This window comes from Lepidochelys olivacea (assembly GCF_965140295.1).
Source record: "Lepidochelys olivacea isolate rLepOli2 genome assembly, chromosome: 9".
NCBI classification, from domain to species: Eukaryota; Metazoa; Chordata; order Testudines; family Cheloniidae; genus Lepidochelys; species Lepidochelys olivacea.
Window position 1 is genome coordinate 76,274,516 of NC_140419.1, and position 72,089 is coordinate 76,346,604.

Consider the following 72,089-nt stretch of genomic DNA (forward strand, 5'->3'; position numbering starts at 1 on the left):
AGTAGCCCAGAACCTAAATTCGTCTTAAATTTTAAAAAGTTTGGATAAATTTTTTAAAATGAATTTCTGCACTGTGCCAGAAATCTTGCAGCCTTTTTTATTAATGAGATTTTTTCCAATACCACTCAGATACTCCTCTGAACCAAATCTTCAGATATTTACACTTTACAAGTTAGGAAGTTAATGTATATTTCCTACACAAGTAATGCAGGGTATGTGGGTTGATTCTACATTCATTGCACAACCAAGAGTCCTATTGGAATCAGTGGGTGTCTTGGGTACACATGAAATGCAGGATTGGAATTTACCATCGTGGAAAAATCCCACCTATAAAAACAGTTATTAAATTCAAGGTCCAGAAATCCATGCCACCATTTTATTTAAACAGATACAAAACATTCTATTGTAAAAATGGACAAACTTCCGTTCCATTGGCCAGTTTTATGTATATAGATGATTATTATGTGTATTACAGAAACACCTAGAGGCCCTCATCCAGTTCAGGGCCACATCGTGTTAAGTGCTATACCCATAATCACAGTGGGAGAAACTCCCTGCCCCGCAAAAGCTTACAAATAGAAAAGACTGTCAAAAGATGGGGAAAAGGAAGTAGTATGATCCTCATTTTACAGAGGGGAAAACTACAGCACAGAGAGTATGACTTCTTGAAAACAGTGAATCAAGAAATCTTCATAGAAGGTTGGCAGTATGCTACATGTAGGGATTAATGCCTCAAAACAGAAATTATAATGGCAGCGTTTAAATCCTTTTGCTGCTATATGAAAGCATGGGAATAAATCTAGTTTTGAATCTTGGAGCAGTAATGGAGTGTTAGGAACATGATGCAAAACTATCCGGGACTAAAACTGTTCACCACCTGCCCTGATAGATGACATCAGACTGGTTAGATCAAGCCAGTTTAGCCTCAGACACGAAAGTGCCATCAGATGGGTCAGGCAGATGCTACTCAGTTCCACGCACAGCTCTGATAAACATGCATTTGTCTGTGGCAGTCTTAATTTATCAGAATGTCACAGTGGAAATGAATTAACAAACCTGCTACATCTGGGCTATATTGGGCCTGTTAAGCATAGCTCAGAGTAAGGGGTTGCACAGAGCTTCAGTGCCCCAGCCAGAGCAGGCATTCTTTGATCTCCTGGGTGCCTGCTACTACAACCATTATCTGGTGAACTTTTCCTCCTCCTGAATGCTGGTCCCATTCTGTGGCTAGTGAGGAGACAGGGCTATGAGTCTGGCTTTCTCCTAACCCATCTTGGATGCTGTGCGGCCCTGAGGGAGTAGGTATTTGCTCTCCTGGGTGCTGAACTTTCTGCAGGCTCTGCAAAGGTGGGAGAAGGTGGTCTGTCTGAGCTCCATTTGAACTCCTGTGGCTGACCTGTGCCAGCTGACTCAGGCTCAGGCTATGGGGCTGTTTAATTGCTATGTAGGCATTCGGGCTCAGGCTGGAGCCCTGGGAGCCTCTCTCCCTCGTCGTGAGCACCTATACAAGAGCAAGGCAGAACGTGAACTACTCCATGCTGGTAGTAGGTGTTGATCCTACTGTTGGGAACAGGGTAAGTGGGTTCTGCTGACTCATTGAGACAAGGTGCCCCTTACCCCACCCAGATATAAAGGAGGTGGGAGTAACCCTCTGAGAGAGGGCATCTGGGGTGTAGATGCCTCCCCAGGGAGGAATCCTAGGAATAGACAAATGTAGGGAGAAGGTTTGAGAGGAACCTACTGCATTATTGCTATAGGTGTTTATAAAACTAAAACCTAGCAAAAGGGTGAGTTTGAATCTACTGAGCATGTTGCTTGTGCTTCAGAGCAGGTTGGGTATAGCACAGCTGAGCAGAACCTTACTGGGATTTGTGACGGTGCACCCCATAAGGCTTTATGGAAATATGCTTATGAATGTATATATGACATAACTGGAATATGTTTTATGCTACATATGCCATGCAACATATCTCCATAAAAGTTATTATCTACTGAATTTATTCATCCGATTTGTATGCATGTGTCATTATTGTATTCAAATGTATGCATATTGGCTGTATACATTTTTTGATTTTAAATAGCCTTAGTAAGGCATTTGGTCAGCTTCTTTAGAAAGGAATTTGCAAGTTAAGTGCCCAAACAAGAAGCATTTAACGGGCAATGGATCTTGAAAGGCTCCAATCCACATAAGAAGTCTACACGAGGACGTTCAAGGTAGCATGTGAACAATGGCAGCTGCCTGTAAGAACTGAGTCATGCATGGACATGTGACTTGCCCAGGTGACTCCAAAACTCCATCTTGGGGCTAGACTTTGCCTAGGAGAGAGAAGGGGGTCTAGACCCAAAAGAGAAAGTCTATTTAAGCCCATGGGAGACCCCTTCATTTTGTCTTCAGCTGGCTAAAGAGATAGCCTCTCCACCGCTAAGGATACCTGAAAGAAACTGGAACAAAGGACAGTGACTACAGGGGGTGTGAGTGATTGCTGGACCCAGACTAGAAGGAGACTAGTCTGTAAAAGCAAGATTACTGGAATTCCTCTGTGGGTGAGTGTACGGAGCCAGGGTGGCTCCCCTCCAAACCAGAGGGTAAAGAGCCACCCTCTCAGCCTGAGTGGGCGGGGCCAGACCAAGCTTACGCCAATCCCCGGAAGGGGAGGGGTGGGACAGGAAGTACAAAGGGCGGGACCCTTTGCCCAGTGAAGAGAGCACCAGGGAGGGAGACAGACACAGGCTGCTGGCTGCTCCCTCGCGATCCTGCTGCTGACCCAGATGAGGCCCTGGGCAAGGAGGAACCTGACCGGGAGGAAGGCCTGTGGCAACCAGGACTGCCAGCCGCTGAATACCCAGAGGACCTGGAGGGCCCCGGCTGTAGCCCGGGCCAGTGTGAGTCCGACATAGTGGGGAAGCTGGAGCTGCCAGCAGTGGAATACCCGGACGAGCTGGAGGGACCGGAGAGACCCGCTTGAGAGACCGGGTAGGAAGTAGCCCAGGGGCAGAACTGCACTGTGGGGTGGGTGTGTTTGGTCAGCGGGCACGGATGGCCCCGCTGACCCAGAGGCAGGACCTTCGCCTCCCGCCACTGCCCGGGCCCTGGCCTGGAACGCAGTGGAGTTGGGTGGGGCTGAGTTCCCCTACCCTGGCCAGCCTGCCTTGGGTAGCAGAACTGTGCGCTACAAACCCGTGCCGGTGCTCCCCTGCCTGAGGGGCGCGCTACAGACTCGTACCAGCACACCTTCCCCGCTAATTCCCCAGCGCCCGAAAGGTGTGACTAAGGCCTGCCAGTGGGACCACAGCTCTCTATTGCCCCGACTGAAACCTGAGGTTTTATCTGTATTCAGTTTTCTTACTGTATTAGACATAGACTTGCGTGTTCTATTTTATTTTGCTTGGTAATTCACTTTGTTCTGTCTGCTATTACTTGGAACCACTTAAATCCTACTTTCTGTATTTAATAAAATAACTTTTTACGTATTAATTAACCCAGAGTATGTAGTAATACCGGGGGGGGGGGGGGACAAACAGCTGTGCATCTCTCTCTATCAGTGTTATAGAGGGTGAACAATTTATGAAGTTACCTTGTATAAGCTTCATACAGGGTAAAATAGATTTATTTGGGGTTTGGACCCTACTGGGAGTTGAGCATCTGAGTGTTAAAGACAGGAACACTTCTTAAACTGCTTTCAATTAAGCCTACAGCTGTTAGGGGATGTGGTTCATACCTGGGTCTGGGTTTGCAGCAAGCTAACGGGTCTGGCTCAAACCAGGCAGGGCACTGAAGTCCCAAGCTGCCAGGGCAGGAAAGCAGGGGCAGAAGTAGTCTTGGCACATCAGTTGGCAGCCCCAAGAGGGTTTCTGTGATCCAACCCATCACAGGATTATAATGGGTCAAACAGTTATTAAAACAGAATTTAGTGTCATTAGACATATACCTGTAAAAACAGTAAAAAGTCTGACAGTTTTTAAAAAAAACCAAAAACGTTTAAAATAAACTTTCCCTGGCAGGCTTGGCTTAAAGCACATTTATCAGTGTTTTAGTTGCGACTAACAATACAAAACAATTTAAGGTTATTAAACAGTGGAGCTGATTTATGCTGCAGACTGCCTGCTTTGGGGGAGGGAAGGGCAGGGAGCAAGTCCTAATGTTGGGGGAGGGCAAATGTACAGAAGTGAATTCATTACACTAGCATTCATCATATTAGTAACTGTATTTCTGCAGAATCATGAGTGTCTGTTCTGTCATTTTAAAGTTCTGAATGAAAATGATTGATCTACTTTGCAGTCTGACAGAATCTCATATTAGCATCAGATTATGAGTGTAGCAGATAATAGCTTCTCCAGGGATCATTTGCTGCTTAAATTCTATTTCTAAAACTTCAAGGCAATTCTAAAGGACAGTTTGATATTGTCCCCAACAATCTGCATTATTAAAGTGCCACAAGACTATAGAGTGAGTCATCAGCACAGGCTGGACAGCCGAGATAGCATGACATAAAGATAAATTACATCTCCCCAGCCTTTCTTTGAAAGGGAATGTATGCTTCTCGCATTGACTACGGCGTGGACTTGCAATGTTAAACAAGTCTTTAGAGGTCTTCTAAATTAAAGTTTTTGGTGCAAAGTTAGTCAATTAAACAGAAGGCCAAATCCTGAGGTTCTTGTGCAGTTCTCATTCAGCTTTTGCATAGAACTTGTCTAAATAATGACTGAGCAAATATGGAGTAAAAAAAATGAATAAAGCATTTTTGCAATTTTGAAAAAATTGTGCCCTAAAAATTATTTTGTTTGTGTGTTTTGTAGATCAATACGTAGTCAGATGCTATAATCAGTATCCATGAATAATAATAATAATAATAAATTTAATGTGAAACTTCATTTATTTACTGTGTCTGTGTGTGCACGCATGCACAATAGAATTGAATGAATATTGGAAAAAAATCTGGGTATTCTCTCAAATTTGAATATGGATTTGCTTTAGCTGTATTTGCATCTTATTGTGTTCCCTTTCCTCAACCATTTATTACCTGAATTACCATAGTGCATAGGGATTCTCATCATAGATGAGGATCCCGTTGTGATAGACATTGTATAAACACAGAAACAAAAGACAGTCCCTGCCTTAAGGCTTACATGACAAGAGACAACAGATGGATGCAGACAGTTGGGGGAGTGTGTCTAGCTTCATGATGCAGTGAAAAACATGTTGTGTCCACACCACATTGTGTAGTCACATGTATTAGTGAAAGGCTCTGGCAGTGGGTAGGCAGTTGGAAAAGGATTCAGCAGCTTCCCCTGCTTCCCCACCTTCACTGAGGTGAGGAAGTGTTCAGGCAGTGGGGAAAGGCTCAGCCTTTCCCTGCTGTCTCCTTCCTGCCAGAGCCTTTCCCCACTGCAGGAAAATGCTCAGCAGGGAGACAGCAAAGCACTACAGTGCAGATAAGGTAAGGTGTGGGTGAGTAGAGAGCTGTGTAGGGTATGTTCTTCGGTACGTACCCAGGCCATTCAGGCCTGGTCTCTGTACACTAGCAGCCAAACCAAGTAACTAGGCATCATGGCATGAGGAGGGATTTGAAGGTGGATAATGAGATAGCTGTGCAGATGTTTACGTGGATCATCTCCCAGGCATGTGGGGCCGCATGGGAGAAAGCACTAAGGTGTTTGTTTGTAACTGTAACAAGTGGGACAGTGGATGTCACTCATGGAAAGTTAACTTTAAGCTCACATGTACAAGTAGTCAGACTGGATGGTTGACATGGTAGGGAACGAGGTTCCCAAACTCCTGGCCAGAGCCATAGCACTGAGGCTATTTAGCGAACTAGATAAGGATCTGAATGCCTTAAACAGGACTGACCACATTGTTGGTGGATAGAAAATCATTTCTATGGTTCTAGACTTAGTATCTTCCCCTTGATCTTTTATATAGAGAAAATGTTGGTAGCATGGACCTATAGGGATACTCTCCTGCTCCTCCGGTCTACACTATGGGAGGAATTGACCTAAGATACGCAACTTCAGCTACAAGAATAGCGTAGCTGAAGTCGACGTATCTAATTGACTGCTGCCGCTCCCCCGTCGACTCTGCTTCTGCCTCTCACCGCGGTGGAGTACAGGAGTCGACTGCAGAGCGATCGGGGATCAATTTATCATGTCTACATTAGACACGATAAATCGATCCCTGATAGATCGATCACTACCTGCCAATCCGGTGGGTAGTGTAGATGTAGAATGATCTATCCTCATGCTTGCATGATTTTTTTTTTTTGAGTGAAAGAGACACTGTGGAAGTAGTTTATTACGTGACTAAGTGTTATGAGATCTTGAAGAGATTTTTACTTGTAACTTTTCTGGAAGTTATTCAGGCAGATGTGTAGAACTACACTGATTAACACTGGCGGAAGATCACCCTAATACTATTATCTGTCCATCCATGTGGTGAACCAACAATGAGAATTGGGAGTCTAACTGTCATTTATGCCTTTGAAAATCTCCTCTGTAGATTCTGTTGCTAGCTCTGCCCGAGCCCTTTCCTCTAGTGAAAACCGAAGGAGTTTGGATTCCATGCTCCAGTTTTGGCCTGTCTCTACTTTCTGAGGTTTGCTCTTCATTGTTTGTTTGTATCCAATCCAGTTTTAGTTTTGATGCATATAAATCAGGTGCAAAGAAGTGTAATGGTATGATTCTTAGATAAATCCCCATTGATGTGCCATTATAATTCATTGCAAAATGCAATTGAAAAGAAAAGACAAATTCTTCTGAACAGAATAGCAAACAGACATGCTCCTAAAGTAATCTGCCTCTTGGTTCTTCTGGGTCTGGATGAATTTAGGGATTCTATCTGTTCTTGGGGAATGCTGCAGTAGTTAGATGAGCTCTGGATGACTTGGCAGCTGGCATTTAGCAATCTTGGAATCGTATTCATTCTATTGTTGAACTACAGAACGCAATTACTATTTATTCAAAATATACCGCAGTTCATTTAACCAGCTGAAAGGCTGTTCTGAGTTACATAAGCAGTACTTACTGTTCACTGGAGTGTTTAGAGAAGAGAGGGATTTGGTGTTAAGTCTAAATCCTTATGTTTTCTAGCACTTTGTATATTTGGTCTGTAAGAGTAGTAAAAACTATGTTGCATCAATTCCTTTTATTGGGATTTCATTAGTTCAACTGGAAAGTAATACTATGAATAGTCTACAGTTAAATGGATATGAATCTTAATGAATTTCAATATATATTTTGCTGTACTGTTTTTATAATCTGCTCTTGAAAGTTTTTATGAGAGAATAGAAACATATAGCATGGTTCAAGGAAATAAGGTTGGTCGAAGCTAAATAAAAATATTAAGGAGTGTAGTATTATGATTTTCCATTCACAGAGAGCCATATGCTTTAGGTAAGAATAGATTTTATTTTAGATTATGAGAATAACAAAACAAGAGCGAACCAGAGACTCTCCATAAGAAAGTACACAGAGTAGGTCTCCTCCTTGACAGTGTGCACTGAGCTCTGCCTGCCAGTATGATCCTGAAAGGCATAGAATAGTAATAGCAGAGAGACACAGAAAATCAGTCATAACAGATACAAACTAGACACCCTGAAGACAACACTTTATGATCTAAGAAAGGGTGCAAGCATTCTAGTTGCCAGAATGGGTGACATTGTCAAACATGTAAGTCTTTTCAAATGATGGGGTTAGCTACTATATGTAAGAATAGATGGGTAGTACCCCCAGGTATGGGGGGATCCAATTATTGCTCATCTTTAGTTCTTAATTTGATTCTGAGTGCAATCTATTTAGGTAGGAGCATTCATATCTGTACTGTTTAATTTTATGAAGTGGTTACTAAATGCTATTGCACATTCAGTGACTCAGATTCGAAGTGGATATGAAGCATAGCACAGCTTCATTGACTTCACTAACGTGTATATAGTTTCTAAATTGTAACCGATCACATTTTTAAAATTCTGCCGAAAAAACAGAGCGGACATGTCATCTGAACAGCAGCATTATTCACATACAGCACTACTACAATATCCTGATTTCACATACAGATAGATAACAGAATAGACTCACCTCTGGATTTGAACCTTCATGTTCAAATGTTTGTAACAAACCATTTCACAGAAACCTGCGATTGCCACACACAGTGGTTTGATATTTGTACAAAAAAGGTTATTTGTGGCCAACCAAAATGTCAGTCTCTGGGAAAGCTGGTGATTATTAATTGCACCAGATCAGTATGTTATTGCATTAGCATTTTTATAGTACTTTGCTTCTGATTGCCTAAATAAAATGATATGAGGTACACAGCAGCTGATTCATTGTTTGCCACACCTAATGACTTGTTGAATGCAGTACATTGGACATGATATCTGCATCTGTATGATATTTTAATATGATTTTCAGTCGAAGCCACATGTGATCTAATTATACTGAACATGTACCTGCCATTCATTCTTGATATTAAGAAGTGCTACAAACAGACAGGGTGACCCATTAAATCTTTGGAAGGATAAAGGGACAATCCTATGAAAAATTGATTAGGAAGGTGCTGCAGCAAAATGGATTTTATTCAAAATTATTTGAGAATTAATATCACAGAGCTGTATCCATACTATGGTATAATCAAAAGCTGATGATGATTAAACTGCAAATGTGCACTTGGGGCAACATGGAAAATCAGTTTAGCCTTTCTTAACCTACTGCATTATTGCATTCGTATACCTTTGCATCAGGGGATGCAATTTATTTTTGCTTTTATAGATGTTCACCTTGATATCTGTTGTCAAAACACATCTATTGGTAGATTGCAGTGGATCTTGAAGACCCTGAATTTTTCTTTCTATTCTTTGTTCCTTAGTAAAGAAAATTAATATTTGTGAATCTGATCTGAGTTTGATATAAGATTGGAGTTTCTTGATGAATACAAATGCAGAGTGTGACTAGGTACCTGGGATGGGCCTCACTGAGGGTATGTCTACACTATGAAATTAGGTCGAATTTTTAGAAGTCGTTTTTTTAGAAATCATTTTTATATATTCCAGTGTGTGTGTCCCCACACAAAATGCTCTAAGTGCATTAAGTGCATTAACTCGGCGGAGTGCTTCCACAGTACCGAGGCTAGCGTCGACTTCCGAAGTGTTGCACTGTGGGTAGCTATCCCACAGTTCCTGCAGTCTCCGCCGCCCATTGGAATTCTGGGTTGAGATCCCAATGCCTGATGGGGCAAAAAACATTGTCACGGGTGGTTCTGGGTCCATGTCGTCAGGCCCTCCCTCCCTCTGTGAAAGCAATGGCAGACAATCGTTTCGCACCTTTTTTCCTGAGTTACCTGTGCAGATGCCATACCATGGCAAGCATGGAGCCCGCTTAGCTCACTATCACTGTACGTCTCCTGGGTGCTGGCAGATGCGGTACTGCATTGCTACACAGCAGCAGCAACCCATTGCCTTGTGGCAGCAGACGGTGCAATAGGCCTGATAACCATCATCATCATGTCCGAGGCTCCTGGCCTCCTCGGTAAGGTCGGTCAGGAGTGCCTGGGCAGACATGGGCACAGGGACTAAATTAGGAGTGACTCGACCAGGTCATTCTCTTTAGTCCTGCCGGAAGTCCTATTGTACCATCTTCTGCCAAGCAGCCAGGAGATGTGGATGGCTAGCAGTCCTACTGCACCGTCTGCTGCCAGCCAAAGATGTAAAAGATAGATGGAGTGGATCAAAACAAGAAATAGACCAGATTTGTTTTGTATTCATTTGCTCCCCCCTCCCTCCCTCCCTCCATGAAATCAGCGGCCAACAATAATTTCTGTGAGGTCTGTCAGGGGCACCTTGAAAAGTTTAATGGAGATTCAGTCCTACCTGAAATACCAGGGGGAGGGATAGCTCAGTGGGTTGAGCATTGGGTTGAGCATTGGCCTGCTAAACCCAGTGTTTTGAGTTCAATCCTTGAGGGGGCCATTCTGTGTGACAGTTGTTTTTGTTTCTCCTTGATGTAAAGCAACCCCCTTTGTTGATTTTAATTCCCTGTAAGCCAACCCTGTAAACCATGTCGTCAGTCGCCCCTTCTGCCGTCAGAGCAATGGCAGACAATCGTTACGCACCTTTTTTCTGTGCAGACACCATACCATGGCAAGCATGGAGCTCGCTCAGATCACTTTGGCAATTAGGAGCACATTAAACGCCACACGCATTATCCAGCAGTATATGTAGCACCAGAACCTGGCAAAGCGAAACCGGGCGAGTAGGCGACGTTAGCGCAGTGACGAGAGTGATGAGGACGTGAACACAGATTTCTCTGAAAGCATGGGCCCTGCCAATGCATGCATCATGGTGCTAATGGGGCAGGTTCATGCTGTGGAACACCGATTCTGGGCTCGGGAAACAAGCACAGACTGGTGGGACCACATAGTGTTGCAGATCTGGGACGATTCCCAGTGGCTGCGAAACTTTCGCATGCGTAAGGGCACTTTCATGGAACTTTGTGACTTGCTTTCCCCTGATCTGAGGTGCAAGAATACCAAGATCAGAGCAGCCCTCACAGTTCATAGAATCATAGAATATCAGGGTTGGAAGGGACCCCTGAAGGTCATCTAGTCCAATCCCCTGCTCGAAGCAGGACCAATTCCCAGTTAAATCATCCCAGCCAGGGCTTTGTCAAGCCTGACCTTAAAAACCTCTAAGGAAGGAGATTCCACCACCTCCCTAGGTAACGCATTCCAGTGTTTCACCAACCTCTTAGTGAAAAAGTTTTTCCGAATATCCAATCTAAACCTCCCCCACTGCAACTTGAGACCATTACTCCTCGTTCTGTCATCTGCTACCATTGAGAACAGTCTAGAGCCATCCTCTTTGGAACCCCCTTTCAGGTAGTTGAAAGCAGCTATCAAATCCCCCCTCATTCTTCTCTTCTGCAGGCTAAACAATCCCAGCTCCCTCAGCCTCTCCTCATAAGTCATGTGTTCCAGACCCCGAATCATTTTTGTTGCCCTTCGCTGGACTCTCTCCAATTTATCCACATCCTTCTTGTAGTGTGGGGCCCAAAACTGGACACAGTACTCCAGATGAGGCCTCACCAATGTCGAATAGAGGGGGACGATCACGTCCCTCGATCTGCTCGCTATGCCCCTACTTATACATCCCAAAATGCCATTGGCCTTCTTGGCAACAAGGGCACACTGCTGACTCATATCCAGCTTCTTGTCCACTGTCACCCCTAGGTCCTTTTCCGCAGAACTGCTGCCTAGCCATTCGGTCCCTAGTCTGTAGCGGTGCATTGGATTCTTCCATCCTAAGTGCAGGACCCTGCACTTATCCTTATTGAACCTCATCAGATTTCTTTTGGCCCAATCCTCCAATTTGTCTAGGTCCTTCTGTATCCTATCCCTCCCCTCCAGCGTATCTACCACTCCTCCCAGTTTAGTATCATCCGCAAATTTGCTGAGAGTGCAATCCACACCATCCTCCAGATCATTTATGAAGATATTGAACAAAACCGGCCCCAGGACCGACCCTTGGGGCACTCCACTTGATACCGGCTGCCAACTAGACACGGAGCCATTGATCACTACCCGTTGAGCCCGACAATCTAGCCAGCTTTCTACCCACCTTATAGTGCATTCATCCAGCCCATTCTTCCTTAACTTGCTGACAAGAATACTGTGGGAGACCGTGTCAAAAGCTTTGCTAAAGTCAAGAAACAATACATCCACTGCTTTCCCTTCATCCACAGAACCAGTAATCTCATCATAAAAGGCGATTAGATTAGTCAGGCATGACCTTCCCTTGGTGAATCCATGCTGGCTGTTCCTGATCACCTTTCTCTCATGCAAGTGCTTCAGGATTGATTCTTTGAGGACCTGCTCCATGATTTTTCCAGGGACCGAGGTGAGGCTGACTGGCCTGTAGTTCCCAGGATCCTCCTTCTTCCCTTTTTTAAAGATTGGCACTACATTAGCCTTTTTTCAGTCATCCGGGACTTCCCCGGTTCGCCATGAGTTTTCAAAGATAATGGCCAATGGCTCTGCAATCACAGCCGCCAATTCCTTCAGCACTCTCGGATGCAACTTGTCCGGCCCCATGGACTTGTGCACATCCAGCTTTTCTAAATAGTCCCGAACCACCTCTATTTCCTCTAGTTGAGAAGCAAGTGGCAATAGCCCTGTGGAAGCTTGCAATGCCAGACAGGTATTGGTCAGCTGGGAATCAATTTGGAGTGGGCAAATCTACTGTGGGTGCTGCTGTGATGCAAGTAGCCAATGCAATCAAAGATCTGCTGATATCAAGGGTAGTGACCCTGGGAAATGTGCAGGTCATAGTGGATGGCTTTGCTGCAATGGGATTCCCTAACTGTGGTGGGGCCATAGGCTGAACCCATATCCCTATCTTGGCACCGGAGCACAAAGCCGGCGAGTACGTAAACCACAAGGGGTACTTTTCAATAGTGCTGCAAGCACTGGTGGATCACAAGGGACATTTCACCAACATCAACGTGGGATGGCTGGGAAAGGTACATGACGCTCGCATCTTCAGGAACTCTGGTCTGTTTCAAAAGCTGCAGGAAGGGACTTTATTCCAAGACCAGAAAATAACTGTTGGGGATGTTGAAATGCCTATAGTTATCCTTGGGGACTCAGCCTACCCCTTAATGCCATGTCTAATGAAGCCATACACAGGCAGCCTGGACCGTAGTCAGGAGATTTTCAACTACAGGCTGAGCAAGTGCAGAATGGTGGTAGAATGTGCATTTGGACGTTTAAAAGTGCGCTGGTGCAGTTTACTGACTCGGTTAGACCTCAGCAAAACCAATATCCCCACTGTTATTACTGCTTGCTGTGCGCTCCACAATATCTGTAAGAGTAAGGGGGAGATGTTTATGGCGGGGTGGGAGGTTGAGGCAAATCACCTGGCCTCTGGTTTTGCGCAGCCAGACACCAGGGCAGTTAGAAGAGCACAGGAGGGTGCGGTGCGCATCAGAGAAGATTTGTAAACCAGTTTCATGACTGGTTAGGCTATGGTGTGAAAGTTCTGTTTGTTTCTCCTTGATGAAACTCCCCGCCCCTTGGTTCACTCTACTTCCCTGTAAGCTAACCACCCTCTCCTCCTCCCTTCGATCACCGCTTGCAGAGGCAGTAAAGTCATTGTTGCTTCACATTCATGCATTCTTTATTAATTCATCTAACTAATCATTAATCCTAACTGCCAAGGTAGCCTGGGAGGGGTGGTGGAGGAGGGAAGGACAAGGCCACACAGCACTTTAAAAGTTTAAAACTTTAAAACTTATTGAATGCCAGCCTTCTGTTGCTTGGGCAATCCTCTGGGGTGGATTGGCTGAGTGGCCCGAGGGCCCCCCACTGCATTCTTGGGCATCTGGGTGAGGAGGCTATGGAACTTGGGGAGGAGGGCGGTTGGTTACACAGGGGCTGTAGTGGTGGTCTGTGTTCCTGCTGCCTTTCCTGCAGCTCAACCATATGCTGGAGCATATTAGTTTGATACTCCAGCAGCCTAAGCATTGAATCCTGCCTCCTCTCATCACGCTGCCGCCACCTTTCAGCTTCAGTCCTCTCTTTAGCCCGCCACCTCTCCTCCCGGTCATTTTGTGCTTTCCTGCACTCTGACATTGTCTGCCTCCACACATTCGTCTGTGCTCTGTCAGTGTGGGAGGACAGCATGAGCTCAGAGAACATTTCATCGCGAGTGCGTTTTTTCCACCTTCTAATCTTCACTAGCCTCTGGGAAAGAGAAGATCCTGTGATCCTTGAAACACATGCAGCTGGTGGAGAAAAAAAAAGGGACGGTGGTATTTAAAAAGACACCTTTTATAGAACAATGGGTACACTCTTTCACAGTAAACCTTGCTGTTAACGTTACATACATAGCACATGTGCTTTCTTTACAAGGTAGCATTTTGCCTCCCCCCACTGTATGGCTAGCCCCTCCCCCTTCCCTCCACCCCGTGGCTAACAGCGGGGAACATTTATGTTCAGCCACAGGCAAACAGCCCAGCAGGAATGAGCACCTCTGAATGTCCCCTTAAGAAAAGCACCCTATTTCAACCAGGTGACCATGAATGATATCACTCTCCTGAGGATAACACAGAGAGATAAAGAACGGATGTTGTTTGAATGCCAGCAAACATACACTGCAATGCTTCATTCTACAATGATTCCCGAGTACGTGTTACTGGCCTGGAGTGGTAAAGTGTCCTACCATGGTGGATGGAATAAGGCTGCCCTCCCCAGAAACCTTTTGCAAAGGCTTTGGGAGTACATCCAGGAGATCCATGAATGCCAGGGCAAATTAATCATTAAATATGCTTGATTTTAAACCATGTATACTATTTAAAAAGGTACACTCACCAGAGGTCCCTTCTCCGCCTGGCGGGTTCGGGAGGCAGCCTTGGGTCAGTTCGGGGGGTACTGGCTCCAGGTCCAGGGTAAGAAACAGTTCCTGGCTGTTGGGAAAATTGGTTTCTCCGCTTGCTTGCTGTGAGCTATCTACAACCTCATCATCATCATCTTCCTCGTCCCCAAAACCTGCTTCCATGTTGCCTCCATCTCCATTGACAGAGTCAAAGCACACGGTTGGGGTAGTGGTGGCTGAACCCCCTAAAATGGCATGCAGCTCATCATAGAGATGGCATGTTTGGGGCTCTGACCTGGAGGGGCCATTTGCCTCTCTGGTTTTCTGGTAGGCTTGCCTCAGTTCCTTAAGTTTCACGTGGCACTGCTTCGGGTCCCTGTTATGGCATCTGTCTTCATGCCCTGGGAGATTTTGACAAATGTTTTGGCATTTTGAAAACTGGAACAGAGTTCTGATAGCACGGATTCCTCTCCCCCTACAGCGATCAGATTCCATACCTTCTGTTCGGTCCATGCTGGAGCTCTTTTGCAATTCTGGGACTCCATCATGGTCACCTCTGCTGATGAGCTCTGCATGGTCACCTCTGCTGATGAGCTCTGCACTCACCTGCAGCTTACCACGCTGGCCAAACAGGAAATGAGATTCAAAAGTTTGCGGGTCTTTTCCTGTCTACTTGGCCAGTGCATCTGAGTTGAGAGTGCTGTCCAGAGCGGTCACAATGGAGCACTCTGGGATAGCTCCCAGAGGCCAATACCATCTAATTGCGTCCACAATACCCCAGATTCGACCTGGCCAGGCCGATTTCAGCGCTAATTCCCTTGTCGGGGGTGGAGTAAGGAAATCGATTTTAAGAGCCCTTTAAGTCGAAAAAAAGGGCTTTGTCATGTGGACGGTGCAGGGTTAAATCGATTTAACGCTGCTAAATTCGACCTCAACTCCTAGTGTAGACCAGGGCTGAAAATACTGTACTCAGGGTAGACTGCAAGGAATAGGGCGGATAATCCCCCAAACTGGTGGTTTATTCTATAATTAGATTCACCAAGCCAGTAGCAACAAAACTTCTGTAATAGCACACTGGTTGCCAAGAAACCAAATACAGTCCCCTTTAAGCATTCCAGCCCTGGACTCTGATCTGGACAGCCAAGTCTAATAGAGGGGCAGCTATACATACAGATGGAGAGTGAGACTTAAGAAATAATGTGTAAATAAAATGTGTATAATAACAGCAACGGGCCCAATGCAACACAATACCCACAGCTTTCTAAACCTTGGAACCTCCAGAAGTCGCTAGACACTAGCTGTGCATGCAGCAGGCCCCTTGTGGGCAGGGGGCGGTGGAATGTTGGCATGCTGTGCAAGCCTATTAGGCAACGAAAAATTCTCTGCAGCAGGGGGTGACAGACAGACAGCACCTTGTGAGGGAGGAGGACTGAAGGAAATGAGCTTTCCATACCCTATAACTCACTACTAGACCCGTCTGTCTCACCTTCTGGGACCATGCAACAGGCAGGAATTTACTACATACCTAGCTCTGCAGCAGCTCCCTGCTTTGCTCTAAGACAAGAGCGGCACCTGCTTTTCTGGTGCACAGCGGGATGCGATTTACTTTTGCGTGTATAGATGTTCACTCTGACTGGAATTTTTTTAAAAAATCACCTGGAAGTAATGGAAGGCAGTAACTTTCCCATTGGTGGTACGAATCCAGTGGACTCTCCCCCATCACTGTCATATGGGGACCTTTATCAGGGCCAGCAGAGTGAATGGCCTCTCTCCTTCCCTCCATACTCCCATTTAGTTTTGGGAGGGTGAGGAGGGAATTGCTGGCCCTAATTTTTTGCTATCTGACCTCTGGTACAGAGGTGTCAACAAAAACTATCTTAGGGCTCCATGGCCCTTTTACAGTTCTTCACTTGCTGATTAAATGTTACACAGCCAAGGCGGAGCCCCCTTTTCATGATAGGACACTGGCACTCAGCACATCCTTCACATCATTCTCTAAGCCTTATTGCCATGGCATTACACTGGGGGGAACCTGAAGCTGTTCCCATGAAAGCAGAATTATTGACTAGTCACTGAATGCCTGAATTGGTTTGCTGTAGATACAACCAATGAGAAATACCTCTTCACAGTATAGACCGCCTCCATGGATGCTAGCACTCTTGCTGTTTTAGCCTTTGCCCTTTATGGACCAAATTCCTATCAGGTGTACCTCTAGTGGCCTTGGTGAAGTTACACCAGAGATGAATTTGATCCTATTTGTTTTTCTATTCTATAAATTGGGGATTTTATCTGTAATTCAATGCAGCCATGATCTACTCGTAGTTGTTTTGTGCTCTGATAAAGATGAAAAGCATAGCTTATGCTGAAATTTAATTTCTGGAAGGCTGTGTTATCACTCATTTCATTACCCTCACATTTTTAGGAGGTGATAAGGCAGTTATACAGTAATGTTCATTGATTCTCTTATCATAATCTGAGTGGCCCAAGTACAGAAAGATAGGTAAACTGTATTTGTAGAGAAGCTACGTTCTCCTAAAATGACTTTTAGTGATGAAGTAGATAACTGTATGCAGTACATGAAGACTATTTCTGGCAGCAATAGAAACAAGTAGCATTGCCAAGTTACAAATGAAGCAGGTAGGTACTTATGAGAGGAGGGATGTTAAGATTTATAAATACTCTATGTTGGGTCAGATTTGATGGTTTCCCAAGATGCTTTTCTGACCCTGATTTCCTACTTACAGATCTTTGAAATGTTAATTCTGTAGAGATTTAGAAGAACGTACAGCATGCCGTGAGAGTCTGTCACTGTGGAAATGCTGGCACACACCACAGTCCTGCATCTCTAATGGAAATGGCAGGCTCTGCCTAATCTCGGTTATCTGCCATCTGTAACCTTGCTGATCCACAACATTGCTCACTTTTTTGTATGCATTGTAATCCTAATGCAGCAACACTTGCATAAATTATTTTAGAATCCCTGCCTGTGTCCTGCCAGACTCTCCTTTAACAATACAAAACATCTTATTCTGGCAGAGAGAACTGGCTGTAAGAAATGTCATGGTCAATACAGGAAGTACCTGGTAGCCTTAGATTAAGCCCATTTTGAAGCAAATACTAAATATTAAGGAGCGCATGTGTGAAAAAGGTTTGAGGGAAAACAATACGGAAGGTCTGGAATCAGACAGGGATCAGGCCCAAGCTGAGACCCATGCCCAGGGTGGAGAACAACCACCTCCAAGAAGCCCTGCAATGGGGAGAAAAAAGCAGAGTGCCATATGTGGCCAGCAGGGTCACTTTGCGGGGGAAAGCCCACATTGCCCACTGCGGCCCAGTGCCATGCTAGAAAGGCACCCCAGCCTCATAGTTAACTGGGGGACCAAAGAGTTATATTAACACTATTAAACTTCAAAAGGATCTTAAAGACCTTACAGTAGTACACTTCTCCCTAGTCTTATATCCAAAAAAACAGTTCAGACCTTGTTAATGTTGTTATCCTTTTTACAGTTCCAGGAACAAGATTTTCAGAAATGGATACCTAAGGTTAGACTCTTATGTCTGTATTTATCCATATAAATAAATGGCCTGACTTTCAAAACTACTGCACCCACATAGCTCCCATTGACTTCAACAGGAGGTGCAAGGGCTCAAAACTTTAGTCTTCCAAGTATAGACTTAAAAGCCTAACTTTCAGCACCCCGTTCTCAATCTCTTGGCCCCCAGTAGTGGAAATTATGCTAAATTTAATTATTTCTTCCGATTATGGATAATGTGCTTATAATGAGTATGTCTTCTTGGAACCTCATTGTACTTAAAATATATATTCTTAGAAGGCCAGAGCTTAAAAAATAATCTTGAAAGATCTTCCTAAAACTCTGGCCTTTTAAGAATACATTTCTAAGTGATACTTTTAGTGTTAACTAACTTTATTTTTTTTGAACAATAAAATTCTAAGGACTATTGTCAGCAATTAAGATGATGGCACTGTACTTGCAATTGAATAATGGAAAATCTTCAGTGCAGTACATTTTTCAAAACTGTTTTTTGTTAGGTCAGTTCCTTGTTCAAGTTGTCGCTCATTGCCAGTAAAATTTGATTAATTCTGACTCATTACTCTCTGTTTAATACCTGTATGTCCTATTTGTGAAGAGGAATATGATATCAACACCAATGTAGGCAGCATGTACTTTTCTCATGAAGGTACAGTCTCTGCTTTTTGAATTAAGCATACTGGACCAAATTCATCCCTGGTGTTATTCCATTGAGGTCAATGTGGGACTTTCATCCAGCCACAATTTAGCCCCAAATATATGGATTTTTTAAAAGAGTCTTCAGAGAATGTCAAATAAATGTTTGCATGTGTAAAATACTCTTTTGTGCTCTAAATACTTTGTGTAGTTAAGTGGTGACATCAGAGCTGCTGAAGTTTCATGCGCAGAACAAAAAGCTCATCACCAGTTTTTCAAAAAGGTAAGAGCAATTCACTTTGCATTATTGAGTCTTTCTAGACTTCATTCATTATTCAAAGAGTTTTTATTGATGACAAAAGCAGTAGGATGAGCAGGTTTCACCATAAACTTGGAACAGAGAGCATCCCTGTGTAATGTATCAGCACTCACTTCACCCCCATATGGGGAAGGGTGTATATGTACAAAATCTGACCTCTTTAGGGTGGGGACTATCTTTTTGTTCAGTTTATACAACACCTAGCACAATGGCATCTTGGTCCATGATAAGGGCTCATAGGCACTACCACAATACAAATAATACATTATTTTGCAGTTCAGTCCTGTCTCTAGAAATAACTAGCTTTTCCTCAAAATGAGGAATGCAGCCATCTGAAAATCCCAACTCCTAGGCCAAGTAACCTAGTCCCAATAGCTGAGGCATCTGTCACATTCTCTCTCCAGTCTCCTTGCAAATAGTGCATTTATGCACTAATAGTGAGTTGACACTAGGTCATCCAGCCCTCATAGTTCATTTTCTTCCTGAAATCTGTATCTTCTTTTAGAGCCCGATTCCTTTTCTCACGTACAGTTTCTTCAGTGGATTAACTCTGTTGCCTTCAGTGGAGTTGCTCCTGATTTACACCACTGTGCGAGGCCCTTAATCTTGATTTCCTTCTTCTTGTTTTAGTCGTTTATTTCTTTGAAGTGTTTCAAGACTTTCCTCCAAGTTATTACAATCACAGTGGCCTCCAGATGAGGAACATCTCAGGAAAACTTCCCATCATGACTACTATTTGATTTCAGTCACCTGAAGTGGATGCTTCACATGATGTATTCATACAACTGTCAAACCCTGTTATTGTGATCTTTTCTTCTGAAAAACCCCAGGATATCTTTTTCTGCCCCCTCCCCACTCTTTAAATATATTTTTGCATTAATCAAAAAATTTAACGGGCCAAGTTGATATCTAGTGTAACTCTATGGACTTCAAGGGTAAGTTTGACCCCCCATATGTTGGAATTACACAAAAACTACTCAGCAGGTTTCTGTGATTATTTCACAGTTCTGAGAAGTGCTACCACGGATGGATCAGTCTCTGTCCCCCTGAAAGATACAGCTCTATCTGCATATTGTACAATGGAGCATCAGGTCTTTATGTTCTTTATACTAAATCTAGAGACTAATTTTTTTTCCTCTGCACAAAGGTGAGGCAAATGGTCTTACCGCAAAAGATTTCTGTGGAGTGCAGAATACAGAATCTTCTCTCCAAAGCTTTTGGGCAGTAGCAAATCTGTGCTGGTTGCTAATGCAACCTATGGACTCTCGTAACGTCTAAATCCCCTGCACAAAAGTTTGTCCAGTGAATGTGTATTTGCCTTTAGGATGAAATAATGGGTAGTATGTTACATATAGAACTCTAGGAACTTATTAAAACATTCATAATACATTTCGTTATTTGTAGATCATAAGGCACATTATTCTTAATTTTTGTAGGGTTTTTTACACGCACATTTTCAGGCTAAGATTTTATTCATACAAGCTGGAAAATTCAAACACCGATTTCCTGCAGTGATCTTAATCCTGCTGTCCCGTGCTCTTGTATTATAAATGATAATGACATCATGCCTTGGACTTTTAAGCAGCAGGTCCCATTGATATGAATGGCAAGTTCTGTTTAAAAATCAATAGCATTGTGTGGCCTCATTTATGGTTTTCATTACATGATCATGCAGTCTTTCCCCAGTAACACACAATCCTGTATATGTTCCTCTAAGGCTGTAGACAAAGGTTCACTTTAAAAATAAACTGTACACAACTGAGCTGATATACACAATCTTATGAGCTGCAATATTAAAATTCAGCATAATAATGCAACTATTTTATATGTGAATGTTTATAGTGATTGAAAATGAAGGCTCAGAATAGAAACAGCTGATCCTTCACGATAGCATTTCTACTGTGGACTTATGATGAAGACGCATGTCTGTTGCTAAACAGGTAGGTTGTAGTAAGTCATTAACACACAATTCTTCATTAGTGCACTGCTTTTAGCCACCTGAGGAATAAGAGAACCAAAACACACATCCTTTCACCATCGTAATGCTGCTATAATGGGGATTCTTTGTTTGATATCTACTCTTTTCATGGTCATGGTGGCTGAAGCAAGCTACTTTTAGGGGTAAATGATGCCCCTTTTGTAGCTCTGGGAGTCTCCAGATGCAGCCAAACTGGCACAGTTTTACCACATAACTGGAGGGCAGGATTTGGGGATCCCAAACATGAGGTCGGCACTATAAGACCCAGTTCTACAAGGTTCCCTGTATGTTCCCACTGCAGGTGTAATCTTGGGAGGAGCAAAGGTGGGGCTAGCATATCTCTCCCATCCTGGATTCACTGTCCGTTTCCTCCTGCAGAATGGAGGCTCAGTAGAGGCAGAGACTGCATCAGTCTCAGGGCCAAATATAGGGGCCACTGAAAGGCTCCATTGATAAACTGTAGCCTAGGATTGAGCGATTCTTATTCCTCCAGCCAAGCTACAGGGTTTTGTTGCATTCTGCCTCGAGTTCTTAGAACACTAGACCCATTTCAGCTCGGAAGCATGTTCTTTAAAAGGTGGGTATTTCTGTGTTGGAAGAGGAAAGAGAGGACAATGTCAGCCATGTCTCTTATGGATGAAAAAGATAACTCCTAAGCTTAGACTGAGAGAAATAGACCAAGCCCTCCATCAATGACTATAACAGTAAGTTGAGGGTTTTCAGTGACTTTTTTCACACTGGACTGGAGTAATTGTACAGTCAGAGAGCTACTTTGCTTGTTATTTTACTTTCACTTATAGTGCAACCCTAAAGAGGACACCTTTTAAATCATTTGATCAATTTTCTATATGGGGACTGCCAGGCAGAATAACCAATACGGAGAACATTAAGAAATGACAAGCATGAAAGATAAACGTTTCTGATAGCACAGAACAAGCAGCATGTGTACTGAGCTGAAATGGGAATGTTCAGGCACTCTCATAAAGGAGCCATTAGCATTTTGTGACTGTATAATAGATGTATATTTTAAAAAAATAACCTTTAACTCTCTTTACTGCCGTTAGAAATGTATTTAGTTTATTCACTATAACCAAATGGATTTTGTTGAACACAAAGAGCAGATAAAGAGAATCCAGAAACAAAATTTTGCTGAATTTTAATGAACCTAAAAGGAAGTAAGATGACTTGGACAACCGTTACTAGCAAAAATATTACATAAATACCAGATCTTTGTAATTCCCCTTAATTGATTGGATCAAATAAAATATACAATGAAAAGTGATCTGTAACTTTAAACACAAGAGGCCTAGTTCTCATTTACATTAAGGACCTTTTGCGCTGCTCAGGTTAGGCTACAGGGGCTTTAACATAAAGGGGAATCAGAACTTAAAGGAATCAGTTATTTACTTCTTCATGCTTCTTGCATTTATGTACAGTTAGTTTCAAAGAATCTGCCATGTGCCATCTTTTTTATTGTCTGGGTTTTCATTCTCTGTTGTGAAGGGTAAGTGTATACTGCCTTAGGTGGTTTTTTGTTTGGTCGTTTTTACATTGGCATATGTGTCTAAGTCACTTGAGAAGATAAATATCTACTGAATTCAACAGAATACATTATCTGTCCACTCCTGTGAAAGATGACCTTAAACAAAGTGAAATAAGATAACAAGTAATCTACTTACCTAGAATCAATATTAAGAAATTATTTTTAAAATGCAGAAAAGATCCAAAGAGATTATTACCCTACAGCTAGAGAACTTGCAAAGCACAGGTTGGTCCATATCTCAGAATACTGTATGCAGTGTGTGTCTTCCAGCTGAAAATATAATATTTTAGGAATTGGGCTCACATATCTGTGGGTAATATCTGGCTCTGTATTTCTAAATTGAACCTAACTTTCTTCTAATCACATAAATTATCCACAAACAGGTGATTCCCCCCCCCAACCTTTCTTAATTTTCTTTCATTGCTCAACCTTAAATTTTTGTAACTTGTGCAAATTGGAGCTGTTAGGCCAGATCCTCAGCTGGAGCAAACTGGCAGAGCTCCACAGACTTCACCTGATGTAAATCAGTATAAGTCCATTGAAGATCTGGCCCCTGGTTTTTAGTATTTGTATTTCCATATAATTTATAAACAATGGAAGTCTTCACTTCTAACCCCTTGTAGTCTAAAGTTCTCATCTCTGTGTACTCTTCTTTGCTTTCTATATTCTACATTCCTTAAATTATAACTCCTAACCTTATCTATTAATCTTTGCAGCATTCCAATCTTAAATACACTGCACTGTTTTCACTGGGAATCTCTATTGTTGACTAAGTCTCTTCTGCCACATTCTGAAAGATGTTTCCTCACAAAATCCATTAGTCTGTAATTCTTTGATTTGTCTATTGACTCTGTTTTAATGGCATCATAACAGCTATTTTCTCATCAAGATTCTCTCCCAAATCTAATGACCTTAAATTGTTTAAGGTACATTTAATTTCCTTCACTTAACATTCATAGATTTCTAGTATGACATCTGAACCTGATGATTTAACTCCATTAAGTGCATCTAATCCATTCTGCACATGGGTTCTTTTCCCAGATTCTTGCCTGTCACATCAGGAAAAGTTCTGATACCAGATCTCCATTGTCATCTTCTATGAAGATGAAACAAAGCTATTTGCCTACTTTACTCTCTATTTTCCATTATACACCTGATTTCATTTTAAGTGATCTAATTCTTTCTTTTCCTCAGCCAATTGCATATATAATTGAAAAACCCTTGTTATCATTAACACGTTTCTTGTAACTTCATAACAAATCAATGTGGTCTGCAAGCCAGGAGGATTAAAGAAGGAAGTGTGGATGCTGCTCATACAAAGCCCAATTCTTGCAAAGCGCTAAGTACTTCCGGGGGGTACTGAGCATCCTTAATTTCTATCAGAATAAATGCTCAGCATTTTGGAAGTGTTCAGCATTTTGTAGGATTGGAACCATACTGTACATCTCCTTTCTGCTTGGTAGGTACTTTACAGCTATTTACTGATTGTAGATGGCCTCACGCTGGCAATTATTCAAGACCATTTGCATTAAAAGTGTAGCTGATCTTAGGAGAAGGGAAGGTGGGAAGATGAGAAAGTACAAAGGGGCATGATTCTTTGAAAATCTGCTGGCTGAAATTACTGGGTTTTACATCTAATTGTTGGTGGGGTTGGTGCTAATAAAAATCTTAAACCATCTATCCCCAGGACGAAAGCTTCCATAATGCTTATCCTGTTCTTTTGCTCTGGTGAACAGGGGTTTCCAGAAGTACTATTTCAGAATATTGCATGAATCCTTATTGCAGGGATAATGGACAGGCTGTAGATATCCTGCCACATTTAAATAAGGGAAGCCCAGCAGGTGTAGCACACAGTACTTAAGATTGTCAAACAGCCTTTGAGAAAGTTCCCCATCAGCAATTAATTAATAAACAGGAAGATATTAATAGCTAAGATTAAGGTGCAGATATTTAAAGGGTCCTTACATATGAATGGAGGCACTGTAATTGGGTGCCCTGCATCCTTAAGGGCCAGAGGCCAGGCTTGGAGCTGGCTGTCTTGGTAGAATTAGCCCTGCCTGCCATACCTGGGATGGGGTGTGGGGTTTAAATAGTAGAACCAGCTGTGTATGGAGGAGCTGATGCTTCTACAAAGAGAAGCATGCAGCTGTAGGAGCTCAGGGAGAGAGACTGCAGAGTCAAGTAGACTCCAGCAGGAACCCTGAGTTTTCAGGGAAAAGCCTCCCAGCAGGGAATAGTCTTCCCAGTAGGAAGACTGGGAGCCTGGACTGGATGGGGCTCTGAGAACTCTTATCTGAAGTATTTTGTTGTGTTAATAAATCCAGCCCCAAGGAGGGGCACAGATGAACTTGGGAAGAGTTTGTTCTGGTGATTTGATTGAGAGCCATAGGCCACGAGGTGTTCAGGAGGTGGCTGGCCCTTTTACAGGCACCTGTACTTGAAGTTTGATTTACAGGGGAAACATTGTTCAGTGGAGTGAGGAAGGAGGCAAACACAATCCAGGAAAAGTGGCTACTCTCATGTGTGGAGGTATTTGGAATTTTTCCCCAGAAAGGTATTTAGAGGTATTTGCTGCTTCGTATAATTTTGTGAGATGGCTTCTGTGCGATAAGAGAATATAAGAAGCCTAACTAGCTGGAGTACTTGTAGTAGATGGGTAATTAGGAACTGTAACTCTGAGCTTTCTTTTCACTAAATGGTGTTCTATGAATGAATGCTGAATTTATGGAAATGAATTTTAAAATGCCCCATGCCTAATTATAAAGCTCTGCTTTCAGAACTGAAAATGTGGTATTGGTAATGAGACATGGAGCCTTTCCCTTGTAAGTCTGTTAAAATCTAGCCTAGGTGACCAGTGACCCAGAGGGACTGGACCCGGGCAGTATACTCAGATGTCTACAGTTTCTCCTTCAACAAGAGGGGCCTGTTGGAGACAGACTATGGGAGTCCCCAGATACTTAGGGCTTCTTCCCCAAAACAGTCAACATCATCTAAAACAATATTCAGGGAGCAAGCTAGGGCCTTTGTGTCCCATCTATGCTGCTGCCTCCCCATATGGGCCAAAGGGGCCTTGGTAGCCTCATGGCATCCTCCTTCACCTGGTTCTGTAACTTGGATTTTGTTTATTTGTTACATCAGTAGGGGTTGTGGGTTCCCTTCTGTCCTGCTCCTCACCCCATGGCAGTGCTGTAACCCCTCAGCCACACTCCTGCAGTGTGTGCTGCTCACCCTCCTTTCCATCTCACCTTCCTTGTTTGGATCTCCATCCCCCTCAAATTTACTCTGCCTCTGCCCACACCCTGCCTGACTCCAACAATCTTCCCTCTTCCAGCCCAGCCTCTCCTAAATGTACTTAAATATAAATAAATATAAAACATTATATATAAACTAATACATGAAAAGGGGAGATCTAGAATTACCCTGCCCAATGCCTATTTTCACCCTGTTTGCTTTGTCTGAATGGTGGATCCCTTCCCTCACCCTTGGTCTGTTTTTTGTCATTTTAGATTGTAAACTCTCTGGGACACAAACTCCTATGTGTTAGGCCAGTGTCTCACACAATGGGCTCCCAGTTTTAATGAGGCTTTTGGCTATCACTACAACATAAATAACAATTGTGACAATCATCATGTGGGTCATCACCAGGACTTGAACCCAGGATCTCCTAAGCGTGGTGTTTGGGAGATAGAAGACCAAAGGTTGAGTGACTTAAATCATCCTAGAAGTGCAATACTTCCCTGTCAATACACTTTATACACTGATCTAAAAAATGGAAATTATTTTAAAAAGGTCAGGAAATAGTTCAGAACTGTACATTTACTGAATGTGGCTGATATGATACAAGTGACTTGCCATACAATATGCTACATATGATTTCTGCTGCAGAACAGTCATAGGGTATAATGTATATAATGAAATACCTAGGGCCTGATCCAAAGCCCTTTGAAGTCAATGGAAAGGCTCCAGCTGACTTCAGTGGGCTTTGAATCCGGTCCAAAAAGCACTGTTTGATTTGCCACATGAAATTACATGTTGTGTTGAAGGTTAACATTATAAAGATTATTGGACTACAAAGAAGCAGCATATACTGCTGGGCTGAACTAGCAATCTAATCTGTTTTAGCTATGTAATCAGTCTGTCTAGGTTTCTACAGCCTGCCCATCACTATGGCACCTGAATGTTTTACAGCAAACTGGTGAGCAGGCATCATTGTGCAGCGTTGCTGATGTCCTCTTCCCTACAGCAACAAGAAAACCTGGGGGAAGCTCCTCAGAATCCAGATCCTGCCTGAACCCCCAGGAGCCTGTATCTTCCTTGGGATAACTGCTCCGCAATCACCAGAGATTGGAACCTATGGGGCAGAAGCCAATCACAGATCACTCTTCCACTGGAGGAGAGAGGTGAGTTGACTGCTCATGATTTATTCCTCGACAATAGAGCAGCCTTCCTCTCTACTACAGTTGAGGTCACCCTTCTGATTCTTTGAGCTTAAAGGGACAGACCAGGTCTGATTTCTTCAGATAGATTATAGGTTCCCAATCCATGGTCTGTGAACCACTGCTCTTTTCTGTGGACCACCACTCCATGCAAATGACTGATTATTCCTTCTGTTTCCAGTTGCTAAATTGCTTTAAAAGAAAGCAAACCTATTCAACTTCCCTACCACCATTTTTATGGATAACATTGTTGTAATTGCAATAGAGACGCTATGCAATTCTGAATGGGATGGGGGGTGGTCAGTTAGACAATAGACTATTAAAATGTGGTTCATACTATGAAAAATTGGGGAACCCTGATCTAGGCAAATTGGGAACTGAAATTAACACACAAAATTTTGAGAAGAAATGTTTTCATACATCTTCTGTTTCCATATTTGAATATTAAGTTACTGTTCTAAAAATATCAAATGTGCTAGACCTGCATCTTTCTCATGAGAATGGATGTGGAGGAAATACATAGACTATTTTTAGTTTGGTTTTGCTTGAGAGATGTTGGAAGAACAAAGCAGGACTTTGAAATATATATAAATATAAAATAAAGGTAAAAAGAAAACATAATGAGTGGCTCTCTTGCGCTATTGCATAATAGGGCCAAATAGAAATAAATCTTATTTGCATACTATATCATTGCTCTGTTTGTTAACAATTGTTGAATCCAAATTTCATTTTAGCTGGTTGTAAAGCAATCACAGGTGCAGGATAGTTGCTTTTTGTTTTCATGGCAGATTCAAACAAACAGCAGGGAGAGCAATATGTCTCTAGTCTTTAAAATATCAATAGAGTGAAATTAAATTAAATTGAACACGTTTTTATCATAAAAGTGGACAGCAAAAATTTCTTCCAAACCAAACTGAAGTTTTCAGACTTGTAGAAATATTGATTGGTTATAACCAGCTATTTGTAGTTTATTATATTCTTGAAATGTGTGTAGCAATTGGCCAATGTTACAGATACTGCAGAAGGCTGGATTAATGATTTTTCCGATATTAGGAAATTTAGAAATTTTTATCAATTGGTTTGTCATTAAGTGTTCAGCTAAATACAGTCAACGTTTCGTATTTACAGGGAATACTTTTTCTAAAATGGATAAACTGAAGCTGCATATAATCTTTATATCATGGATGGCATCCTCACACAGAGGGAACTTGTGTACAGGACAAAAATGGCCTTATGACAAAAACAATCAGTAGCAACATTTCCTTATTCTGATATGACATTGAGTTATTCTGTGAGGTCCAGTGCAACAACCTTGGAAGTCAGTGGAAAGATTCCCATTGACTTCCAGTAGAATTGGATTAGGCCTTGAAAAGGGGGAAGGACTGACATTTTACTTCCACATTGCACAGCCAAATTTCCAAAACCCAAACACTGATTTCTATGGGTAGTTTTGATTTAAGAATATTAAAAGATGGTTTGAGTACTTTTCGGTTCTTAAAATCCAGGCCGCCTCCTCCCATGTGTGCAGAGACTGGTCAGAAGCTGAGTGAATTGGAAATTGGTATGTGTGCACCTGGCTGTGATTTTCAGAAAATAGTTTATATAAGGGCAACATGCTTTATGGGAAAATGATGGAGTAAATTTGTGGCACCTTGATTCTTTGTGTGTGTGTGTGTGTGTGTGTTTGCAGTTTACTTTCCTGTAAAAAGGAGACTAAACAGGGTGAGACACAAGGGCAATTATAAGACTGTGTCTCAGCTGCAAGCTCAAAATACATGCCAGGTTCCTTCTTCCACCAGTGACATGAGCCACCAATTTGAGATGGTCCACACCCCATGCCTTTAGCACCACATGCTAAGGCCTCTAGCGCTGGAGCTGTAAGAGTAACTGCTTCTCTATATGGTGCATCCACTAGAGGGGGAACATGACACATTGCATGTTACATGATCTTTTACATCACAGAAGTGCTGCCCATTTACACCAGTAGAGAATTTGGCTCAACGTTTTATCAGTCATGGGAGTTCTTCCTGAGTTATTAACCTGAGACGCTTTAGACTTACCTTATCATTGCAGTGTTCTGCTTTATCTGTTGGGCTAGCTAATAAACAGTGAAGAAAATAATTTTAAAACTTAAATTCCAGTGATACCAATATGGTGTTAACATTTTTCCCTGTAGGCTACACAGAAACCAACCAAGCAGATGGCTAACATTGCTATCTTTTACAGTATCTCTCAAGCAGTTTTCCACAATAGCTGCATTCTGACGTACACAGCTGGCTTTACAAAATAATTCAGCATGATGTGTGGTTATCATGAGAAATGCAATCCGAGCATCAGAATTTTCCCAAATTAAAGGCCATACTCTGATGATGCGTCACAGGTAGCTTCATCTCTCTAGTCCCCATGCACTGGAAACTTAGAGGCATTGCATATATTTGCATAATAATTAGTACAGAACAAAGAAAAGCTAGCATTACATCCTCCTTCCCCTTCCATCCAACCCAACAAAATACTTTCCACTGACCCCCAAGTCTGCTGATTCCCAAACATGGCTCACTACCATCTGTGCTCTTACAAAGGGAAGAGGGGGGCTAAGTATTGGCACACACTTATTCAGATCTCATACTTTGGGATTTGGCCACATCAGATGCTACTTATAGGAAGTCCCAGCTGTAGTTATAATGCCTATAATATAGTACATGAGAGAAAGCATGACCACACTTAAGGTTCAAATTCCAGATCCCCATGATTGTGACAAATGTGAAGATGAATAAATTGATGGTAGAAACTGAATGATTAGCTCCACCATATATTGACAATGAACCTAGTTAGTAAGCTAAAGCAAGCCTTTGAATTTAAAGACGCTCTTCATCTCTTGATAGTGAAAGCACTCTGTGTCATGTTACTTGTCTTCTGATGAAAATACAAGCATTGATTTAACAACAGCAAAGAAAAAACTGATATGCTAAGTTTCTGAAATGGGCTCTTTCTTAAGGTGCACATGCTGTTCGAATTCATCAAGGCTGGGATAATGGGTTTGTTGGAATTTCACTTGAACTCACTTCCTTCATTGCTTTATTAGCCCCTGACATGCATTTGTACCAAAATTACACTGCTGTATAGTTACAAGCCATGCAGCCACTTACCGATTTGGCAACAAACAGCATTGATGATCAGCCTTCTCCAGGCCATATGGGTAACCAAGAACTAATTTCTTGACTTGTGATTACACAAGCAGAGAGGTATTATTTACGTATGAATTAACATGCATTCCTTCTGGAATAGCACAACAGATGGAGAGCTCAGGAAAACTACGAAATCTTTACTTATGCACTTTCTGAGACACAGCTGCCCCTCCTGATGCAGTTTCTACCATCAGAAAAATGTGTGCCATATTTATTCTTCTGGGCACTATGCAATGCCTGAGCATAATTGCTTCGGCCTAGACAACCTTTGAAAGAATAGCCCAAAGTGCCTGAAATGATATGATAAGTGAAACTCCAGCTGCTGATTGAATAGATGTGGCATGTGACTAATATGATGCAAATGAATTGGTTGAGGAGTGAAGGGATGGTAAATGTCACATTGTCACAAAAATGAATTAAAGTAATTGTCCATATCAGTGTTCCACATTTCACCATTTTTTAAGTTCTAATAGGTTTTCTTGATGACTATTAATAGTATTACTCTCTAGCTGTCCATGCTGCTCTGCAGAAATAAAAGAAGTCACTCTTCTGTGGTTTTTATCATCTAAGTCAAATTAATGCATCAAATGATGATAGGCAAAGATGGAGGATTACAACAAACACATACTTGGTAATTCCTTTGTGTGTGTGTGTGTATGCAGATTGATCTGATTTTAACTTTTCTTTCCAATAACCCAGGGCAAGAGAGGGGGAGCAGATGACAGTGGAGGGGAGCACAGGTCAGAGGTACAAGGATAGCCCAAAGACGTGAAATTTGAAGGAGGACAGCAAGGGCTCTTGGTGCTCTGAAGGAAGAAAGCAGTCCCAGAAATAAGGGAGCAGTATGAAAAAAGAAACACATGGAGGCGCAAGACAAAGCAAGAAAGGGTGAACTCCTGGCCCCACCGAAGTCAATGGCACAACTGCCATTGATTTCACCCAAGGTGAGGGAAATGGGCAGAGCTTTGGGTGCTAGATGCAGAGTAGCTGAAATTTGGCCTGAGACCTAGTCGGGGGCAGAGTGGTGGAGTGTCCTGAAGATGATAGTAAAGAGTCTGAAGCTGATGCAGAACATGACAAGGAGCTAGTGAGGACTCTTGAGGAAAGGGGTGAAAGGGAAGGATTGGCAGCAGGGCGAGACTCTTGGCAGCAATATGTTAAATGGTTAGCAGACTGGAGATGCAAGGAAAACTGGAGAGGAAAAATTATAGCCACAAAAAGCTACCTTACCAAATCAACAGGACTGGCTAGAGCTAAAACCTCAGTACCCACATGATTTATGACCTTCCCCTGTGCCTGATTGCATTTGGTGCCCTTTATGATGGACATTGACTAATTGACTATAATTAGAAAAACCTTCACAGGAAACAGATTGTTTTCTCCACTGAAAATCAATGTCTTGTGTGTGGCTTGCTTGCATTGCAGGGCTTTTCTTTGGACTGATTTCTGAATATTTTGGAGGGCAAGTCTTTGACTGATTTGAGTGGTCATTGAGATCTCTTAGATGTTTATTGCTTCTCTCTCAGATTTTCTTTAAAATAGTGGCTACTAGGAGGCCTGGTCTTGCTTTGTGAGGGCATGTTTCCTATTGTCTTTGTGGGCATTATTGCCTACAACCTGTCCTTCACATATGAAAGGCACAATGGGGAGATTTCTTTCAGTGGTGCACAACCATAGGAGAGGCGACACCACCAAATCTTTGTTTCTGGGAGGTGGAGCTTATGGGTTGGAGTGGAGCTGTAGAAATCTGCTACTGATAATAATACTACCTCATAGGGGAGCAGCAGCATCTAGTGGCACTAGACTGGGATCCGGAGTCCTGGGTTCTATTCCCAGCTCCATTATTGACCACAGACTATCCATCTTGGGTACAAGTCACCTTCCCTTTCTACTCTGTCTTCTTGTACCACAGCTTACAATCTAAACAATGTCTCACTGTGTGTTTATACAATGTCTCACACAATGGGCCTTGGTTTCAGTTAGGGTCTGTAGGCACTATTTGGATACAAATAACCAATAATAACTGAATCCTTCCCCTTCCACTGAAAGCTTTATAACATAGACACGTTTCATTATTTAGCCAAGAGTCCTACTGCCTTTCCTGCTTGAGTGTGTCTAATGACAAGCAGAGAACGGCTTTTCTCCGGGCCACAAAAAAACACACCAGGAAGAAGCAGAGACCAGACACTAACATTACTTAATCAAAAATTAACATAGACTGCTTGTTTTAGAAATCATGCAAAGAAGACTAGAAGTGGTGGTAAAATCATTTCAAATGATCAAAAGGCTGGGGAAAAAACCCAACATGCTGCACCTTCAGCATATTACATAATTTGTGAACTAACACACCCATAGCATAAATCCTGAAGGGATTTCAATGCACAATTTCAATGCACAAATGAAAACTAAGTCCCCGCCCCCCACAAGTGAGTTTCGCTCCAAATCACTGGTTTCCACAACCCCTCTATATAATTAAAGCATTTTATGCCTTGTAATTGCCACATTAACTAAATGTTGCTGTTTATTATTAAATAATGAACCTCATTAGCATGTTCTGCTGAACTGAAATGCACGTGGTTGGGTTTTGCATCTGTGAGTTCTGCCCTTGGATTGTGTTGTCAGGCAGGCAGCCAGTAGCTACATAGCCTTTGAGGGCTTGATTCTGCAAGGTGCTGAGCACTCTGGCCCTGATCCGCCCAAGCACTTAAACGCAAGCTTCCTTTAAACAGGGGAGTAGTCCCATTGGAGTCATTAAAGTTAAGCACATACATGAGTACTTTGATCAGGGCCAGAGTGCTTGGCAACAGCTTGCAGGATTGAGCCCTGAATGAGTCAGCCAGTTGTAGTGGAAGTGTGAGGGGAAAAAAAGGTAGCATAAGTATGAGATAAACAGAGCAAAGCAGCATACGCAGACCTGAAGCCCTTGATCATCCTCCACAACAGATGAAGATAAGGGGGAAGAATGACTCATCTGAACTATTACTGGAACCTATAATGTCCTCGGTAGCGTAATAATGAATAGCGCTGACACATTTTGTTCCTCTACTGAAGTTTCCTTTTTTGATGCCCGTCCTTTTCATTTGATTCTGACAGCAAAGACAGAATATCATTCCACTGTTATTTCTCCATCCTTGTTTTAATCATTGAGTTTAATCAAACTTGGAACACGAATCTGGTCCTGCCTATATTCACTGTCCCTAACTGCCTCTCCCTAAAAACTTGGCAAAACTCCCTCCTCCTTTTACCTACTACGTCTGGCCCTTTCCCAGCCTCCCTTCCCCCCTCCTCCTCTTCCCCTCCCCCTGAAAGTTGAGGAGGGCCTTTTGCTCATAAGATGATACCTGACTGTAGAAGGAATGCCGGGCTCACTGTTATGCATTGTGGAGAAGCTGATGGCAAGGTGCTCCCATACTATGGGAATGTCTTGAGTGCTATAGAAACACGTATAAATAAGCGAGGCTTTCACAGTGATGCTGCACAAAGATAGCACAGAGCTAGGACTGTGCCAAAAACATTCCACAGTCATTACCTGCGTGGCTTGTCTCCACTTAAAAGGTTGCAGTGGCATACCTGGGCCGATGCAGCGGCACCACTGTAGCGCTTCAATGAGGACGCTACCTATGCCAATGGGAGGGCCTCTCCTGTTGGCAGAGATAATCCACCTCCCCGAGAGGCAGTAGTTAGGTCGATAGGAGAAGCCCCTCCTGCTGAAAAAGTGCTGTCTACACTAGGAGTTAGGTCGGTATAACGGCATTGCTCTCGCAGACCAAGCCCCATATGAACAAGCCCAAGGCACTGAGATACTTTACGTTGTCTATTTTGCCTCACATAGAAAGTTTATAGGGACAGGGTACTGAAAAAGTTCAGTGAGGTAAAGGGAAGAGATAAGAGAAGAAGCCATTTCCTGAGAGTGGATTGATGACAGAAGATTCTTACTGTCCTTTCATCTGGAATGGCAGGTTTTATATCTAAGAAGCCTTTAGTTGGGCCTACATTTTCAACCCTCCCCCATATGCAAAACTCATGCAACTACAGCACTGAAAAATGGAGGGGCAAACAAACAAGTACAGGAAGTAGATCTAAATAATTGTATCTTTCAGCCATGCTGCATTTAGCTAATTAAAACCTAACCCTGAGAGCAGCATGAACTGAGACAAAAGAGTTTTTTCCATTGTTTTGTAAATTTCCCCCCCAGCTTGTACTGAGGGGACTGGAGTGTTTTACTGGTCTGGTCAGAGCACTTTGAGTTTGGAATGTTCTGTGAGATTTTTCAGGGCTAGCCTGCCCTGTAACATCTGTGATGTTTAGGTCACTTCTGACACCCATTATGGTACTCTGTGGCTGTACTAATCAATGATGACTTCTAATGTATTTCCAGGAGGAACATTTTTTCAATCTGTACAAAGCTAAATTGATTACAAGTGTGCAGTCAGCTAAGTATGTTTGCTGTTCTACTGATACATCATAGAACAATAGTTATGGAAGTTACACAGTCAGTACACAGCCTCACTTTGAAACGTTCTAAACTATGTTGAGTAACAGGATTTTAAAATTTCAAACATATTAAAATATTCACAACAGAAAACCTCAGCACATAAAAGCAGCTAACTTAGATGTTCCACCAGCTTTTGGGTGAAAATAGAAGGTGGAAAAAGTGAAATCGTGCTTAAAAACTTGGGGTTTTTGCCACTCTGTCACACATCCTCCTTTTGAACCAAATAGTTCTATTTGCTCTTCAGAGCAGACTACCATAGTTAAAGGCTATTTCAACTATCAGCAGTTTATTACACAGTCAGAAAAACTCACTCTCAGTAAAATTTTGATGTCCAGGATCCTCACTGGGGAACAATTTTTTCCTCCAAACTTTGATATAGAAGTTCCTGGATTCTATTTGGGGGGAAAAAGCCTTATCAGAGTTTTTGGCATCACATGCTCTTTTTTTGTGCTCTGAAGCCACAACACTGTCATTAGTTGATAATATTGACTAGCACTTTCTGAGTATCTAAAATTACAGTGTCAGAATGCCATTTAGTATGACAACATCTATCCTCATGTGTGGCACTGAACATGACTCTGGGGACAGGACACTGGAGGGAAGAGGTGAGGTGGACTGGGCAGGGGAGAAGTGGAGGGTAGGGTGTGCAGTAAGGCTGTGGTGAAGAGACCATGAGAGAGGAAATAGGACGGGGGTTGGAGAAAATCACCAGTTAGCACTGAGCAGAGGGTATCCAGTCAAAACTATAGAAATGTAGTCTGCACATGCTATTTGTGAACATTGAAACAAAATACCTAGATCAGGGATTACTAGAATATGCACAAACCACATGCACTTTATTAAAAGTAGGAAAACATGACGGAACAAACATCCTTTTTAGGATGACAATAAGTTAATAGACTGAAAAAGATTTGGGGATTGTAGTACGTAATCTGAACATGAGCTCCCAATGTGTCTCTATGGCTAAAAGAACTAATGCAATCCTAGAGATCTTATAATAGTCTGTGGCCCTTCTTGTCAAGGCTCTCTCTCTCCCAGGCCTCTGTGCCTGGACAGCTTCATAGTCCTATCCCTGCTTGGGCATGGTTTCTCCCCAGTCTCTGTATCTGTGGAGTCTCCCAGCCTTCCATTCCTTCTGGTCCCAGCCAGAGACTGCTCTGTCCAGCTGGTACAACTTCCTCAGCCAGGAACAGCAGCCTTCCTCCCCTGGCTCCAGCCAGAAATTGAGCTGTTCACTCCCTGCAATTACTTTTATATGAGCCTGCTAGGCTCTAATTGGCTGTCTCCCCCTGCAGCCTCTATAGGCAGCTTGGAGGACCTCACTCAGTTACTGCCTTTTTCTGGGGCAGGGTGTGGTAGGCCCACAGGGCTCAAAGGGTCTGATACATCCCATCACAGTGAGGAATTAATTCCAGTTATGGGAGGAGGAGACAGAAGATGTTAACTGAAAAAGCTAAAAGTTCCAGGGATTTACAAATGGAACAGGTGAGAGCTGCAGGCTAAATATCTTGCCTAGCAACTGCCTCCCAGGGGTGACATAGGCCTGGGAACTACGGGGGTGCAGCACCCTCAGGTTTTGCGCGGGTCCCCCATTCCCAGGGGCCCCGCTGTTGGTCCTGGTCCTGGCTGCTGGCCCCACACCCAGGGCTCTGCTTCTGGCCCTGGTCTGGGGCTCTGCACCCACCCCCAGCTCTGGCCCCCCGCCCCCTGAAGTCACAACCCTGCACCCAGCCCCAGCTCTAGGGGGCGGTGAAGGGCATGGACAGGGATAGGGGGCTGCAGCTCAGCACCCCCACTCTAAAAACTGTTCCAGCGCCACTGACAGGTGATATATGGGACCCACTGAAGTCAAGGAAAAACTTCCACTGAGTTCAACGGGGCCAGGATTTCACCCTAGGGGACATGGAAGTCAATGGAGCTTGACAATGTACATGAACTGAGTAGCTGCCTCATGTGCTCAGAGCCACATAAAGGAAATGACAAAGAACAATAAGTGAATAAATCTACATTTGACTAGATAATCGAAGATTCTGGGGATGGTCTGATTGATTATGCTATAAAACTGTCTTTTTTGCACTCCAGGTATTTCAACCAGGAGCCCGAAAAGCACGGCGATCTATCTGTCTATCTTATATAAGGGTTTTATACAGCTGCCAATCACCATAGTATCTGAGCACCTTCCACATAAAACCAATAGCAATAGCAAAGCCTAGGGTAGATTTCATGATTCTGACTTTGTTAGGGGTGGGGTGCAGAGGGGAAATCTCTCTCTTTTGGCAGGTCTACTAGTGGAAAATTAGGCCAATGCATATTTGAAATGATTGTGCTACTGAAGGGAAAGTGATCAGGCTTTTGCTAACCTGACTTATTAGAGTGCTTTTAAACACCAAAGCACCTGCATTTTATTCTTCATGTACATAAAAAAAAAATCTAATCAAAATAAGAATATAGAAGGCAGAAGGCTACAGGGACACCGTTCTCTATTGAGAGAGGCACTAATTAGCTCCATCAGATGCTTTTTTGTATTGCGTAACCATGTACACACCAAACAGTTGTGTAAATCATAAAAAAACCCCATACTGTCCTTTCCTGGCACATGTATAAGGATTACAATTCTTTGCAACATAGAATTGCTATTTATTTTCATGTATAATTTGACTTTGATGGTTTTGCATGTAGAAATACAGATCAATACTGTAGGCAACTGCATTCCCTTAAATGAGATGAAAAAGAAACTTGCTCTCCATGAACAATAAAACAATCCTAAGAGAAGCTCTGTGTAAACTCGAAAGCTTGTGTCTTTCACCAACAGACGTTAATCCAACAAAAGGTATTACCTCGCCCACCTTGTCTCTCTAAATTCCTGAGAGATGCAGACCTGCTACTTGGCAGCCATGACCCCCATTATAGTCAGTAGGTATTGCGGGTGCTCAGCACGTTGCAGAATTTGGCCCTGATGCTTGCTGGGGTCTTTTTCCTCTTTGCAGTTGTTAAAAATGTCACACTAAAGGAAGTAATGTTGGAAATTCTGTGTCTGCCCCTTCTCTATTTCCAGTGAGCAATAAGTACTGAAAGTGAGAAATGTGAATTTTTAGCTAAAGGTATTTTTCTTTTGGTACAGCAAGGACCTATCTTATTTTAAAAATTTTTCTTTGTATCTGCACTTCATGGTTCTTTGTCCTGTTGCATTTTCTGTTCTACACATTAGGTTCTCAGACTTGGTCAGTCTTGTTGTACATTACAGAGTAATAATACTAAGATAGCTCTGTCTAATATATTAAACAATAGAACATGTCAGAAAACTGTCAATTTTATTGGGGGGAGGGGCAGAGTAGGGTTCAGAAAAACCATTCTGAAGATTAAGAGAGAGAATAGTAAACAAGAGGGCTTCACTCATTCCTTTTAAAGTGGCATCAGAGAGAGCTGAACTGTGGTACTCCACAAGGCTCAATCCTGTCTTCCCCTCCTATTCAAAATATATGTTTCACCTCTAAGGGAGATCACAAGACCCAATAGATGCCTGTGCCAACAGTATGCAGATGACAAAATTCCATCTCCCAAGATATTAGAATGAGCTCAGATTTACCACGATGAGAGAGAAATGTAAGACTTCTCTTTTGACAATGCTGGAAACATAACCCAACAACCATTCCCAGGAGAGAGGCAAGAGGAAGAAGAGAAGAAGACACAAAAGACATTATTCACTTAAGCTGGTTAGGAATTCTCTGCTGGAATCATTTTCCTATAGAGAATGCAATTTCTGCAAAATCAAAGTTTTCCATGGGAAAATCAAAATGAAATATTTAGTTTTAGGTCCATTTGATCCAAATTGGAATGCTTAGTTGTTTTTAAAAAAAATTTTCAGTTTAGCATCAGTTCAGCAAAACATTAAACTGCATTTGCCTCTCAGTGCATTGCTTTACTGGAGTTGGTGTATGGACCTCCAATCTCTTCTACAGGCTGTGTTCCCGGAGGTCTACCTATCCCATAATGTAATATAGCTTTCCCTCTGACTGAGCTGCATGGTGCATCATGGGAGTCACTTGACTTGGTACATTATGGGAGATGTAGTTTGGCCAGAGAACTTGTCCTATAGGGGAGAATGGGGACATCAGTTTCCTGAACTACAGCTCCCATAAGGCAATACAATGGTATGAGATAGACCAAAACAAAGCATTTTGATTCTTGGGAAGGTCAAAATGTTTTGATAGAAAATGTCCAAATGAAACATTTCAACGTTTTTGAATTGAAACTTTTTCAAACTTTCCATTCTGTGAAAAATTTTGAAATGCCAACTTTTCACCCCAATTTAGGATGAAAATGAATGTGGAAGTATTGGGATTTCCTGTGGACTGGGAATTCCTAATTTCACTCCACACTATTATCTACACACTCCAAACATGTAATCTGAGGAAGAGATTTTGGGGCTGAATTTTCCTCTAAATAATATTGTTAGTCAGATTGTGAACTCTTTGTCCTGGAGCCCTATCTTTTGGTTCTGAGTTTGTACAGCAACTTGCACAATGGGGTCCTGGTTCATGCCTGCAATATAAATAATAATGCAGAGAGATGGATGCACTGGACATACTTAAATTACTCATAGAGCACTGTACATTTACATTGTACTTGACTTTCAGTAGGTACAGATCAATCCCTTGATCAGTCCGATCTTTCCTGCTAATATTGGAAAATACAGTTCTACATTCTGTTCTATGACCTGTGGTATGCAAGAAGTCAGATTAGATCACAGCTGTCCTTTCTACTCTTAAATGCGATGAAAAGGAACCTGCTATTTTCATGTGCATGCAGTTCATCCAATCAGTGAACTTATTTATTTAAGTGTAAGTGTGGGTGGCTTATTGATCTAAGCTCAGGTTTAAATTTAGACTCCTTAGAAATTGGGTTCAAATCCTTACATGGTTGATGTAGTCCTTCATTCTTCTGAAGTAGATAACAGTCCCCCCATATAGTGTACAGTGTGGAGGTCTTTTGGATGTGACCTTAACGATGAAGGTCTGCATCCGTTTTCAGGCAAAATTACTCTCTCTCTCCACTGTAGTTGGACTTGAAAGGAATAGATTTATCAGTAAATGCTGGTAAATGTCAATTTCAGACTAAACCGACTAAAAATATTTCCATTGATAATAACGGAAATTTACAGATAGGCAAAGTAAGAAAAATACTGCCTGAGAATTTATTAGAGTCAGAATCCAGTGATTTAGACTTTTGAATTAGGTATGTTACAAATGCATTAGCAAATGAATAGTGAAAATAGGTCTGATTTGTTGATTTAAGGATATTTCCTTTGTATATTTTGACATTGAGTTAGATGTTGATAGATACCTCGTACCAGGCTTCTGATACAAGGGTTTATGTCTCAGGCTCTCTTCCTACTACAGACATGTTGGCAGTTTGTGTTTTAATGGTTATAAATATTTAACTTTTTGAATCTCAGCGTCTACTGTCATTAAATATTTGTCTGACCACCACCTCCAATAACTTTCTGCAACTGTTGGAACTTAAATCAATAAAAATCTTTAAAAATGCTTAAAATTATCCATTGAGATTATCGGTTAAAATTATTAAAAATCCCATTCTGCCAAGCCTAATTCTAGGTCAGTGTGCTGTGAGTAAAGAGAGGTAGCAAATGGTTTTCCCATCCTATAAAAACTTTCATGGTTTAAAAAAATCTTCCCATTGTTCATTGGGACAAATCTGAGACCTTTCAAAGTGTTTCATGGAAAAAACAGAGGGGAGAGAGAGAGGGACCAACTCCTGCATCTGAGAAAAGCCATAGCTTGATGGTCAGGACACTCACCTGATTATGGGAGACACAAGTTTAAATCCCTGCTTTGCTGATTCAGACTAGTGACTTGAACATGGGTCTCCTACATCCCAGGTGAGGGCCCTAACACGCAGGATATTGGGTATCCTGGGGTGGGCCTCTCTTTGTGGTTTTGACCAGAAATTTCCCCCTCAGCCTGAGAAACTTTCCCAATGAAAGTTTAATTGAAATGGACACATTCCCATGAAAAGTTTTGGATTTGATGAATCAGCATTTTCCAATAAAAAAACATTTTGTGAGAAAATTCCTGACAGATCTAACTATGAGCTGGTTAGCTGCCACAGTCCCTGCAAACAGGACCACATGTGTTTCCATGGAACTCTGTGGGACTCAAACTAGAGCAAGAGTGAGCCAATGGGGGGCGGGGAAGGTATTTGGGATCAAAGATAATACATAAAGCAAAACGCATAATAAAAGCAGGAGGGTAATATGGCCCTAGTGTGTCATCTCATACTCCAATGATGATATGTTTTATGATAAATAATACATTAAAGCAGCAATTATACAAGCATGCTGTTTTATGAGACAACAGTTAAGTGTGTAATCAGATAAATGCCTGGGGTCCTGATTGGGCAAAGTGCTGTGCAGCCTCAACCCTCACCTGAGACAATAAGTGGTCACGGTGCTCAGAACCTCACAGCACCCTTCAAGATTGGGCTCTAAAAGTATAAATGCTTTAATGAAATATGCCTGGGTCATGTTCTCTAGGAAACTTTAAAGCCTGTCTTTGGGAATTTTTAACTAAAAGTTCTGCATGTTAAGTACTTAAATGATTTGTTCTAATGAGGAAATAGGAGCATTAGATAATTGTATTGTAACAAACTGAAAATACATCAGGAATAGAAATCTTTCTCTGTACTCATATGTGGACTGGGGAATTATATAAAATATTTTGCACTAAATGCAAATCTCACCGCAGAGAGTGGACAACAGAATATTTTGACCTGCAGCATCCATTGTATTAAGTTAATGAGATGGGATAACCGCAGGGACATGTATGACCGGGAGAGAAATATGGTACTTATGTCCAAGTGAATGAAAGAGAGTGTTTGATAAAACTCAGTTGTGACTGTCTTGGGAAATCAATTGTGGCAATGTAAACTACGAAAATCAGTGAGAAATAATGTAGAAATTGAGATTACTTTTGTGCATGTAATCATAGTTTAACTAACACATAGAGAAACTAATACAAATGCATCACTCCAAATGTATTGCATGACAAACCCCTTGAGTTCAATTCTGTTTTACCAGTTTACCTGATAAAATAATATGTATTAATCCATTATTCCCGTGACCGCCTCTCCCAGAAATTCAGAAAAAGGTGAGTTCCTCTCCTTATTTTACTGTACAAGGCATATGTTTCTTTGATAAATCTAAAACATGCACACGGAAGCAGAAAGAACAATCCTTGTATTACTTATGTATTCCAAAAACTTTTATTCTGTAGTCTAGTCATACCCATCTTCACTATCTCTGTTATTGTGCTGTGGTTTTATTTTGTCATTCTATGACATTCCCTGTCTCTTTCTATCATTCTATATTACAGAATAATGTATTTTAAACGTATTATATTGTAGCAATGCTGCAAAAATAGACAATAGCAATATGAGCTCCCAAAAGAGATCTTTATTGCAGAGCTAGTTTTATTCTACTTGAAAGTTTCAAAACTATGTGTGCATCCACGTGTCTCTACTTATTTATCATGTTTCTGCTCACAAACTGGGTGTATGCACCTGCAAATGATCGGGTACGTGTATGTGAGGAATGAGGAACTATAAGTGGTATTTATTATGAATAGGATGCAAGCCGGTGTGTGTGTGTGTGTGTGTTTATGACTTCCTATAAGGTTAGATCAAAAGGGGATGTTAAAGGCACTAAGAAGGACAGGTAAAACTGTACCACAGACATGAGTCCTTGAGGAAGTGATGGGGAAGCTGTTCGTTGGGGAAGACCCCATACCACTAACTAGTTCTTACATAGTGCTTTTCATCATTATATCTCAATGTGCTTTACAGATGATGGAACTGAGGCAGAGAGTCTTGCCCAAGGTCACCCAGCAGGTCAGTGGAGGATCCAGGAATGGAACATGGGTCTCCTAAGTCCCAGCTAAATGCTCTATCTACTAGGCTAGCTGTCCAAACCTACCTAACTCTTGCCAGACTAAGAATGGTTTACTTGTTCCAAGGCTAAGCCTAAAATTAAAAAAGAGACAATTAAAAACTAGTGGACCCCAGTTGAGGGTGGAGTGGCCGGAAGCTGCTCAGGGTATCTGTGTGAGCTGACCAGCTGGCAAGGAGACATAGCCCCAGCTGCTGCTTCTGCCTCTCTCTGTCTGTCAGTTTTTTCACAGCCCAGAGATGGAGGTGACTGGGCTAGATGAAATGTAACAAAGTTTGCAAGGAAAGATTAAGGTTTAGGTAAAGGGAAATGTGCATAGAGACTTTTAGAGTATTAACCTTTTGCTCTGCATGCTTTGTACCTTTGGTGAATGGATAAATGATGATTGGTTTTGAAGAAGCTGGTTTTGAGTTGCTTTAACCATCTTGCTCTGGCCAGAGATCCCTGGAGTGAAAAGGTTAAAATGTTCCAAACACAGTTGGGCCTATCACATTAATATGGGTGGGAAATGGTGCCCAGAGGCCCTGGTCCAGAGTGATTGAACCACATGGTTCTGCCCAGAGTGAGATGCAGGAGGCCAGGCCTGTCACCTAAGGGGTCCACCCAAGAGATACTAAAGAGATACAAAGCACAGTTTGCCCCGTAATGCTGACAACATCTAACTAGCCTTTTGTGTGTAATCATAGCAGCATTAAATAGTTAGGCATTTGAGTGCATGCAGCTTTGAAACATTTTGTATACAGATTCAGGGTAATTTCAGTCTTGACTATGCATCATTGCTTTTTGTGTCTAATACATACACTTTTTATACAATGTGTGTGTGTATAGAACATTGGTCAGGGAGAATGTTCTTATAAGAAAGAAAAGAAGTTCATGAACATCAGATTGAGAAAAGAAATGCAATACTGAAAGATGCCAGTAGATGGCACGAACTTTTCTATAAGGATTATGTTTGGGGAAGGGACTTTTCTTGGCGATAAACTGAGAGAGAAATGGCTAAGAGATTATAGCAGATGTTAGCTGTATCACCTTTTGGTGCCAGTTAATGTTGTGTCTGGAAGAAAAAGATTTGTTTGATTAATGATTTTTCCTGGTAGTAAATAATGTCTAAAATACTCTTGTACCTTCATGAGAAAGAGCACCTCCTTCACTCAGTGCTTTGCAATGTTGACTATGGTGCTGTGAAGTTGTGAGTCCTTTAGTGAGCTGCACAACTTAAAAGAAAAGTAGCATCATCAACATTTAAAGTGACAAGTTCCTGTTGCTGTGGAGTTTCATGCCTTTGGCCAATGTCTCATAAACGCCTGGCTTTTTCTACTAGCAGGTTTCAGAGTAGCAGCCGTGTTAGTCTGTATTCACAAATAAATAAATAAAAAATAAATGTGGCACCTTTAGTTTCTAAGGTGCCACAAGTACTCCTTTTCTTTCTACTAGCAGGATTCATCTAATGTCCCACTGGAGTAGAATGTATAGTGCACCATCTCATTTGTCATGGCATTACAACTGTAAATTTAAAAGGAGTTAGATACCTTTTGTACCGATTCTTAATTAATTGCCTTAGCTGAGCACTGTACAGTGGAATAACTTTTATTTCATTTTCTGTGCACTTACTGATACTTTGAGGGAGAGCTTTGCCAAAAGGAAACATACCTCAGCAATGACTACATCTGTATCTCCTATTGTCCATTAAATGACGAGATACTGACAGGCATTGCTGGTTTTTATTTTACTAACTTGATTCTTTTTATGGGTGCTTGCATTCAATCAATCATAATAAATGCCTATTCCATGATTTTTCTGTCATTGTTGCAGATCTTCAGGGTGATGACTCTTTAAAGAAAGCCAACATGAGCCTTATTGCAAATTGGAAACTAGAGAAAGGCGTCTCTGACATGAATTTTTTATAATTTCTGTTAAACATTATGAATGATATAATTGAAATCTGTTTTTGTATTGCACTGAAAGCCCATCATAAGCACTTACATTGCTAAATTAACCAATGTGCTGTATTTACTGAAGTAATTAAAAATCCAGCGGGTCAGAAAATGGAGATGCTGGATAGGGGCATTTGCATTATGTAGTGCTTGATCACTGAAATCACTGTTAAAACTCACGTTGACTTCAATGGTGCCAAATCAGGCCCTAGAGGCTTATAAGATCATAGAAGACTGAGCAAGTGAGGCAGACAAGAGTCCAGCCTAAAATATTGGTGCTATTTTAAAGTCTTGGAAGGGGAATTTGTCATGAACACCCCATACAGAGGAGGAATTAATGATAGATCTCACACAAACTGGAGTTAGGTGGGAGCCACTGAAGAAATTAAAATAGTTTATGCTTCTTTACAGTGCTGTACTAAGGTCTGCACCATTCCAGTCAATGGGAGTTTTCCCATTGATTTAAGTGGGAGCAGGAATCAAAGGCAGAATAGTCTCTTTGATTCATTTACCCTTCTGAACAATGAGTAAATTATATCACAATATGATGTCTGGAAATTTATGCTGGGCAAATTCAGACTAGACATAAGGTGTAAATTTTCAACAGTGAAAGTAATTAACCATTGGAACAACTTACCAATGGTCATAGTAGATTCTCCATCATGGACAATTTTTTAAATCAAGATTGGATGTTTTTCTAAAAAATCTGCTCTAGAAATTATTTTGGGGAAGGTCTCTGGCCTGTGTTATACAGGAAGTCTGACTACATGATCACAATGTTCCCTTCTGGCTTTAGAACCTATGAATATACCGGACCCTCACTAGAACGCAGGATTTGGGATCCATGCATGGGACCATGTTAATGCAGGGACTGTGTTAAAATGAATTCCAATTAAAGTAATTAAATTCGGGATCCATGGCTGCGACTGCGTTATATGCGAATTCGCGCTATATAGATGAGCGTTCTAGCGAGGGTCCGGTGTACTTTAAGGGTGTTGAGAATCTGAGCCTATGTCTGAAGGCTACTGCTATATGAATTGCAAGGTATAGTGGATATTTATGGCTGGATCTGATGCCCATCAGTCAGTTGTAGTCTTTTCATTTACTTCAATGCAATTTGGACCAGATTGTTAGAGAATATATCATTTTAATTTAATTCTGAAAGAATAAGTCTCTGCATAATTTATAGTGTAATATGATTTGAATGAGTTTGAGCAACAATCTTGTCTGATTCTTAGGAAAATCATACCTGGTGAATGGCTGAAATAGGCAACAGTTTATTGCATTGACTAAAGATGAAGTGTTGAATTCATAAAGAGCATACACTATTCTGTGATTGCTCTATGGTGATTTTTCCTGTATCGCACTAACTTGTGCACTTAGGTCCTGACCTTGCAAACTTTATTTATGTGAATAATGCTTACTTGTGCAAGTAGGCTCACTGGCTTCAGTGTGGGTAAAGGTTGTGGAACTGGGCACAGGGGCGGTAAGCTTTTCAGAAGAGGGGCCTGTTACCTGTTTGGCACAGTTCACCGAAAGGGCTGAATACCTATAGTGATAAACAATAACAAAGTATTAACAAGATCCCATTATCAAAGCAATTTGAGTGCTACAGAAAATGACCTTACAGTTTAATTTTACAAATGGGTGCCTAAAGTTAGGCACCCAAATATATGCTAATTTAGGTGCCTAAAACAGATATTTAGGTGCTTAACTGTAGACGCAAATGCCTAAGTTTCGGCAACCAAGCTAGATAATGCATCTTCCAATGTGTATTTTCTAAAAACCTTTGAATGCTATCTGTGAAATAAATAATCCCTTGAATATAAAATCCCTATTTAACATTGTAAACTGTTCTACAGGCAATCCTTCCTCTTCATGAAAACAAGGGATTCAACTCATTACAAAGGATGTTCTTAAAAAATTACCTCTGTATCACAGTAGAACAGCTATGGAGGAATAACTCAGACACAAACATGTTTACCTGTTAATAAAGTCAAAATGGATAACAAGAAAAGGGTGTCTGATGGTCCATTCACAATGTAGCAAAGGCATAAAAAAGGTTAAGTATTAATTCTGTGGGGACATGGGCAGAGATACATGCAGAGAAGGTAAATAATAGTTGACTCCTACCTTGTGTCAGTATTGTGTACGTTAGTGGAAAATCAACACAACTGGGCATGACGTCTTAAAGGCATGCAGAATCTGGAAATGATAACAAGCAGAATAAGAATAATACTTTGCACTCAACTGCTTCTTTTCCCAAGAATCTCAATGTTTTACAAACATTAATTTATCCACACAACATTCTGGTAGTTGTTGTTATTATCCTCCTATAAAATGGGTAGACCGAGGCACAGAGAATTTGAGGCGAATATTTTTTATAGTGTCACTAATTTGGGTTACCTTAGTTTTTTGAGTGTCCAATGTGAGAGATCTAAGGGGTGATTGCTCAGAATTACTGGGCATCCACAGCTCCCATGCATCAACAACTGCTCAGCATGTCTGAAAATCGGGTCCAAGGTGTCTAAAGTTGGTTATCCCCAAAAAGAGGCACCTCAAATGAGTAGATACTTTTGCAAATTGTGTCCTGAATGACGTGGTGAATATTCCACAGTAGGTCAGGGGCAGAACTGCAAACAGAGTCTAGGAATCTTGACTCTGTCCCTGGTTCAGCTGTCTAGACCAAACTCCCAAAATAGAAAACAAGTTTGTCTGCAAAAGGAATAGGGCAGTAGCATGTGTACACAGAAGAGGCTATTTGGCTGGAATTTACACATTTATTATTTATAGAGTAGCAGCAGCACATAAGGCAGGGAGATTTCTTAATTTTTTAAAAAGTAAATACCATACTAAAAATGCAAAGAATAGTATTCATCCAGGGCATGGTGATGGAGAGGCTCAGACCTAATATTTTGAATTCTTATTAGCATACAATTATATCTTACTTTTATTAACACAAAACATCTGTGAATTTCAACAGATGTGGAGGTTCACTGAAAGAGGATCTTTTTGTGGCTTCAGAACATTAAATGTGTCAGTTTTTAACAACTCTTTTAGAGTCCCTCTTGAGTTTCCGTCTCAGGAATCTGCTACTGAAGAAAGTGAAGGGTAGCACTGGTAGGATGACCCAAAGCCCATTGAAGTCAATAGAAGGACTCCCACTGACTTCAGTAGCATTTAGATTGGGGCCTATATCTTACTATAGAAATGGCGTGTGGGTAGTTATTATAGAAATGAGGCCCCCTGATTCCCAAGTATGGTACAGTCCATTTGCTCCTTCCTCCTACGTGGTTCTGTGTCCTACCTTAGGCCCAATAGGTCTAGGGTTGTCTGTGCTCCTTGGGCTAATGGCACTGTCAGCCCATAGCGTCCTGGTAGCTGGATCTTACTGGATTCTCAGTGTGCAGTGTCTGCACCTAGTGGTGAGATGAATAAATTAATATGGCATTACAAATTAAAATCAATCAAGGACCAAGCAAGATTAAAAAGGAACAAACACTTTATTAGGGAAAGAACAAAGTTAACTTATAAAGGTTAAGGAATGCAACTGGGTGAAGAGAAAAGGCAGGGAAACCAAGAGGAAGCGATGAATGAATATGTTAAACCGCACAATTATCAGACCTTCCTACACATAAAAACAGCCCATCAAATAACTACAGGTAATCAAAATCTCCCACAGAATATAAAAAGCACATGGGTGCAAGGTCAGAGTCTGCCCACAGGACCTGGGTTGTCAGTGTATACACTGGTCTTGTATTGGAGCTTTATCGGGCTGCTTGTACAGTAAAACAAACACATGTGGCAGGTCTACTTGTCGCTTACGTGGGGTGTTGTGCCATACACCCCTTTATGTCTGGATGAGCCTGTGCACTCATTGATCAGATCTTTCCTCACCCCAGGGCCTTTTACTAGCTAGCTAGGTATGGAGGGCAACCAGTGCTCACTGTTGTGATGTCCTACTGTGAGGCAGGCAGATCTGTCATGGGAAGGAGCAGATCTTCAGTCACTCCAACTGGCCTTCCCTTGGTTTCTAGAAGAAGGGAGGCAGGGGTGAAAGTAACTTAAAGGACTTGCCCGTACTCCAGAGTCCTGGGGAGGGGGAGGGGCCTCAACTGGAAGAAGTGTGGCCTCTACCAGAAGAGGCAGGGCCTTTAAATCCCCAGGCCCTTTAAATCAGGATTTAAAGGCCCCGGGGCTAGGGCTGTGGTATTAGCAGCTGGGAGCCCGGGGCCCTTTAAATCAGACCCTGAGCTCCCAGCTGCAGAGGTCGCTGGGAGCCCTGAGGCTCAGGGGCGATTTAAAGGGGGCGATTTAAAGGGTCCGGGGCTCTAGCTGCTGCTACCGCAGTGGAGCCCCGGGCCCTTTAAATTGCCGACGGAGCCCCGGGTGTCCAGCAGCAGGGCCCGGGGCTCTGGCTGCCGCTAACCTCCAGGGCCCTTTAAATTGTCCCCGGAGCCCTGGGGTAGCGGCAGCGGGGCTACAGCGGCATTTAAAGGGCCCGGGGTGGTCGCGGCGGCAGGAGCCCTGGGCCCTTTAAATCGCCACTCGAACCCTGCTGCCGCTACCCCAGGGCTCCGGCAGCGGGGCTCCATCAGCAATTTAAAGGGCACAGGGCTCCAGCCACAGCTGGGACCCCCAGGCCATTTAAATTGCAGCCTGGGAACTGGTCCACCCCGGTACGGTGCACTAGCTCTTGCCGGCAGGGGTGGCAGGTTTGTAGAAATTTTGGTGGTGCCCAGAACCTGCCCCTGATTGGCAGTGCAGGAGGGATTGGGGTGTAGGAGGGGTGCAGGGTGCAGGCTCTGGGAGGGAGTTTGGGGATGGGAGGGGTGCAGGGGTGAGAGCTGTGGGGTGAGGCTGGGGACGGGTTTGGGGTGTGGCTGGGGATGAGGGGTTTGGGGTGTGGGAGGGGGCTCAGGGCGGAGGCAGAGGTTTAGGGTGCGGGGGGGATGAGGGCTCTGGCTGGGGTTGGAGGTGAGGGGTTTGAGGTGTTGAAGAGGCTCTGGGCTAGGACAGAGGGTTGAGTTGTGGGGGGATGAGGGCTCTGGCTGGGGGTCTGGGGTCTGGGGTGGGGCAGGACTGGGGATGAGTTTGGGGTGCAGGCAGACTGCCCCGGGACTGGAGCTAGAGAGGAGGACTCCCCCCAGCCCTCTCCCCACCGGCAGCAGCGAGCTCTGGGGTAGGGGCCCCCCTCTCCCCTCTGGCAGCACACTCACCCCCACCACTGTCACTGCACGTGCTCCTAGGGCCCTTTCAGGTCCAGGAATCTCCCTCACTGCCCCTGTGGTGGGTGCCTTGGGGGAGGCTGCCCTCACTGTAGCCTCATTGGGGGTGGGGGATGGGGCTGCCCCTTGCCCAGCGTGGGGCATTAGCCGTGACTGTGTGCAGGGGTGGCGGCTGTACTGGTGGAGGGTCCTGCCGGAAAATGAAAGGGTCTGAGGGGGAAGGGTAGGAAAAAGGGTGCACTAGGACCCTCTGGCAGCAGTTGATGCAGGGAGGCAGCATGGATCTGCAGAGGAGAGACAGGGATGCTCTGTTCCAGGACCCAGGGAGGTGCGCGGGGGCAGCAAGGGGGGGCCAGGGGACCCTCGGGGGAGGCGTGGGGGGGCAGCACGTGGGACCAGGGGGAGACCCGGCCCCCGGACCCTCAATATTGCCGGAGCCACAAGCCCATATAACTCACTTCTGCTGCTTGCCGGTACAGTGTATCGGTACAGTGTATCGGAGCCTACCGGCTTACTTTCACCTCTGAAGGGAGGCCTAAAAGTTGAAGCTGGCTTCTCTCCCTCTGCGTATGGAGTCTGGGGGCTCCTTCTCTCCCTCTGTATGGTTGTTGATTGCTTGGGCAGAGGGCCTGGATTCTCTCTGCCGATGCTTTCACTGGCCAAACTGTGTCAAAGACAGTTAGTTGGGGGCAAAGGGAGCACCTGGATGCTTGCGGTCAGCTGGGCCCTCTGGCTGAGATGCAAAATGGAGTTTTCTCCTGTACCTTGCATAGAGCACTCAGGAGCTGTTGCATTCTCTTGCTAGCAGCCCATGCCTACCGTCTGACTGTCTTCCTTCAAATACTGTCTGTCCATGTTCCATGTATATATATGAGCAGTCTCAGACATGTACTTGCTGTTGGAGCCTGCATTTGGTTGCCTTGGAATGTTAGTCAGGTTTCTGGCCTGGTAACATCTCCTCTTCTTATCAGTCCCAGCACTCACTGCTGGCTGGAGTCTCAAGCACAGGATCAAGAGGCAGTTTCATATGATGCTATCATTAAAAGAGAGACTACATGAAGACATACGAGCAATTACCAGAATTAAAGTTGAACTTTTAATATTAACTCTACATGTCTTGATCTTTCAATGTTTGATTTTTCAGCCTTAATGTCGCTTAATGCTATTGTGTGGTGTTGTTTTTTAATATATGTACGTATGCAACACCCTCTTGAGATCTTATATTTCCTATGGTTATAAAACACTAGTTAGATGTATAGATACGAATAGTGAAATTACAAATATTGTTGTATTTGGAATCCTATCCATGTTACAGATGTTTCATATTTGATTGGCTATCTCACATCAAATGAAAATTTGACAGGTATGAATGATCTGAGGGAGGTAGAATCTAGACAATATTAGACTAGTGTGGGCTGATCATAATCAAACCTTGGGAGACCAGATACCAGGAATCAGAATAGAGAGATTTCAGAGTAACAGCCGTGTTAGTCTGTATTCGCAAAAAGAAAAGGAGTACTTGTGGCACCTTAGAGACTAACCAATTTATTTGAGCATGAGCTTTCGTGAGCTACAGCTCACTTCATCGGATGCATACCGTGGAAACTGCAGCAGACTTTATATATACACAGAGAATATGAAACAATACCTCCTCCCACCCCACTGTCCTGCTGGTAATAGCTTATCTAAAGTGATCATCAGGTTGGGCCATTTCCAGCACAAATCCAGGTTTTCTCACCCTCCACCCCCCCACACAAATTCACTCTCCTGCTGGTGATAGCCCATCCAAAGTGACAACTCTTTACACAATGTGCATGATAATCAAGTTGGGCCATTTCCTGCACAAATCCAGGTTCTCTCACCCCCTCACCGCCCTCCCAAAAACCACACACACAAACTCACTATCCTGCTGGTAATAGCTCATCCAAAGTGACCATTCTCCCTACAATGTGCATGATAATTAAGGTGGGCCATTTCCAGCACAAATCCAGGTTTTCTCACATCCCCCCCACCCCCATACACACACAAACTCACTCTCCTGCTGGTAATAGCTCATCCAAACTGAGAGAGAGTCCAAGGGGCTTGAATTCATTACTCACTGCCATTTTCACTCTGTTGAGATCTGTGGGTTAAAGGGTGAAGTGAGTGAGTGCAGAAAACTTTGTAAGAAACATAGGTGATCTAGCTTTGTAGCTAAAATAGCTACTTACTAGTCAGAGACTGCTATAAGCTCCTTCATGTCTGGGCAGTGGTCCTGATGTGCCATAAAGAGCAAGGGTAGTGTGTGTTAGGGATATGGAAAAAGGGAGCGCATAATAACAAGGGAACCTAGCCAAATCCATAATGAGTGTGTTATTTTGTTACCTTCCAATCTAAGGTTACTGGCTTTCAAAAGAAACTTGTACAGGAACTCTTTAAGGCCAACGTTAGGCTGTCAGTTTTTGGCATGTAGAGATTCTTATCAGCTCATGGATCAAAGTCATTTTTTCTGAAGAATGAGTTCTGTCAGCCACCTTGGGGGCGTGAGTAGATGTTATCCAAGTGCTGCCTGCCCAGAAGTTAGCTGCACTCAAAGGAAAATAAATTAATCGTTCTCTTATTTTGTTTTCTCTTCCATTCTGGTACCTGAACAGCACAGCTCTTTCCTGAGAAATATTGCTTTAGTCTGATTTTGCATCATAAAATTCAACAGGCAAAAGTCACAAAGAGCAAAAATTGTCTTGGACTGTGTCCAATCCTTCTCAAAGGACTATCCTGTGAAAATCCCAGATGAAAAGCATAACTTTAAAAACTTAGCATGCGTGAAGGTCAGCAAAAATATGGCCACTTTACTTAGCCTGTATAAATGCTTTATGTAAAATGTCCTTTGTGGCCAACAACACTGTCATACAGAATATAAATGTATCAAATGTTAAACAGAACTCCTGAACCGGGCATTAAGGATTCAGGAATCAGATTGTAAGCTTCATCCAAGGGAACCATTGTCATTACTTTTTAACATGGTTGTATGTTTACCAAGAGACACGAGAGAATATTGGTATCTTCATTTGACTAAAAAGCTGATTTAAAATGTAGCTGAATATGTTTTCAAACAGATTTGCCTTCCAAAGCCAGCAATTAAAAATGCTTTGTTTCTCGATTTTGGCAAAGGTTGTACAACAGCAACTAAAATATTAAATGCTTTGTGTTCATTTTAGTATTCTTTCCTGCTTGCTGAGAAGGAAACAGAATGGAGTTAATTTGCACAGCAGCCAACAATAACATAGAAAATATGAAAAAGTCTGCATAACACACTCTGGTGTACACAGCAGATTCAGGTACTGTATCTTGGAATGAGAGGACTAACCTACTGGTGGGGAGGCTGAACATGCTAGTCATGAACCCAGTGACACCTTTTTGCAGGTGTCAGTGACATTTTAATTCAGTGGATGTCCCTGGAAGTGGTTAAATTGTAATTGAGTAAATTTTACATTCTACTACCTTTGAAATTTAAAATGGGGCACCTAGCCTGGTGAGTATTTCACTATTCACATGCCTTTGGGAACTGTCTGATTTAAATTATGAGTTATATTGTGGTTCAGGGCACAGCTATCTCCCAGCACTCATGTGCACCTGTATGCTAGCTGGCAGCACTCCCTGTCCCTCATAAAATAGCATGACAGGGGCATAAGCAGTGTCTTTAGGAGAATTTTTTTAAAAAATCTTTTCATTTCCCAAAAAGTTTTGGTATTTTGAATCTCCCTGATTTGGGACAGACACAAATGTCAACTTGTCTACATTTCCCATGGGTTGCAAATTTCAATTTTTTGATCAGCTCTATCTATATTGCAGCCCCTGCCAGAACTTGTACCACAGTTTGTTTGGTGGATAGAGATGTCAGGGTTTAATCATGAATGTAGCACCCCTGGAGACTGAAGGTGCTCTTGTGCCATTGCAGTGGGCAAGAAGCTCCATGATTCCGTCTCTTCTTTGTGCCTGTCTTTCACTAATTTACTTTTGCATGTAAAGCTGTTATGGACCAAATCTCTAGGAGTTTGCCTGAATAAGAATCACGGGGTTTAGACCTCCATAGTAATAAAGAAGGTGGAACTATTTTATTGAATGATGACAGGTTTCAGAGTAGCAGCCGTGTTAGTCTGTATTTGCAAAAAGAAAAGGAGTCCTTGTGGCACCTTGGAGACTAACCAATTTATATTTAAATTGGTTAGTCTCCAAGGTGCCACAAGTCCTCCTTTTATTTTATTTCATTTAACTGCATGATTCTTCTTCCTAGACTGGGTGAGGCACACTCGGGTGTGGAAGGTGGGAGCGGGGTTCATGAGTGACAGTTGAACTCTTCCTTGTGCAGCTGTTTTGCAGCTGTTGCCCCCATAGCTTGCTCCACCCCGTTCCACAAAGGAGTTTGTCAAATGGATCCACGTAGGGCTGTATCCACGGCTTCCAATCTTCTCCTGCTCTACCCTTCCTGCATCCGAATGCCCTGGTGCACAGGAAACCCCCACAGAGCTGGAAGTAGCATGGACATAGTCTGCAGCTCCAGGGCAAGAACCCTGTATCTTTACAGTGTATGGATTCAGTGTGAGATTATGAACTCTGTGAATCTGTATCAAGGGGCAGGCTCCAATTTTGAATGTACAGTTTTTTTTGCTTTCTCTATTGCCTGTTCGCCTCCACATTGTGCTGAAGTCCCAACACATAGAGATACAGGGCTGACAATGGAGGGTAGCTGGCTTTAAGTACCCATTTATTGGGAGCTATTCACTCTAGACAAAAGACTAGCTCCTGCCCAGAAGAACTGGTTTAGCCGGGGGAAAGTCACCTTGGCAACCAAGTCACCTAGCTGGGAATTGTGTTCATGTGGGGCAGTTGGCAAGGATGTCACCTGACACAGGGGGGAAAGTTATTTAGCTCATGGCCGGGGCAATTTCCTCCTCTCCATGAGGGAGAAAGAAAAGGAGTACTTGTGGCACCTTAGAGACTAACCAATTTATTTGAGCATAAGCTTTCGGGAGAAGCAACCCAGCCTGTGGCAGCCCTTGAGCCATGCATTGAAGCAGAAGGTTTCTGGACAACTTAAGGGTCTCTGACTCCAGCCCAAGAAAAGCCTGGAGCAGGGAGGATACTGAGGCAGGGATATGCGGGTAGTGTTTATTGTTTTATATGATTTGTACTCTCCTGTCCTTTACATGATTAAATAAAAGAGTGTAAGTGTGTGTGTGTGTGTGTGTGTGTGCACACGCTGCTTCACAACTTCCGCATGCTCCCTAGGGAATTAAGCTGTAAACCAGAAGCTTTGTGCCTTTTGCGTATGTGCGGGGGGAGGGTATGTTTAAGTACAAGGGAGTCTGAAGGGTTGTTACAGAGCCCATGGGCCAGGCAGCTGGACAGTGGGTTCCAGTTCTTAGAAGGGGCAGCCAGCTAGAAGGTCTGTGCCCTAATAGTGCATTAGGAACCACAGGCTTAGGGCAGAGGCTGGACTCTGTTCAGACTTCAGGGGCTGAACCCGCCTGGGAGATCCAGGGACACAGAGGCTTGGCTTCCCTTCACAGCAATCCTAGTGGGTGGCCAGGAGTGGGCACTTCTTAGGATCTGCAACACAGAGACAAAACACTACTTCTGCCTCTCCTGAAACCTAAGAAAACTTTAATCTCCAGCCACATAAGTTGAAATGTCAAGGCCTCATCTGCCTTTTAATGGAGGCTTGTTACCTGAGGTGGTACCTCGGTCCTGTCTGTACATTTGTACTGAATCTTGTCTCATTAGTCACACCAGTTCAAGATGGCTGTGAAACTGCTACCAATCTGGTTTAATAACATTTTATATAGTCTTTACATTAGTGTGAATGATGATACAAGGTGCAAAGCAAGCTGGTCTTCCCCAGATATTGATGCAGTGATCAATTAGCCTGGCATTGTTTGTTCATCCACACGCATCATTGCAGTTCTGACCTCCAGCGCTATACTAATGTGAAGGATTTGGCCTTGCTCATGTGTAATATTTCTGCATTGTTTCTAGCCTGTTTAGCTGCACCTTGTATTGTGTAAAGTGCTTCCATTCTGCTGTATTAAATACAGTGCTCTCATTAGAATATAAACAGTGCCAGAACCCATTTTTGACTAATTTACAAATCAACAGACTCTTCTGAAAAATACATAGCCTGTAATTTTGTTTAGCGAATCAGATGCATTACTGGCTGCCAATCTGAGATCAGTTCAATCAGCATCAATGCTAAGGATCTGTTTTAGCCATGGATCTGCTTCACAGGAGGTGCAGAAATGTAGTCACTCACTCGTCTATTCAAATGAAAATGTTGCTTTCAGTGGTGTTACACGTCTAATAAGATTTGCATCCTAGAACGGAACATGTCACAGCAGCCACTGCAGAAATAATTGAAAGAGCCTGTTCACCAAAATAAATAAATAAATAAATAAAAAAGAATTAAATAAATCAAGACTTTCAGAATGTCTTCCTAGAATTCTTTCTGCTGTTGAGAGGTGTCACTCTCTGATTTAGGTGAAGGAGGAAAAGATTTAAATGACTGTGTTTAAAAGAGAAGTAGATGCAACTTGACATGAACCACAGAGTCCCAACAAGTTATGGAGAGCTGAAAGACTAGATTCATTTTCCTGCTGATTTACTTGCTAATGTCCTGATTCTGCTACCATTGTTCACATTAAATAGAGCCTTATCATGCAAACAATCCCACAAAAATACCATAGATTTCATGTCTACCAGGGCACCTCTTGTGATAAGTAAGTGTGGGAGAATCTGTCCCCAAATTCTTATTAGAATAAAATGAATTTGTTGAATATATGTTTAAAAACCATCAAAATCCATAATAAAAAGAAGGAAGGGCATGTATGCACATGCCCACACATCTCTGATTAATTGTAAATATCCTAGTGCCATCTGCTCGGGTGAGGTGAGTCAGCCGCCACCCCTGTGATATGTCAGGTCTGTGCAGGCATCTTTCTTGATCTGCTTGACCTACGAATGGTTTACGGCTGGTCTGTTCAGTGGACCATAAAAGGCTCTCGATAATTTTTATGATGCTATTTTAAATGATACATTGGATTTCAACTTAGGTACTCTGCCTATCTCAGGTACTTTTAAAGTGCTCATCAGCAAGGTACCTAAAAGTTATTAATTAATCCTCAATGCAAGTGTTTGCTGTGTAGCACTATGTGCACTTACTGTAATTTAATCCTTAATGGGATTTATATACTGAAGATCAAGTATCTTATAGTTACCTTGTTTGATTTTTTTCCTAGCCAAAGCATTATTTATTTGTGCAGACAGTGAAATCTATTATCCAGGACAATAGCGTCTCTCTCTGTCCCATTCTGTATCTTTCTGGGCTCCACTACTTTTAAAGAAAATGAAATGTTTCACATTGCGTTAGTATAGTTTCATGTGAAAATGACTATGCTAAAATCATTGATTAATGCAGTTCACGGAATAGAACATTTCCTGGGGAGATTACTGCCTTCTGGGGATTTATGCAAATAGCTGAATAAAAAAAGGCAAGATATGTTGTTAGGAATTAGTTTATGTTTGCTTCTGAGTCATTACATAAGCCACATGTATATTGAGTGTGGTTTATGAGGAGTTATTTATAATTCTTAATGAGCCAACTCAAGAAAGGTCAGGTATAGTAAACAGTATTACTGGATTCACACACAAACATAATTCATTATTAACATCTGCTGTATGGTAGTATGAAATCATAACAGGTACTTTACCTTCATTAATACATTCAAAACTAATATCCCCTAAAATGCCCCTTTGATATATTTTCCTGTTGTTATAGCCACATCTGGATACTGGGTATTACAGAATTATAGTGGTGCTTTGGAAGGCTACTACTGGGGTTTTCAAAGCAGCCTAAAGACTTGAAAGTCAATGGGATACAGCACCTAAATCCCATAGACTGCTTTGAAAACGGCAGCCTATAGAGATTTAGGGCCTTGGAAGAGAGGAGGATATTTTCAACACTTCTGGATTGTGATCTACTCTAATAGATTGAAAGTACTGAAGGAACAGTGTTGTTAGAGCACTGAAGAATTTGCAGTCATGATTTCAAAACATAAATTCCAATAATACACAACGGTGCAGCAACCATTTAGCATTATAAAATCATTAAGATGCAAATTCAGTAGAAGTCATAACAGAAGTATCAGTCCATGTCCGAAAAACAAAGCAGGCCCATTTCACCTGTGTATTCCTCAGGGTTATTACTCACCATTTAGACAGTTATTTATATGCTATTTCCATCTTGTGCATGTATTAATATACGTTTTGTTTTGTTATGTTTATATTTTATATTAAAACAATACAAATAACGTTTAAAAGAAAAAAAATCTTTAAAACAGCTTATCAGAGTGCAGCATCCCAGGGGCTGCCATGCAAAAGACATTGGTTCCGAAGTGACCTTTTAGACTTCCCTTCTTGGACACATTGTAGTTAATGCTAATCTCTGAAGAGTGAAATTGCTCTCTGGCTATGCTGCTATAAAGCTGCATACTGCAAACTGATCCAGAAATGCCATTGGTAGTGGTTAACCCAAAGTGATAAGCATTGCTTAGGAGACCTTATTAGAAAGCTAGGGAATGGATACAAGCAGTAAGTGGTTCTTGTCTAATAAATAGACCGTCCCAATTCCCATCTTCCCCTATTTTGCTGCAACTGGGGCTTTGATATAGTTATCCTTTCACTTTTCATATACCATCTCATCACATACAGCCAGGAGTATTTGAAGTTGGAATTATTGTGACACCCGGAAAGATGAGTACAGAAAATTGGCAACGTAGTTTGGAATTCTTGAAACTTGAGTATTTTCTCACTTCATTGCAAATTCCGAATTGGTCTCATTTTAATGGACTTTTAGAGCTAATGTTACCAGGTATTTAGAAAACTGCAGTGCAAGATTTGCTATCCAGTTTCAAAGACCATGAGTAGGTTCAGTCTCAGTTTGATAGCATTAATCCATCAATGGTGCAGAAGCATAAATACTGTAGTGCCAACCCTCTTCTGTTCTGCATTCGTTTCGACCTTTCCCACTCTTTGGACTGAATTTTTTTTAAACCCTGGGCCATGAATCTTTGAGGCTGAACACTGAAGTTTTAATATTGCTGGTGTTTGTGTTTTCTCTTTATAGCGTTATGGCAGGCAATCCAAGTGGTGCTGTTACATATAATGTTACAAGTTCTTTTTGTGTTTATGCAAACCAGTGAGCTGTCTTTGGAAGACATTGCTGTGTTGTTGTTTTTTATTATGCAAGGTTCTACCTGATAGCTTTCTTTGACAGGGTAACAAGCCTTGTGGATAGTGGGGCAGCGATAGATGTGGTATATCTTGACTTTAGTAAAGCTTTTGATAGTGTCTTGCATGACCTTCTCATAAACAAGCTAGAGAAATGCAACCTAGATGGAGCTACTATAAGGTGGGTGCAAAACTGGTTGGAAAACTGTTCCCAGTGGTTCACAGTCATGCTGGAAGCACATAACGAGTGGGGTCCCTCAGGGATCAGTTCTGGGTCTGGTTCTGTTCAATATCTTCATCGATGATTTAGGAATTGGCATAGAGAGTGCACTTATAAAGTTTGTGGATGATATCAAGCTGGGAGAGGTTGCAAGTGCTTTGGAGGATAGGATTAAAATTCAGAATGATCTGGACAAACTGGAGAAATGGTCTGAAGCAAATAGGATGAAATTCAATCAGGACAAATGCAAAGTACTCCATTTAGGAAGGAACAATCAATTGCACACATACAGAATGGAAAATGACTGCCTAGGAAGGAGTACTGTGGAAAGGGGGTCATAGTGGACCATAAGCTAAATATGGCTCAACAGTGTAAGTGTAACACTGTTGCAAAAAAGCGAACATCATTCTGGGATGTATTAGCAGGAGCGTTGTAAGCAAGACACGAGAAGTAATTGTTCCGCTCTACTCCGTGCTGATTAGGCCTCACCTGGAGTAGTGTGTCCAGTTCTGGGTGCCACATTTCAGGAAGGATGTGGACAAATTGGAGAGAATCCAGAGAAGAGCAACAAAAATGATTAAAGGTCTAGAAAACATGACCTCTGAGGGAAGATTGAAAAATATTGGGTTTGTTTGGTCAGGAAAAGAGAAGACGGGGGGGACGGACGGACGGACGGACGGACATGATAACAGTTTTCAAGTACGTAAAAGGTTACAAGGAGGAGGGAGAAATTTTTTTTTCTTAACCTCTGAGGATAGCACAAGAAGCAATGGGCTTAAATTGCAGCAAGGGAGGTTTAGGTTGGACATTAGGAAAAAATTCCTAACTATCAGGGTGGTTAAGCACTGGATTAGATTGCCTAGGGAGGTTGTGGAATATCCATCACTGGAGATTTTTAAGAGCAGGTTAGACAAACCGGTGTTAGTGATGGTCTAGATCAGTGTTTCCCAAACTTGGGATGCCGCTTGTGCAGGGAAAGCCCCTGGCGGGCCGGGTCGGTTAGTTTACCGGCCGCGTCCGCAGGTTTGGCCGATCGCGGCTCCCACTGGCCGCAGTTCTCTGCTCCAGGCCAATGGTGGCTGTGGGAAGCGTCAGCTGGTACATCCCTCGGCCCGCGCCACTTCCCACAGCCCCCATTGGCCTGCAGCGGCGAACTGTGGCTTGTGGGAGCCACGATTGGTCGAACCTGTGAACACGGCCAGTAAACAAACCGGCTCAGCCTGCCAGGGGCTTTCCCTGAACAAGCGGCATCCCAAGTTTGGGAAACACTGGTCTAGATAATGCTTAGTCCTGCCATGAGTGCAGGGGACTGGACTAGATGACCTCTCAAGGTTCCTTCCAGTTCTATGATTCTATACAGAGGGAGCTATGAAAGCAGCTGGACAGTTTGTTGTTTGCCTTGGGCTCTGATTAGAGTCAATTCTTGAAGCAGAGTTACCCCTGGCATTGGAATTAGACTGAAATTCCTGATAGAAGGTGTTGCCTGCATGTGGTTTGACCTCTGTTTTAGGACTGGTGTGTATGTGTAAATAAAACAAATTACACTTAGTATATACTCAGATTCCACATCACTGATTACTTCTCCACTGGGAAGCTCCACTGGGAAGGCCCCAGACATTTGCTGCTGCTGGGCAGAGAGATAATGCAGGTGTTAGAATGGGACACTGGTGTCAGAATGTGGGTCAGCCATAGCTATATACTTTTCAGTATTGCTAATAGTTTCACCATGTGTTGTTTTTTTTAGGAATTTCAACAAGCTGTGGATAATTAAAGGCCAAATCTGGCAGCCCTTACAGAGGCAAAACTCCCACTGACACGAATAGAAGTTTTGTCTTAGTACAGACTGTACGATTGGACCATAGGTAAGGAGTAGTTTAGCTGGGGCAATGCTAAACAAACTCATGCTAATATTTCTTACCAGTGGGTAACCAGATGGATAAGAATTTTATTACGACAGGATGTGATGCTAGCTGTACAATAACAATATATTATCATTCATGTTGTAACATGGAGATATTTTCAATACAGTGTACCTGGTTCTATGAATTATGTCAATTCATTATAAAGTTTGAGCCATGCAAGAATGTATAGACCATCAGCTGTATGGAGATCTAATCTTGTTATAAAGGTATTTATGTGGCAGCTTTCCCACTCAGTGGGTATTGCACCAGAGGAACAGATTGACATCACTCACTTTAATGGTATAGATGGGATGACAAAAGAAAAGAGAAAGAAGCGGAGGAAATCACTAAAGTCCAAGCTGAGCTGAGATCAAATAACTATTAAGAGCTTGAATGACCCTGTTCCCCATGGCATTGGTAGTGTAAAACAGACAGCCAAAGGGAAAGTAAATAGGTAACTACCATCTGTAAGCGCTGTGACGGGGCAAGGCCAGATGGCTATAGAAAAGTCGTGGGAGATAGATATATTAGCTCCAGGCTAAACAAATCCCTGGTACCAGGTTAAGTGAAATGGAAGCTGCTCCAGGTCAGTTAAGACACCTGGGGCCAATTAAGATCTTTCCAGAAGGCAGGGAGAATGCTAGGTTGATTGGGACACCTGAAGCCAATCAGGGGCGGGCTGAAACTAGTTAAAAGCCTCCCAGTCAGTCAGGTGAGTGTGCATGTCAGGAGCTGTGGAAGGAAGTTGCGCTGTTGGAGAGGCTGAATAGTACACACCATATCAGGCACAAGGAAGGAGGCCCTGAAGTGGAGCTTTAGGAAGTGAGGGCTGCTGTGGGGGAAGTAGCCCAGGGAATTGTACATGTCATGTTTCTAAAAGGTCAGCTACCATAGCTGATACTATTAGGGTCCCTGGGCTGGAGCCTGGAGTAGAGGGTGGGCCCAGGCTCCCCCGCCCCCCCACCTTTGCCCCCTGATTAATCACTGAGACTGGGAGACAACAGAGACTGTGCAAGGAAGGATAACTTCTCCTCACCTCCCTTGCTGGCTTATCATGAAAATGGCTCAGTAGACTGTGACCTTTGTCTCTAGAGAAAGAAGGATTACGTGGAGGGTCACAGTGAGCCTCTGAGGCTAGCGAAATCCGCCAGGAAACGCGGGACCCACGGAGGCAAGAACAGAGCCTTGTCACAGCGCAATCAATTTCTTTGCAATTTAACCTGTACCAGGGGCTGGTTTTCTCAAACACTATTTCTGGCACTGCTTTCTGCTCACCAGGCCAACTGGGCTGCTGAAATGAAGTGAAGCTGTGAAGTGTGACCTGCTTTAACACTGCCCTCAGAGAGCTGCTTTTTAGTTTCAGAGACACAGTGTGCAACCTTTTGAGATATGGAGGTATGGAGATAAAGTACTTATTTTACATCCACTGGGTTGTAGCAGCAGAACTGAAGAGCCAAGGCAGTATTTTTAGGTAGCTGTGCACCATTTTATCAACATTTAATTGATTTTAGAATTCTTTCAGGATGGCAGAAGAATGGACAAAACAAAGTATGTTTTCAATTTTACACCAGCACTGGAAATCATATGGGTCCTGATTCAGCAAATTCAGTGGATGCCCTTAGGCATGTGCTTTTAGTACCTTACTTAAGTGAGGCCATAATAGGGAAGACTTGCTCTGTATGGATAACCAAGGGAAGCTGTCAGATGTACATTGCTGGGGTCTGTGAGTGGCAGCAGAGTACGTTGCATTATCACTCTGCTGGAACAGATGATTGATATGATCAGTGGCAGGAGAAACATCATTAACAGTCAGTGGAATGTACCAATCAAACTGATGTTCCTCCCCAAACCCATGCAAACTACTAAAGCCTACAGTTGGTAGTAAAGCTCCTTCGAGAGCTGGAATAATGGCTGTCCCGCAATGATTGTTCTTAAAAGTTCATTCCAAAATAATCAGTCACGCTATGACATGTAATGATGACAGCCTTCATGGCCAGAAGTGAGTGAAGAGCAGCTGAAGTGTCAATTAGAGCTCAGATCTCTCTAAATATAGGAGCATTTGGAGAGTTGTGAGTAGGCTGGGTATTTTGACTGTCCAGTCTCCCACAGACTTGTGACTGTCACCCACTTGTAGGCTGCCCAGATGTCCCGATTTTATAGGGACAGTACCGATATTTGGGGCTTTTACTTATATAGATGCCTATTATCCCCCACCCTCTGTCCTGATTTTTCACACTTTCTGTCTGGTCACCCTACCCACTTGAATGAATGTTTTGAAGGATAACATTACAGTATTTGCCAAGGAAAAGATGGAGACACTTAAAGAGCTCTTTAAGGAATTTTTCAGCAATCCATGTCTCTGAAGTTTCTGTGAAGCATTATATCTGGCTAATTCACTACTGTGATATTAATTGACATGACAGAAATACCCAGATAATTAGCCATCATAAAAACAACCCCACATACCTCGCTACAGGTTTTTCAGAACAGGTTAGATAAATGCCTGTCAGGGATGTTTCAGTTAACTTGGTCCTGCCTCAATGCAGGAGGATGGACTGGATGGCCTCTTGAGGTCCCTTGCAGCCCTACATTTCTGTTCTTTTAAGTGTAATGGTAATGGAGACTGACAGATTTTTCTAAAACAGCACAAACTAGAGGCCAATTATAGAAATGTGTGATACCGAGGGAGCTGAGTGGTATTCATTCTGTATGCATAAAAGGCTGGTTCAAGGTTCTGCGATGCAGAGAGGAAAGAGAAGGAGAAACCGAGAATCACAGTAACTGTGCTTGGGAAACATAGAGGCTGCTACCACCCTGCAAGCAACTTATTTCAAAGTAGGTTGGAGAGGATGTGGGGAAGGAGAAGGCAGGGCTTTGACTCAGGAGCCCCTCTGTGCCAAGTGGCAGAGTTTACTAGCTGTGCCGCAGGAAGTATATGCTCCATACCTTAGAAGGCTGTGGCAAATTACTCTCCCTAGAGCACGGTCCACTTGGAATGGTGTGACTCCTCACTTCTGCAAATGCAGGGTAATGGCTAATGCAACAATATAGCCCAAAAGCACAGCAGCACCCACCTACGCAAAATTTATTGAACATGAGTTCTAATGTTCACTTGGATACAGGTAGTGGTAGAGAAAGGTCTTAGCTGAAGGGCCATCTGTCTACTTTCTGAATATTATGTTGGGAGATTCCCTCTGAATAAGCAGCAGCTGCCACTCCGATGTAGTGTGATTTAAACAAACTGGTAACTACCACATGCTTGCATTTTAAGACATAAATATAAATTATTCATCCCCAGTCATATTAGATTAAGCATGTCAGAGAAGGGAATGAATTTTGTGACAAACAGCTCAGTGAAATTTCCCCCTCAGTAAATGGTCCTAGAATTGACTTCCAAATGTGGGGAGAGGGAAGCATGGAGAAGTAGGTGTGGGTGGGGACACCTTTCCATCAGTTATATTTACTTAATGTATTTATAGTTCTTCTCACTGCTTCCAGACTTGACAGAATAATGTCTGAACTTCTCAGGTGCACCGAAGAGCCGATAAGTGAAGCCTTATGCCAACTTTTTGTCCAGGCGTGGACTACTGGGAAGGTACCAGTACAGTGGAAGGAAGGGTTCATTGTCCCACTTTATAAGGGACAAGGCCTAGGCCTGAGTGCGGTAGCTCTAGGCCAATAATTGTGTGCTCTCTGTTGCTGGAAAAGTCTTCACACATGTCCTACTTACCCATCTCCTGCCTTGCCTTGTGAGCAAGTTGGCTTTGATGCTGGGCGATATACAATAGACACTATACTTACTCTCCACATTTTATCTGAGATCCATCATGAATTTAACCAGCCTTTGACAGCAGGATACATAGATCAAGGCAGCCTTTGGTTCTATCGATAATGCTGCCTTACAGAAGTCCATATGAGGCACTGGTGTTTCCTCCTGAAGCTAATTCAAGCTCTACATAATTACTCAAGAACACAGGTGCATTGGGAGACCCAGAAGTCAGACTGGGTGATCTGGGGTGAAGCAGGGATATGTCCTGTCCGCAGTCCTGCTCTGCTGTGCAGTGGGTTGGCTCTTTGAACATCTCTCCACAAATATCAGTATAACTGTTGTTCAAGCTCTTTTATTGACTGGATTATGCAGATGATGTCTAGCACTTTTGTCAGGATGCAAACAATCTCAAAGACGTACTAGAAACTCAGCTGCCCTTGGTTTAAGGGGCAAAAATCTGGAGTGTCAGTGCAAAAGTTAAGGAGTACTTGTGGCACCTTAGAGACTAACCAATTTATTTGAGCATGAGTTTTCGTGAGCTACAGCTCACTTCATCGGATGCAAAAGTTGTGCTACAAGACATCTGTGCTTCTGGACCCACTGTGGAAGTAGTGGATGATTTAATCTATTTACGCAGTAAATTGTCAATGAACAGTGCAGCCTAAGGAGATGTTTAGCAGCCTCAGACATGAAGGACCTGCATAGGGGCTGTAGCCAAGAGAGTATGAAACTACATACAATAGTAGGGATTTAATCAAACCCATGTGCTTCCAATCCTCTTATATGGATTTAAAACATGGACATTGCTTAAACAAGACATCAGGAGGCTGGAGGCATTTTATATGCATTGCCAATGGCAACTACTGGGTGTAAGATAGTTTGGCTTTATCAGTAATAGGGACATATCATTGTGATTGAAGTCATTATTGGCCATCACCAGCTGGCCCTTTTTGGTCATGTTGCCCACCTTGAAGACAAAGTTCCTCCCCACACTGAGCTCTGAAGATTAGGCAATGACCCTTCCTGACCTCAAGCCCAGTCATGGTTTGGTGGCGGCTACACAATCACCCATAATCAACCTGGCTGCACCAGATCAGTAATAACCTTGGGGCTCTCTTAGATGTCTGGAATAAAGCCTTACAGTTTGGCCAGGGACTTTTGGCACTATGGCCCTACACTCTCTAAGCATGTTGTTGGTGGTGCTGGTCAGGGTCATCATTGTGGCCAGATCCTGCCTTTTTTATTTACACTGAGCAGTGTGTTCTCTTACTCTGGTATCAATTCTTCCAGCAGCCAAGGCTAGCATAGAATCCTCCCTTGGTGCTAATGGGGTGAGGGGGGTGTTTTCTAGAATCCAGGAAAGGGGAAACGTCTTGTATAAAAGAGATAGTTTCTGTTCAGACAAGGGCTGGGCTTTTCTAAACAGTTTATGGAGTTTGGATAGCCAATTTTATTTAAAATGGGAATGGGATGCCTCAGTGCCTCTGGGAAGCTCTGAAAATCGCAGCCCGAAGCCTGTGAGGAGAGCCATAGACCATGGGACCCTCAAAACAATGCAGATCTACCCACACTGGCTTCCCTCCAACAAGAAATAGAGGAATTATTTGTGTGCCTGTGTGAGGGGGACTGAGAGGCAAAGCCTCTTCAGACTACCTGCATTGGACTGCTCTCTGGACACTACTGCAGAGCTACATATTTTCATCTAAAACAAAAGGTTTCAAATGTTGCCCACAAGCTAAATGGAGTCTCTCTGCAGATTATTCCTGAGGTTTAAGTTTTTTATGTTTGATTCACTTCAGGAATACTTGGATTTTCCAGACCACCTACTAGTGGGCAAATCCTGCCTCTCCCTCACCTACTGCAGATGAAAAAGTTCTCAGATGCTGTAGGGAGGGGTTGGTTTTTGGGGACCTGGCTCGGAGTGAGGGCAGGGAAGTCAGGGTGTTCCCCTGGAGTGGTGTGGGGAGACTGGTAGAGATAGGGATAAGACAGGATTGGAAGAAGAGGCATGATGGCAATTGTGGGAGAGTGGGATAGACATGGCAGTATGGCCCATCCTAGATTTTCCAATGCCCCAGCTGTGACTGGACCTCCCACATTTACCTACCTTTGTTGACCTCCTTAGTCACTGGTTTGTGCCCTCTGGTGACTTCCAGCAGGTGGAGCCAAAACACCAGAGTACATTATCCATCACAGACTAATGGTGAGGAGAGATGGAACCATGAGCAGGGATTGATGATCCGGGGTGGTGCTCTGAGTGGCTGAAGCTGTGTGTAGAGAGCATGGGTTCCTATGCAGCCAAATAATTCATATAGGTCTCAGGCCATGAGTGCACAGAGTTGATTGGGAGGGGCCAATCATGGTATGGATAAGATAGGAAGGAGCATGCACGGACAGGATTGGAAGGAAATGGTGGCGGGCAGGGGGAATAAGGACAGGATCTCAAGAAGGCTGGAGCAAGAGCCAAACATCCGTTCCATTATTGTCATTCTGTGGCCAATATATTATCTTCAATCACTTGTCTAGTTAATGTATTGAAATGTGAAAAATCTCATTGTTTTGACAGTTAAGGCACTGTAAAATATTACCATAATTGTAGAACCAAACTTTAGGCTATTACATGCCAATCACCACACAACAGCGCTCTTTAATTGACAGCCTAAAAAATGAACATTAAACACTGGACGTTTGATAGGGGATGAGTGTGTAATTACAGACACAATGCTATCCTCTAATGCACTGTGGATCCTTTTCAGTCACATTCTAACTCACAGTACAACACCCTAAAAGTCATTTGTATGTTTCTGATCTTTGGTATTTAAGTGGGGATGGAGATACCATCTAACAGTTTGTTTCTCTGGATGTTTTGCAACCCACTTCCACTATCCACTAACACATTTCAGAACTGACTGTCTTTCAATAATTTCAAAATTATTTTTTATGAGTAAAACTTGGCAAATACTGCAAGCAAATAATGAATATGGGTATGAATACAAAGTGCAAACTTTCTTTGCAGGTATTCCTGTCCCCTTTTATTCACTAGTCACAAACATTCAGTAGAACAAAATTTCCAAAAAAAGGAAAAGTGCAATATTTAAATGAATATGATTTTTAACAAATATTCAAATATGTTGTCACGACAGAAGGGTTTGCTTAGCAATTCTGAAATCTTTTGGGCTTTGAGAAGAATCAAATCAGGGAGTAGAATCAATATCGTGATGTAGAAAAATCAATCTCACCAGCCGAATAGTGAATATTTGAAGCAAAGTCATGGGGAATATTTTGGGAGTCACCAATAAGCTGAAATATGTTTGCATAAGACGGGTGTTGAATAATTTTGAACATAAGTAAAAAATGAAGGCTGCTTGCAGACAGTTCACAAAGAGATAAAGAAACTAAATCAATCCTACAAATCATTCGTTAGGAATAGTCCAGCCATGAGTATGAGGGCAACATAGTGGAACCTTTACTCCTGATAAACAGCATTTACTCATATTAGTAAGTGCTCACTACTGAGTGAAACTTACCTCTGTAGGGAGGGCCAGAAGACAACCTATGCATTACTTAATTGCCACTTAAGTCCGTAAATAGTCTTCAACTGTTTGTAAAAGTTCCATAATCAAGCCCTATATTGGTATCACATATACAAGTTATTACTCTATCAATATTTCATAGATGATGTGGGGCAAGTTGACTTTATAATAACTCAATGGTTAAGATGAAATATTAAGTCTGGTTTAGAAAAGGTTTGTCATCTTTTGCCTTCTCTAAGATTTATTTCTGTTCTTCAAAACACAGAAAAGCCTCACCACAAGCTATTAGCTATATCATTGCTTAAGTTCTTTCTTCTAGAAGTAGGAGATCGATGTCCAGGGTCCATATTTGGTTGTCATGACAACATGATTGCACAGGACCAAAAAAAAAAACAAAAACAAAAACAAAAAAACCCCAACTTTCTGAAACCTCTGTACCTCAGAATGAATTTAAATAATTACCTCTTCAGCCTTCCCCTGTCTCCAGGGACAACTGCGGAAGACCACTAATGATGCATGCTCTGACGTCAAATCCTAACACCAACGAACCCACCATAAGAATTCTACGTCAGTGTTGTTAATGGCATAATCTGTCCACATCCCTTAATGCTATTAGTGTCAAGCAGTGAATGGCAGTGAACAGAGGAAAGGTTCGCTCTAGATCAGAGTCTAAAGTGCTAATGAATGTTAACAGCTCATAAAGAAGCCTGTGCTTCTACATATTAATAATGCATCTGAATCACTGTTGAGTGATTGTGCAATAGGTATAATAATTGTAATATAGTTAAGCGGAAATAAATAGAGGCTAGTGTGAAAGTTCACTTCATTTGCATGGCAGTAATGTTGCCTTTTATCTTAGCATATGATGTGACTAAACACTGGCTGACAGAAAAGATGTAGGGGTGAAATGACATGTCATTTATAAAAATTAGTGTGCTGGATATTTGGAAACTAATATTTTAAATGGCTTTCCTTTGAAAGGTGTTAAAAAGAAAATGCTGGAACTTGCAGGCTGTTTCACCTGATCAACTGCAGATGTTCTGTAAGTTAAGTATTTCTCTTGTCATTTGCACAGACCGTATCCACCTATGTATGTGAGAAAATCGTTAAGTGTTGGGGAGGGAGTAATATTTCAGTCTTCTCTGTTGTGTTGGTTTTTGTGTAATTGAGGCCCTAGTTTTAAGAGGGTTCCCATTAAAAAAAGTTACAATGTTCACACACAGTGTTGGTTTTCTACAATGTATTTGAGCATTTGTAATGAGGTCATTCATCTCTGTAGTGTTTGTTTGTGTAATGAGTTTTCACAATGTTTTGAAATCAATGGAAGTACACTTCTTTGTCAGCTGAGGATCTGGGATCCAATCATAACTTCACTGAAGTCAATAGAGATTGCACTGACTTCAGTGAAACCAATACTGCACCTCCATCCACAATGTTTTGCACTGCTGTTTAAAGTGGTTGTTGTGTATGTTCAGTACAACACAGTATCATCAAGGGTTTGATCCAATGCTCAGTGAAGGGAATGAGAGTCCATCCAGTTTCTTCAACAGTGTTGGACTAGACTCCAGGCAAACAGAAGGAAGCAAAGAAAGAAAAGACAATTTATAAAAAAAAAAATCATTCTTACATTTATTTTTGATACAGAACCAAGAAGGTTCACAGGCCCAAATTGAGCCCTGAAGTAATGACTGCTCCCTGGTGAAATCAGTAGAAGTTGCTCTTAACTCCACCAAAGCTGAATTTGATCCACATTCTTTGATAAATATTTCATATCCAGAATGCCTATGTGCAAAGGTGTTATATATGTAGCTCTCCCAGTACATGTACATCTAGGAGAATCCTAGGTTCTTAGATTTTAAGGCCAGAAGGAGCCAGTTTGCTCATCTGGTCTGACTCCTCTATAACACAAACCATAGAATTTCACCAAATTATTCCTTCACCAACCCCATAACTTCTGATTGAGCTAGACTATCTGGAGACTTCTTAACTGTCAACTGTAAAATACCAAGAACATGGAACAAATAGATAATGCTTATAATATATAAAATATGATGTCAATATGAAATATATAAACAAGTCTTTTTGCTGAATAACTGTATATAAGAATATGTCCTCTTCAACCTAAGATTAGCTTGCCAAATTCTCATGGGCACCACAGAAGAAGAGGGTCATTCTGTGGATTATTTAGCATTTATATGAAAATTTTTAGCACCATTTTCAGAATAATATAAAGTAAAAGTAAAAATCTACTCTCATATGTTAGCACGTGAGATACTCTGGATTTATCCTGGAGTAACTGAGAGCAGAATATGTATATGTATATATGATAGCAGCAGTTTTTATCAGGTCTCTAACTGAAACAAAGATCTTGGCTTAAAAATGTCTGATATTTATGTACTGTATATGGAGAAAACATAAAGTAAATGTTCGTTCTTGTTTAAAATAATTGTACAGATTTTCAAACCAGTGCTTAGTATTTGGTTAATTTATTATTTTGTTAATATATATACACCCATTTATACATATAGCCTTATATAGCTCCTACCACGGTAGTATCTGGATGCACTCAACATAATTTAGACCAACATGCACATATTCTCTCGAATAGGGAATGTATCTCTTCATGTCTTTTCTGGCTGTCAAGACAACTGCCTTAGAGTAGGCAAAACCAGCTGGCAGACTACCAAAGGAAATTCCAATTCTTGCCATAAATGTAAGACTAGAAGAAGGTGGCCAGCTTTGGGCTTTGGTAGATTTCCAGTAAGCTCTTGACCCAGCTATGGTGAGCTCCTCCCTTAGGACAGAGAGCCAAAGTTTGTGTTGAGCGCAGGGGCCATGGAAGTGCATAACAGAATGGGCGTTGTGCAATGTTTGCTCAGTTTTCAATTTGCTTTAAAAGAAAAAAAATGTTCAGGGAAAACTGTTGCTTGTGTTTGCACAGAGGGCTTCGACAGCATAAGAACCTGTACAATAGCTGGAATGTGGAAATTCTTGAAGTTTGTTGGATTCCACAGCAATAGCAGTTATTTCCTATTATGCCGCAGGTTGACACATTAGATATTCTGCAGCTATAGTCTCCCTTTAGCGTCTATGGTTCCTGCCTGGTCTGATCACCATGTACTGAATGGTAATTCGGTTCCAGAGGATGCCCTAATAATTTAACTTTCTAATGTGAAATGGATTCTTCCACAGATGAATGAATGTCAAGGAAGGTCAGGCTTGACAAAGCCCTGGCTGGGTTGATTTAACTGGGAATTGGTCCTGCTTTGAGCAGGGGGTTGGACTAGATGACCTTCTGGGGTCCCTTCCAACCCTGATATTCTATGATTCTATGAAGAATTTTAAAGGGATCACAACCTGATGTCACTGCACATGTCCTGTCTTTCTACTGTGCTATCTTCAGACACAAAGGAAGGAGCCAGACAGCCTGCTTCTTTTCATGCCTACTCCTCCCCCCAGACCAAAAACAAGCAAAGGAAAAAAAAATTCACCTAAGTTCTTTGGGGAAGGGGGAGGAGAGAAGCCCCACAAGTCTCTCCAGCAGGGAGGAAACCCCTCCCCAGCACTGGTGAGTGGAGGATGATATGTTACAGCCAAAAACAGTGGGCACTGCGGAAGGAGCTTCCCTCATATGGGCAGAGCCATCCTTCTCTCTTACATTCACATGCAACGTGCACACCCCCAGAAGAGCAATGTTTGTGAGCTTTTATTCTAAATGTAGAATGATCTGCGTACATAGATTTGCAATGCTTTCTAATTCATTGCTATAACTGGATAAAGCAG